A 71,761-nucleotide genomic window follows, 5' to 3' on the forward strand; every position below is an offset into this window, starting at 1 on the left:
AACTGCTATTGATGAAACCCAAACACTAGCTGCTTGGGAAATATACCACAGCAAGAAGCAGAATGCCTATATTTGTCTACTCAGTAAGTCCCACCTGATTGCTTCAATGGGACTTACTCCCAGTGAAGTGTGTATAGGATTGCAGCCTTAATCAGTAACAACAATGCAACATCGATGTTACTCTCCCCTGGGAAAAATAAATGCTTCTCAGTTCAAGTTGCCCTTCAATCCCAAGCTTTAAAACAGTAAAAATTAAGCCTGATTAACAAAGGCTGTGCATGTGGAAGAAATATCTCTATGTAGCGATCATATAGTTCAGTGGTTTTCAACCACTGGGGTGCCTTGAATGATGGCCAGGGGTGCCACGGGCAACATCGGCCTCTGTCCCTCTTCCCTTCTCTCCCTCCTCTGATGCCCTCTTGCATCTCTGCCTCCCAAAGGATTGCATGGCTGTGTGTTGCAGCACCCCTGGCTCCAAGCTCCTCAGGCGAATCGTGCCTCTGGGACTGGCCAGGGGGTGCTGGTTGCCAGGAGCTGAGGCAGCCTCAGAGTAAGCAAGGGAGCAGGCAAGGGAGCCCAGTCTGCCAGTCCTTGCTGTTGGGAATGGACAGACAAGTGCCAGGCCGCTGTGGGGCAGTGTGATGAGGCACCTCTCTTTGGGGGGGGGGTACCTGAGAGACCAGGGGCAGCAGCTGCTGCTGCCCAGAGGACTCCCAAGGAGAGGAGAGGAGGCTGAGGGAACACTCCACAAGGGAAGGTGTGCGAAAAAGGGTGAGAGGCTGGCAGCTCTGCAGGCAAAGGGTGATGTAACTGGACTCCTGAGCCCAACGGGGGGGGGGGGGTGCGCAGAAAGAATGTAGTTGGTCAAGGGAGCCATGGACTAAAAAAGAGTGAAAACTAACAACAACAACAACAACAACAACAACAACAACAACAACAACAACAACAACAACAACAACATCCCACCCATCTGGCTGGGTTTCCCCAGCCACTCTGGGTAGCTTACAGCACATAAAAAAATTGTAAAATATTAGACATAAAAAATTTCCTGATACACGGTTGCCTTCAGATATCTTCTAAAAGTCATATAGTTGTTTATTTCCTTGGCATCTGATGGGAGGGCGTTCCACAGGGAGAGTGCCACTACCAAGAAAGCCCTCTGCCTGATATAGTTGATTGCCTTTTTATTTCACTACCAGAGTTAAGCATGTGCTTAAAATCCTACCACTGAAATCAATGATGCTTACAAATGCTTCCTGGGTCTGGAATGTGCTGATATTTTGGGCTCCCGATCAACAGCCTGTTACTCCTTCTGGAGCAATTATGGCCTGAGATAGGTTTGCGCAACATGTAGCCCTAGGACATAGATGGCATGCCAGTTTTGTATCCCAGGCAATGAGGCAGACTCCAGACTTATGCTAGCTGTTGGTATGCATCTAATGAGTAGGTTTGCTAGGTACTGAATCATGTCATCCAGCTCTTCTTAATTGGATGGTACGGTACCAGCTTACTTGCCTCTCTTTGTTTTTTTGGCATTGGATCTAACAATTCTTCCTAATATCTAATGAAGTTTCAAATTCCTTATTACAATATTTTGAAGCTAGATTTGCTAGATGCTCTGGAAATGTATTTTGAAACAAGATTTGCTAGATGCTCTTGAAGTGTAGGCACATTTCACATGTAAATATATGCCTCATTCCACGCCCAGTAAGTGTGGGGTGCCTTGGCCCAGCGGTGCTGTCACCCACAAAAAAATACTGAGCAACTTGTCCAGTATCCTGTCTGTGTTGTCTCATGGGAAAGAGCTGTCCCATTAGCCCTTGCAAAAAAAACCACACTGATCTTTAAGTACAGTGGTACCTCGGGTTAAGAACTTAATTTGTTCTGGAGGTCCGTTCTTAACCTGAAACTGTTCTTAACCTGAGGTACCACTTTAGCTAATGGGGCCTCCTGCTGCCGCGGTGCCGCAGGAGCACGATTTCTGTTCTCATCCTGAAGCAAAGTTCTTAACCTGAGGTACTATTTCTGGGTTAGCGGAGTCTGTAACCTGAAGCATATGTAACCTGAAGCGTCTGTAACCTGAGGTACCACTGTACTGTGTACCTTTGAGTACCCACTGGGGGGGGGGGGAGCACAAGTTGTTACAATTCTAGAAAATTCAGAAACTCTTGGGGGTAGCTGTAGAGCCAAACTCTGTGCTTTCGCTAATAGGGCCTCTTGTTGCCACTGCACTGCCGTCACACAATTTCCGTTTTCATCCTGGGGCAAAGTTCTCAACTCAAGGTAACGCTTCCAGGTTAACGGAGTTTGTAACCTGAAGCGTCTGTAACCCAAGGTGCCACTGTAATCTCTTTGCAAAAGGTCTATCTGTCTCTGATTTAATCAGCAAATGGCACAAGTGGCCTAGCAGCTGAATCTTCGGCCAGCATCTTCCCCTCACCAGAACGCAGCAGACTAGCTTAGGGGATGCAAGGCAAGCTACATGGCACCCAAAGCTCTGTGCTTCCCCACCTGGGCACCTGCCAGATGTATTGGACTACAACTCCCATCAGCCCCAGCCAAGCATGGCTGTGCTAGTTGCGGACTGATGGGAGTTGTAGTCCAAAACTTCTAGAAGGCATCAGGTTGGAGAAGGTTGCTTCTAGGCTGACACATCGTTGCCTGATTTATTTATTTTTAGAAAGAGAAATCATTGTTACACAGCGCTTTTGCTTTTTTGAAGATAGAAAGGAAGAACTAATGTCTGAAGAGCTCTTTACAAAGGAAAGTACTAACATTACTCCACCTCAAGTATCATTTTTTTGCAGTGTTCAAAATAGTTAACATTTGAAAGGGTTCATTAAGAGTCAAAACGAAGTTCTTGTATAACGAGCTGTCATAAGAAAGGCACACGACTCTCTCTCTGACAGACCGTCCTTCGGAAGGGTTCAAGGCTGTCACAACCGAATTACAATTCAAAGGGGCTCTTCATTATCTTTTTATTTAAGTGTAACTAAATTCTTTTTTTCTTTTTAATTTGTGCTCTCCCCGCTCCCTCAAGAGGCACTGTTTTCTAGGGACAATGCACTGTTAGCACATTTTATAATTGCAAAGTTAATTATTTAGCAGTTTTCATGTTTGCTAAGTGTGTGAGAGAATTATTAGCTCAGCGGTAGAAAAAAAATCAGATACACAATTTCCCTGATATATTTTGCTGCTGGGGAGTGGGGATGGCAGAGGCAGACAAAGAACTGGGTTTGTAATTGTATATAAAGGGACAGAACTTCGTAAAGCAAAACTGGATTAAGAACCCCCAATTCCCAATTACCTACACACTCCACTTCCAAGTAAGGTCCACAGAGAAGGGCATCAATAGATGACCCAAGCCTGCCTGTCTATATCTATTGGAGGCATTAACCAGTGTGCACTTAATTCAGTCCAAAATAGGTAAAGGTAAAGGGACCCCTGACCATTAGGTCCAGTCGTGACCGACTCTGGGGTTGCGGCGCTCATCTCGCTTTATTGGCCGAGGGAGTCGGCGTACAGCTTCCAGGTCATGTGGCCAGCATGACTAAGCCGCTTCTGGCGAACCAGAGCAGTGCACGGAAATGCCATTTACCTTCTCGCCGGAATGGTACCTATATATCTACTTGTACTTTGATGTGCTTTCGAACTGCTAGGTTGGCAGGAGCAGGGACCAAGCAACGGGAGCTCACCCCATCGCGGGGATTCGAACCGCCGACCTTCTGATTGGCAAGTCCTAGGCTCTGTGGTTTAACCCACAGCGCTACCCGTGTCCCTTCAGTCCAAAATACATGTTATTTATTTTCCGCATTCTATCCCACAATGACAATTTTCACACATGGGCACAAATAGTGCAAGAAAAGATTAAGTTGTCCTGATGTGACAAAATCTTTTGCATCTAGCACTTGCCTCCATCTCCTTAAGTAGACTGAAATGTAGAACTTGGCTCCATGTTTATGGGTAGCAGAAATGAAGCTAGGTAAATTATTATAGCAGTCTTGAAGAAAGGTGTCTCCTGCTTCAGAATAAATCTTCAAGTTGCTCTAAAAGTCTTTAATCGGCTAAAGAGACATTTGGAATTAGGGAACAACTCCCCCCCCCCCTTCTGATTCCCGGATATGCTAATAAAACTCTTTTCCATGGTAATAGCACATTCAATCTTAAGAGGTTAAGGGATAGGTTTTTAGATTTAAGGAACGCTACTTAAAAAAAACACAAACCCAGTGTTGTGCCGATATTTCTAAGCTTTCTTTGCCTTCTCGTTATCTTCAGATGAGGATGGCACATTAAGCTAGGTAACACTGTAAAAAGAGGAGAACAAATCCCTGGTGTTTAAGTTTCTACTCTCTTGATAAAAAGAACAATAAGATTGGAAAGATGCTGAACATGATGGATCTTTGGCCAGATCTAGAGAATCTTCTTTTTCACTATCAGAAAAGGATGAAAAGCAAACCTTTAGTGAAACCTTTAGTGAAACCTGAATTCTGATAGATACTAGTATTTATTTATTTATTTATTTACATATACAGTCATACCTCTTGTTAAGTTTGCTTCAGGTTGCGTGATTTCAGGTTGTGTCCTGCGGCGACCTGGAAGTGACAGAAAGGGTTACTTCCGGGTTTCGCCGCTCATGCATGCGCAGATGCGCAAAATGATGTCACGCACATGCGCAGAAGCAGCAAATCGCAACCCGCACACGCACAGACGCAGGTTGTGTTCTGCTCATGTTGCGAACGGGGCTCCAGAATGGATCCCATTCGCAACCAGAGGTACCACTGTACACACCTACAATGTATAGACCGCCCTACAACAAAGGTCTCTAGCCCACCTGCAGGAATCAATGACATCTTCCTCTCCAATTTGAATAAAATATGGGGGGGGCAAGGAAGCCCACCCTGCCTAATCAATCACATGACACGGTGCGCACACACAGTTTGAATGGCAATGCTCAACAACCGGGGGGGGGGGCCCTCAAATATTTTATGGAGGGGGTTCCACAGGGAGGGCGCCACTGCCGAGAAGGCCCTCTGCCTGGTTCCCTCTTGCAGTGAGGAAACCGCCAAAAGGCCCTCGGAGCTGGATCTCAGTGTCCGGGCTGGACGATGTGGGTGGAGACAGGTATACAGGGCATCAGGGACTCCCTACCTGTAAAATGGGGGTGATGGCAGTGGCTTTCATGGGCTTAACACATGAAGTGTAAAAATCCTATTTGCATGCCAGCATCATTTGGTACAGAGGGGAGGGGGGCAGGGAAAGTATCACATGAAGAGACCCTCAAGCATATAATTAAATGTTCTTCCTACATTGGGATGGTCTTACTCATGCATTCCTGTTTATTCCAGACATGGTAGCTCAGTCAAACAGACTTATCTGTTTCCAGCAGGAAAATGGAAACCCTCGGGTGTTTTCTTCTTCTTCTCACTATTATTATTTGACTGTTATGCATTCTTTTGGAAGCTCAAACCTTTCTGATACAAATGATTTGCCAGCAAACACTTCATCATTTAAGTACTGGAATTGCTGCCAGCTATGCTACGGCGGCTTGTTTCGAAACATTTGTGCTTAGGTGAGTGAAATGAAGACTAGTCATGCAATTTCGAATGCTGCTTTGAAGTATCAAGCACAATGGTGGACGTGTACTGACGAAGGACCAAGTTATATAACTCCTGCTGATAGTTAAGCCTTGCATTTGAAACAAGATCCAGGGAGTATATGACTATATGGTATAATGGACTGGATAAGAGCCAACAAACAAAAGCTCAGTTCAGATAAGACTGATGCACTCTTAATGGGCGGTTCCCTAGACCGGATGGCTGGAAGGGTGCCTGCTTTTGATGGAGTTACACTCTTTCTGATGGAGCAGGTATACTTGGGGGTACTTATTGATCCTTTGCAGCACTTATGGTTCAGCTGGCCTCGGTGGCGTGGAGTGCCTTCCATTGGTTTTGGCTGGTGGCCCAGCTGTGCCCCTATCTGGAGAGGGATAGCTTTACTTTTCTTGTCTATGCTCTGGTAATCTCTAGGTGAGATTACTGCAACACGTTATACGTGGGGCTGCCTCTGAAGATTGTTTGGAAACTTCCACTGGTGGAGAATTTGGTGGCCAGGAAGCTCACCGGAGCAAGATGGTTTGACCATATTACACCGATCCTGGCCTGGCTGTACTGGCTGCCAATCAGTTTCCAATTCAAAGTGCTGGTTTTGACCAATAAAGCCTTAAAAGGGTTCAGGACTGTAATAGCTCCCGCACATGAATAGAACCTAACTGACGTGTTGCGACACACAGTTTTGTAAAGCTCTGGTCCATGCTTCCGGAAACAGCACTGCCTAGAGCACATGGCAGCAACTTCTATGTAAAGGAGTTATAATAAAGCGAGAATAGGGAGAGGCATCTGCGCACACCTTGGAGATAGCGAGAGGCTGTGACTTGCTCAGGGCCACTATTCTAGGGAAAAGAAAGGCAGCTCTGTAGGGACATTCCTATTGCAGTGCAGGAAAAATAAGCCTTTAATAAGGAGACTGCTTCAACTGATCATATGAAACAGTTTCATATTCTAAACATATGTCTCTTTGAACTGCTTGCTATAGATCAAGTGCTGTGCGCTGTCTGAAAGATTGGATGACAACGGATCACAAACTGGAGGCGATTTCTAGCAACTTCATTCCACTGTGCCTGCAGCCAGGCAGTTCATGAGGACACCAATCTGAGATCTGTGTTCTGTATGACTCTTTGAATTAGTCACCCTACTTTATTTCCCCCCATTCTTACTCCTTCCATGGCTACCTTTTCATTCCATGGCTTCCTTTTGAAATACCCCTTTTGTTCTTTTGGTTATTCTTAAAAGTTATCGTTCATTGTTTGCATTTCATTAGATGAACTATTTTGGGAAAGCACAACAGGACCCTGGTTATTAGAAGTGTCTGTGTGTTCAGAGGTGGCTTTATTCTTCCATTAGTGTGCAAGTAGTGTCAATATCTGGAAGGCTGTAGCCTTAAGCACTCCTACAAGCAGCAAGAAATTTGGACAGGATACACATAATCTCTCAGCGGTGTGATGTCCTGCCAAAATAAACATCTAAGCTTCTCTTTTCCTTTTAATGTTATCATCAGGTAGGAAATTCTTCTTCACAGAGAAGAGGTTTTTGTTCTGGAAGGATTTGAATCACATTAGCATTGTGTGTCCTTATATTATCAACTATTTAATAGGATTAGTTCTTCCTTACCTGTTGCCTGTTGGTCCTGCTTATCATTGGTCGAACTGCTGTGATGTCATAGAATGTTAACGTTACCTGATGAAGAGAGAAGGGATTCCACATGCAATGCTGACAAACACTGCAGCTTATCTGTGAGAGGGAAGTGCAAAGTAACAATAGCAGTTGTTGTTGTTGTTGTTGTTGTTGTTGTTGTTGTATGCCACCCATCTGACTGGGTTGCCCCAGCCCCTATGGGCAGCTCCCAACAGAAAACACAATACAGCATCATGTCCTGTCCTTGAGGACACTGTCATTTAGAGCGCTGTGTTTAAATGCACCAGTTCAGAAATAAAAATGCAGGTTAAGAAGGAAGTGAACTCATGCCCAGAACCGACAATCATAGCTTCTTTCATTCAAGTTCATTAAGCATAAGTGGTCCTCATCTTCCTAGCTAATATTCACCCTTCATTTAAATTCCCTGACAAGAAACCAACAATAACTATGTCCCGCAAATGTTAACATTTATTTATCGCACTGGCAGCAAGGAGAGGTTATGACTATATAATGGAACCTTTTGGTGCAGGTCTTCACCTCCTGGATGTGTCAATAGTTGCAGGAAACAATTCACACCCCAACATTTGCCTGAAGGGATAGAGAATATACATGCCTTTGTGTTAGCTAAACTGAAATTACCCTTCAAATCAATTAACTGAACGGGACAACATGCCGGGCTGTTTTTAAAAGCAGCTGAACAATTTATGTGCTGTCAAGATTTTGACGTACTGTTTCGAAATGCTCAGCCTATGATACTAACTCTCATAGTATCTCTCAAGCATATCATCAGTATAAATTTCCACTTAAAGATACAGGACCCTGCGGGGGGGGGGGGGGAGCGGCAACATCAATATCAGGGGTGAGGAATCTGTGACCCTCCAGATGTTGCAGGATTGCAGTTCCTATCATCTCTAACCATTGGCACTGCTGGCTGGCGCTGATGGATGCTGGAACCCAACAACACCTAGAGAACCACGGGTTACACCCACCCACAATATCCTACTGCAATAGGTAGGATTCTTGCTTCCCCGCCCCCACCATCTCTCTTAATTTATTTTTGTTAATGTTTGCACAAATCATCTTTCATTTTTTTCAAGCACAAAGGTTAATTAATTAATGGTTAACGTGCACAGGTCAGAACTTCTCAGAGAAACTACACCTCAAGCTGATACCGAAATGAGCATCAAATATACAACCGTACTGCAATGGTTGCTATTTTTGCCCCATTCATTTAAAAATAGAACTGGGGCCCTATTGATATCTATATGACCTTATTATTATTATTATTATTATTATTATTATTATTATTATTATTATTAATTCAACTTATACACTGCCTTATATCTGGAGGGCTCAGGGCAGTTCACAACAAGACCACAACACATAAAATCAAACCAAAAGCAGTAACCCAATAAACACCCTCCCCCAAGCCACATTCTAAAAGGGTCTTGGATGTCAATAAGATCAACCAAAGGCCTGGTTAAAAAGGAATGTTTTTACCTGGCACCTAAAGGTGTATAATGAAGGCGCCAGGCGAATTTCCCTGGGGAGAGCATTCCATAGATGGGGAGCCACTGCAGAGAAGGCCTGTTCTCGTGTTGCCACCCTTTGGGGTTAGGGGTTGGACGAGGGCAGTCCAACACATGGCCCGAGGAGCACATGTGGCCCTTGAGGGCTTTTTTATGGCCCTTGGCAACATTTGACGCCCCCTCTCCCACAAAGCCAGGTAAGCAAGATGCCAGGCTTTGGAAATGAGGTGGGAGGGCTCTAGGACCCTGCAAGAGCTCGGTGCCTCCCTCAGTCCCCTGCATGATCTGCGCCTCCATCCGGAGCGGGGCGCTAAGTCCCGCCCCGCTCCAAACGGCGGGGCAGAGCTGCCTGCCGTCCCGGGACTGCAGGCAGATCTGCGCCGCCATCCAGAGCAGGGCGCTAAGTCCCTCCCCGCTCCAGATGGCGGTGCAGAGCTGCCTGCAATCCCGGGATCAGCGCACTTCTCCCCATCACCAGCCCCACAAGCTCGGGGGACAGCGGGGAAGCAGAGCGTGCCTTCCCACTGTTCCCCGACCTGGTTCTTCCAGCCCCGCACCTGGGGGGGAAATATTTTTTTTTTCTTTATTTTCCCCCCCAAAAACTAGGTGCGTCCTATGGGCCAGAGCGTCCTATGGGGCGCAAAATACGGTATATGATCAGCCGGAGCTTGACAGAACTAAAAGGAGGCTAGCTTTCTGAGGGCATTACCATCAGTTTAAACAGATTTAGACAATGGTTTATTTATTTATTTTTAACATGTCTTTTATCTCTGTGCACTGCCATCGCCATTGGGCAGCAGCGACTAGAGCATTTCAGCTACTGGCACGCAATCAGTTAAGGGAGGATCATCGTGACATGATAAATCATCTTAATCAGCGTGTTCTGTGATATTTATTAGCCTTTCAATTCAGTGTGTAAACACACACACACAACCCCTTGAATTCTGGCTTTGAGCAGTATGAAAGGTTACCACCTTTTTTAATAATAATAATAATAATAATAATAATAATAATAATAATAATAATAATAATAGACTCTATGCCTTTAACAGGCAGAAGTGTTTCCCAGCACAGGGACAAAATTTCAGAAAGACAGTCATCTTAGTTTGCTGTGATTATGGAATGGGTGATTTATTGACCCCCAACTCACTTTTTGAGTGACCAGATGCAAAGAAAGACATGGTCCCTGTATCATAAATAGCTGGACAGAGGAGAGGATTGGCTAGTACTATGACTGCAGTAATTCTGCTAAACTATTCACAACTATTTAAAAGTGCAGAAACCCTGCCATCCTTTTGCACAAGACCAATCTGAAACATTGGTCCCTGGATTGAATTTGGTCCTAAAGTGACAAAATGCAAACTCCTTGCATCGATGGAATCTTGGAAGGTGCTGCTTGTCGTACAGGTTTGGATTCAAGTTTCTGACATTTTCTCTTTTTCCAGTATAATGATTCTGTCATCCTTTTTCCCTTTACATCTGGTCAACCTGGCCTAGCCGGTCCTATCCAAAGCTGAAATCCACACTATGTAAGATGGTTTGTTTGGAGCAAAGTTTCTTCTGAGTAGTCCTGTGCTGAAAATTCCTCCCACATTTTTTCCCTGGCCATTTTCCCATCAGTTAATGAGAAAAAACAATTGCATTTCAAAAGTTATCAAAGCAGAGAGGAAAAATAAGTTAAATTCACATAGGTGGGGTTTAGGGTCTTCGTCACACTTACCTTACTTTTCAGGTGGTGATATACTGTATACATTTTAGGAAATCAATCAATCAGGGGTACTGCAGGTAAACTAAACCCCCTGCAAGTTCATAAACAGATTTAGAGGTTAAACTAAAATGGATAATTCAATTCCAATATATCTGTCCATTCTATCATGCTTCTGCAAGGTTCTAGGCTTCAATGAAACTTTATTAAAAAGGAGAGATCAGTGATACTCATAATTCCTGTGTATCACCTAAATCTGAAGTTTCTTGCGCACAGGTGAGAGAGATACCAAAGCGACTTGCAAGAGATGGTGTGGAATCTGTCAACACCAGGAGCTAGATAAGGTGACTGATGTTACATGGTAAAGCCTGGATGGAAAGTCCAAATCAGCCTGGATAGCTCAGTTGGTTAGAGAATGGTGCTGAGAACGCCAAGGTTGCAGGTTCAATCCCCGTATGGGGCAGCTGCATATTCCTGCAATGTAGGTAGATGGACTACATAATCCCTTCCAACTCTACAATTCTATGATTTCTAGGATTCTAACATGAGAGCAAAAGTCATTGCTTCTGAGAGGGAGCCATGGCTTGGTGGAAGAGCCAATCTCTGGCACCTGCTCTTTGAAGGCTCAGAGTAGGAGGCATGAAAGCCATAAGACCCTGCAGAGCTGCTGGGCTAAACAGAAAATAGTTTGACCTGCTGTAAAGTCACTCGGACCACTTGCCTTTTTGAGGTACAGTGGTATCTCGGGTTACATACGCTTCAGGTTACATACGCTTCAGGTTGCAGACTCCGCTAACCCAGAAATATTACCTCAGGTTAAGAACTTTGCTTCAGGATGAGAACAGAAATCGGGCTATGGCAGCGCAGTAGCAGCGAGAGGTCCCATTAGCTAAAGTGGTGCTTCAGGTTAAGAACAGTTTCAGGTTAAGAACAGACCTCAGGAACGAATTAAGTACTTAACCCGAGGTACCACTGTATTACTCTCAGGACAGACTCTGGCATATGTGGATAAAGCCAAACAAGACTTCTAGGATCGAACCAACTTTACAAGCACTTGTAGGTCTGCATTGCAAGATCCAAAGAGATGGCAGTAGTTCTGAAAGAGGTTTTTTTAAAAAAAATATAAAGAAGAGAGTGAATTTCTTTGTTGTGCTGTAAAACAATGGAGTTTTCTTGTGGGTGCTTGCATGTTTGTGTAAAAGAGGCGGCAATAAGGCACCCGCCTTCTCCCCCATCTATGGTAACCGCCAGAGATAGCCCAATTATTTATGTGACACAGAAATAAACAAATGTTTTAACTCTGATTTACTGAAGCTGGGCTGGCGATAATAAAACCATCAATAGTCCATAAAGGGCTTTAAAGGGTCTCAGCGAACTTTCATTGCTGCAATAAGTGTGAGGCTGTTTCCTTTGCTGTTAACAGAGCTTTTTTTTACGGTGAACCTTTGAAGAACGTTCCAGAGCTTATCAGCGCAGCTCTATCTGCTGCATGTAAAACAAGAACAAACAGAGGGAATAACTTTCAAGTTCTGGCCCATGGTTACAAATGGAACCAGGCCAAGTCAAGAGCTTCAGTCAGACTAAAAAGGGTGGGGAGAAAGCTAGGTGAGTTTCAAGGGATCAACATCTGTTTACACTACTCTTCCGTAGTATCTATTTATTTCTCGGTCTCTCCCAGTCTATCTTTTGACAGAACTCTCAGCTTGTGCCTGAAGTCTGAACACATTTGCAAGACTCTTGCTGATTTCTGTGAAACTTGCTCCCAGGAGCTTTTGCTTAGGATGCAGTCTTAAAAACTCCCAAGACTCTCACACAGATGCTTCAATGACAAATTTCTTTAAAAAAGAGACATGTCCAGAAATTGGATGCCTAATGCATGGAGCTTGGCTGTGGTTGCTTTATAGTAAAGGAACGGCATTCTGCACATGCTCAGAGGCATCTGTACAGTCATCTATATTCTGCCCTTGAGGTCTGCACTGGACCCAAACTGAAGCTAAGGGTTTCCGCCGGTAACGAGGCCTGTGGATGAGGAAGTAGAGTCCAGAGGGATAAAGTATAGTGGTACCTCTAGTTATGAACTTTGTTCATTCCGGAGGTCCGTTCTTAACCTGAAACTGTTCTTAAACAGAGGCGTGCTTTTGCTAATGGGGCCTCTTGTTGCCGCTGCACCGCCAGCACACGATTTCCGTTCTCATCCTGGGGCAAAGTTCTCAACTCGAGGTAACTCTTCCAGGTTGTAACCTGAAGCATTTGTAACCTGAGGCGTTTGTAACCATTCGAGGTACCATTCGAGTTTGGTATAGGGCTCCAAAAATGGTGTCTTGGATAATTTTTTGGAAATTAGACAAATGCCCTGGAAAACCAGCAACAGAAAATGTTTAAGAAATGCTCCCAAACTAAAAACTTCTTGTAGCAATTACTAAAAGAAGCTCAAGAACTTTTGTGTTTTCCCTAGAAAAACTTGACAACTTAGGTGATCTCCTCAAACAATAACAACAACAAAAACAAACCTCAACACTATTGGGGTCTTCATTTAAAAAGCTCAACAACTTCCAGGGTGCCCTGGCTTTTACTTTTTAAAATATGGCAACCCTAGTTGAGTAGAAGGTGCCACTTCAAGCTGCAAGTGGGGCACACCATTTTGAAATGTCTCCTCACGTTAAAAACACACCACCCCAAGATATATAGATATAGATGTGGCGTAAATTCCCTTTACTACTTGGTGGTGCTATTTGTGGGAAGTTTTGAACAGGTGACACCTTGTTGTCCTGTTTCACTGCGTGAGGCGAAACAGGAAGGTGCCGCCCACCACCAAACCTCGCTTATCAGGGGCGCGCGAGATTACAACGAGATCTTGCCAGAAGTTGCGTAACCCTGGCAGCGATGGCAGGCGTGGGTGGGATTCTTGCGGGATTCTGCTACCTGAGGCAGCTGCTTCAGTCCCTGGTTTCGAATGGACAACAGCATTTAAAAATGGCGCCTGCCACCTGCAGCCTAAAGTGCCATGGTCTATTCTACCTCCTCAGCAGCCTGTGGATCTCGTGACTACCAAGTCCGAGGTTTCAATAGCTGAAAGCGGTATCTGAACCCAGGGCTCTCAAGTCTACAGCGCATGCTCTGTAGCGTCCATTGGGGGCTACCATCCTAAATGTCCAGAGCTGCGAATGCTTTCAGGGTTAATCCTCCTTTCAGCTTATGTTCGAAAATGAGTATCAGATGCAGGAAATGAAAGCCTTCCACCTCAAACATAAAGCAGATTCCGAAAGCAAAAGCTAAAGGATTCACGCTTGAAGCCCACTCTCAGTGGGGATATTCCCCCCACCCCCTCTATTGATGCCATTTGGAGATATTTGAGATTGGGGGCTGGCGGCTAATGAAGACAGGCTTATATATATATATGTCTGTCATAGCACAAAACTGCATTCCCCACTCTGGGAAACCCAGCTCTGTGCTGTGAGAGATATCAGGCTGTCTCCCCGCACCTCCTTACTATGGTTGGAAAAAATAGAGAAGGAGGCAAGTGGTGTAGTGGTTAGAGTGTTGGACTAGGACCTGGGAGACCAGGGTTCAAATCCCTGCTCAGTCATGAAACTCACCTTGGGCAAGTCACCAACCGCCTCTGAGCCTTACTTAGCTCACCGAGTTGCTGGAGGATAAAATGAGGAGGAAGAAAACCACACAGACCACCATGAGACGCTTGGAAGAAAAGGGATGTGTAAATGTAGCAAATGAAATAATAAATAAAACCACTTCATTGTCATTTATTATTTCTACTGCTGTTGCTTTTTATGTATATACCCTTTTAAATGCCCTTTTAAAATGTGTTGGGGAGCGAGGGAAGGGGTCAAATATTGGGTTGTTCTTGTTCTTATTATGCATTTTTGCGTTTTTATATTGCACAGCATTGTGGGAGAAGTTTGAAAAGAAGCACAATGGCCAGAAAGAGAGAAGTAGGAATGGGTGGCGAGAGGGAAACGAGAGAAAGGGGAGGGAAGAAAAAGACATGGATGGTGAAATATACTCAGAGTTGAGTGTTGATTTCATGTTCTTTATTTCAGCTCATGGTACACAGTGAGTGAGTGCTTTCCCCCCAAAATGTCTGGCTATATATATACATTATTTACAGAATGGGTCCCGCATGATTGGCTGATTCAACTCCCCTCCTGGAGCCTGATTGGACTGCTCCTGTAGGCCAATCAGGTTGCTGATTCACTTCCTCCTGGAGCCTGATTGGGCTGCTCCTGCGGGCCAATCAGGTTGCTGATTCACTTCCTCCTGGAGCCTGATTGGGCTGCTCCTGCGGGCCAATCAGGTTGTTGATTCACTTCCTCCTGGAGCCTGATTGGGCAGCTCCTGCAGACCAATCAGGTTGCTGCCTTATAGGATCCTACCTGCCTATTGTTCTAGGATCCAAGCTCAGTACATAACAGATAGGGAAGTAGGAGTGGGGATGAGCATAGCCAAACTATGAAACGAAGGTCACCAGCTTGGAAAACTGAAAGGAGATGGAACAAATTTGTGAACATTATCAAGGGTGGCTACTGGTCAGGATGACTAGGTCCAGTTTTAGAGGCACTATGCCTCTTAATACCGGTTGTTGGGGAATGTGAGAATTCAACCCTCCTAGACTCGATGACGGTCACCAATTTGGATGGATTTAGAAGAGGATTAGACACATTCATGGAGGGCACGACCATCAGTGCCTACTAGCCATTAGCTGTGCTCTATCTTTAATGCCACTTGCAACTCAGGTCTGGATTTGGGCTTCCCATAGCCATCTGGTTGGCCACTGTACTAGATGCACTTTTGGCTGGATCCAGCAGGGCTCTTTTCACGCTCTTACGTTCAAACGTATAGGGAGTGGGGAGTAAAATTGCAGGTCTAAGCTGCCTAGAGTGGTTGGGGCAACCCAGCCAGATTGGTGGGGTAAGGTAGGTAAAGGCAAAGGACCCCTGGACGGTTAAGTCCAGCCAAAGGTGACTATGGAGTTGCGGCGCTCATCTTGCTTTCAGGCCGAGGGAGCCAGTGTTTTTCCATAGACAGCTTTCCAGGTCATGTGGCCAGCATGACTAAACCACTTCTGGAGCAATGGGACACTGTGACAGAAACCAGAGTGCACAGAAACACTGTTTACCTTCCTGCCTCAGTGGTACCTATTTATCTACTTGCGCTGGTGTGCTTTTGAACTGCTAGGTTGGCAGGAGCTGGGACAGAGCAATGGGAGCTCACCCCGTCGCAGGGATTCGAACTGCTGACTTCTGAATGGCAAGCCCAAGAATCTCAGTGGTTTAGAACACCTGCTTCTCATGCTCTTATGTTCAGAAGCACAGGGAGTAGGAAGTAAAATTGCAGGTCTAAGCTGCCTAGAGTGGCTGGGGCAACCCAGCCAGATCGGCTCAGTACAAATACAACAACAACAACAACAACAACAACATACTCTATTCATTAGTCCCAAGTCAGACTAAAGCCGAAGAGCATAAAAATAATTCTGATTTCCGCCCAGTTTTGCACATTCTGACATTATTTATTTGCTGGCATTCACAAGGGATTAAAGACTGCTGCAAACGTCTCCCCATCCCATCAGGAATGCAAACCCAGAATCTTGAGCGCTACTATGAAAAATATTTCCTAAAACATATTATTGGCTTAAAGCTGATTTTTGCTTTTAATCCTTCCTTTTAAGCCTTTTTCCATCTATGCTTTAGGATTATGCTTTCAAGTAGTCCTTGGCTACTTTGAGGAGGAGAAATATTAGACACAGCTTTTTTAATAGGTTTTACAAATAAATAATAAAGACTCGTAGGGAGGGATCAGGGAGGAACGTATTTCTGAATACAATTTAATTTGTAGTTTTAAAAAAGGTGTTGATACCTTTCAACTTGCAATTAAGAAGACTTAAAAATGAAATCTGAATTGGGTATTTTAAGAATATTATGGCATTAGGCAGTATACGTAGTGTGTTTTCTTGGGGCAGTACCATTTCTCTTGTGGAGAAATGTGCTTTTATTTTCAGAAAAATGCTTGGAAAATATTCTTTTTTTCTTTCTTGGCAATCTTATGTGAAATAAGGCAAATTCTAGGGACAGCTGCTGGAGAAATTTACTTCCCTTTTTTTAAAATGATATTTATTAAAAGTTGTGCTTGGTCCTCAGTGGCTACAGCATGCCGACGTTTGAAGGTAGGGGGATTGAAAACTGGGGTGAGGGGAGAAGAGACTGGAACGGAGACTGGAATGGCCACACTGCAACATTTTGTTGCAGACTCTACTTGTCTCTATAAAGCCTATTATTATTATTATTATTATTATTATTATTATTATTAAGTGGTACCTCGGGCTAAGAACTTAATTCGTTCCGGAGGTCCGTTCTTAACCTGAAACTGTTCTTAACCTGAGGTACCACTTTAGCTAATGGGGCCTCCCGCTGCCGCCGTGCAATTACTGTTCTCATTGTTGAACAGCTCTCACTGACACAAAGTTCTTCCTAGAGTTTAGTCAGAATCCAGAATCTCCTTTCTTGAAATTTGAATCCATTGGTTCAGGTCCTACCCTCTGGAGCAGCAGAAAATATGTGTATTCTGCACATGCTTAGGGCACATACTCCTCTCCTGTTGATTGGCATGAAGTTTGGGATGGTGACGGTAGTAGGTCCCTCGTTGCTGGGTTTAATCTGGCAAGTGGGGTGCAGTCTAAACGGATCGAGGGACCTATATACAGTGGTACCTCAGGTTAAGAACTTAATTCGTGCTGGAGGTCCGTTCTTAACCTGAAACTGTTCTAAACCTGTGGTACCAATTTAGCTAATGGGGCCTCCTGCTGCCGCCGCACGATTTCTGTTCTCATCCTGAAGCAAAGTTCTTAACCCGAGGTACTATTTCTGGGTTAGCAGAGTCTATAACCTGAAGCGCCTGTAACCCGAGGTACCACTGTATACCTATGCACGTGACCCAGAGCTTCCTCTTTTGGTGTGTGCATCAGAACATCCGCCCACCTCTCCCTACTTTTAGGGCTTTGCGCTTGACCTTGCTATGCTGTCGTGTGTCGTCTGTCGTCGGGACAGGGGCACGGCAGGAATTTCCCCCACTTGGCTGATTGGCTGTTGCCATTTGGGTTTCGCCTGCCATGTAGCAATTCGTCACAACTTGTAAGGTTGTGGATAAGCAGTGGTTCAGGTGATAGGAATAGGAGAACAGTTTCACCATCCCTATGTGAAGGGTATTCCGTTAAAGGAATCCAGGGACTCAACTTGGTTTGGTCAACCCTGAGAGGGGGTTGTGCCCATGCCTGAGTCCAGGGGAGCATCTGGGGAGTGAACAGAGTCTGTTCCCTGGCTTTTCGCCTGCCTCAGGTGTTCACCCTTGGCTGACCTATGCTGGTGCCCTGGGTCAGCGCTACCTGCAAGGGTGCAGGGAACGAGTCAAACCAGAGCCTATGCAACCACGCACTTTCTGTAATCAATAAAGTTGTGGTCTAAATTCTGCCAAAAACCAAAACTAAAATTTGAGTCAAATGTGTGTTTATTTAGAGGGGAGGTCTCTGGGTCTGAACACGCAAAAAGGTCCTCCTTTCGTTCCAGCAGTGGAAGTTTTAATCTGAAACCTTAGGCTCAGAAACTGCTCACGTTAATGAAATTTCCCATCGCAAAACGTGCCTAGAACAATGGGGCGAGTTTTGAACGCTGATCCCATGTGAACGGATGTTATTCACTCCTATGGGAGAGAATACTATGTTGAGTTGAGACTCCTCAGTGTTCAAAGTGGCCCTGGAGGTCATTTGATGCAATAATGTTGGATCTCCAATGCAGGGAGCATCCCTGATGCATCCTCTGCTTAAATACCTCCAGGAGATGTATTAGGACTTGTCTTCTGTTCCTGATGTTGGGTGGCTTGGTTTTCCCTGGGAGGAATCCACCGAACACTCAAGACAGATACGACAACTTCTCCAAGTCATCACAATGTACAACTTCTCCTTGCCTGCAGACGTACCACCCATTACGATAACAGGAAATAACTTTTTTGCAGATGAAAGAGAATTATTATTATTATTATTATTACTTTTGCACTCTCAATATGCATCGGATGACAGGCACTTCGAGAGCAAACTGTAATACCTGAATCCCAAACTCCGCAGAAGCCCTGCTCCCAGATTGCTTTGCTGAAGCCTGCGAGCGTTCAGACTCAAGCCCTTTGTAATCAGGACGCAGATGGCTTCTATGGGCCATTTCTGTGCAGTGCTGGGAAGCCAGGACGCATGGAGTGAGTTACTTCAATTACATAATGGTTTTGACAATTGTACCTAGAGAACCCATCATTAAGGGAAGCTTGTGTGCTCAACAAAGGGGAGGGGGCAGGAACAGAAATCAATTCAGCATGCGACCGGGAGACTGAAAATTTCCCTTCTGATCCACAAAGAAAACTTGGGTGTGTAAGTAAAAGAAACGCGTTCAAAGCTGCAGGTGGCTGTCAGTGAAACAAACTCCCATGTAGATTTGAGGTTGTAGCATCAATGTGATTTTTGTTTTGTTTTGTTACGGTACCGAGCGAGGCAGAAACCGAGGATAAAGAAGTATGGGAGCCAAATTTGATTACCGCAAGCATTCGGTCTGACTCACGAGCTTGAAAAACCGGGGAACAGGCAAATGTACAGAAGTTAATGAAGCCTTCAGCCTACCCACATCGTGTTCTTACCATTTGTGCAACACAAGACAAAGCCATACAACAGACGGGAGCACCTGTCAAGTCTCACACCACCAATGCCAGATTTTCTGCATGGCTTCAACAAAACAAAAAAAGAGGGATGTTTTCAACTAGAGCTGAAAGTTCAAAGATCCAGCAAACAGAAGTTTCTGGACCTAAGCCTCATCCTGGATGGCCAGCTTCTGTTCATTAGGCAGCTATGCCTTTTCTGAGGTATTAAGACCAGTGTGTGCCCTATAAATCTTCCAGCTGGACTACTGTAAAGCACTAGACGAGGGGCTGCCCTTGGAGGCTGTTTGGAACCTGCAACCTGCTCAGCATGCAACAGTTTCAGCGTTACATCTAGGCAGCATGTAGAACTTATTTTCCTTGAGCTCCCCTTGTTACCGATTTGTTTTGGGGCTGAATTCGAGTTGCCTGGATTTTACAATTGAAGCATTGTACTGTCTGGGCCCAGAATACCTAAGGGAGACAATTTGCCACATACTCCTTCCCACACCTAAAATCTGCAACTGAGGATATTTGGGCATTGTAGGCGCCAACTGGAAGAAAATATTGCCCCCCTCCCTGCACTTCTGCGGAGTGTACTACCCTTCCCTTCTCCCCCACCCACTAGCCTCTTTCTCCTCACCCAAATGCAATAAGTTTTGGGTTGCTCAGCCACCCCACTCCAAACCCGGCCGCTGGCCTCTCCTACTGGCCGGCTGGCCTGCTTCTCCCAGCTGCCCCAGCTCAGATGTGTTCAGAAATGGTGCCAAAAGCTGGGAAGCAAGCTGGGGAAAGAGGGTGGCGATCAGCTGGGGGACGGTGGCAAGAGGTGGGCGCCCAAGGGAGGAGCCAACTTGCATAAAATATATAGGTAAAGGTAAAGGGACCCCTGACCATTAGGTCCTGACCCCTGACCGACTCTGGGGTTGCGGTGCTCATCTCTCCTTATTGGCCAATGGAGCCGGTGTACAGCTTCCGGGTCATGTGGCCAACATGACTAAGCCGCTTCTGGCCAACCAGAGCAGCGCACGGAAACGCCGTTTACCTTCCCGCCGGAGTGGTACCTATTTATCTACTTGCACTGGCGTGCTTTCGGCTTCTAGGTGGGCAGGAGCTGGGACTGAATGACGAGAGCTCACCCCGTTGCGGGGATCTGAACCGCCGACCTTCTGATCGGCATTTCCTAGGCTCTGTGGTTTAACCCACAGCACCACCCGCTATGGGGGATGGCTAAAAATGTCATTGGGGATGCCAAAAGAACCAGGCCCCATAGAGTTGGTGCCTGTGTGTGGCATACCTTTGTGTGTGTGTGTTGCCCCCAACCCTAGCTAGTGAATTCACTTTTCGCTACAGGATTTTTTTTTCTTTTGGTACCGCAGAATTCTGTTAGGGTTGCCACATTTTGAAGAGCAAAAAAGAGGGCGCGTTGGCCGACTTCTGCTTTTAAGTATGGATAGCTATGACGACTCTACCCATGAAAAAGAGGACATATCCTGGTGAAAAAAGGTTATACGGCAACCCTATACAGTGGTACCTCGGGTTACATATGCTTCAGGTTACATACGCTTCAGGTTACAGACTCCGCTAACCCAGAAATAGTACCTCGGGTTAAGAACTTTGCTTCAGGATGAGAACAGAAATTGTTCAGTGGTGGCCCAGCAGCAGCAGGGGCCCCATTAGCTAAAGTGGTGCTTCAGGATAACATTTTCAGGTTAAGAACAGACCTCCAGAACGAATTAAGTTCTTAACCCGAGGTACCACTGTATATGGCGAATAAGGAGACTCCTTATTTCAGTGGGGCTTAACTCCTGAATAAGCCTCTGCAGGATTATAACCTTAGGTGAGTGTTCTCTTTTGAAGCAGCAGTTTCTAATGTCATGTGCTTCCAATTTGCCTCTTCTCTTATCTTGCCATTTGATTTTATTGCACTTTTAACTGTTTGTCTCCGTGTGCAGACGCATGTGCCCTTTCAGCGAATTCCATTCGGAAAGCGGGTTGTAAATAATCTAAATAAATAAACGAAAATTAAACAAAACAAAAAAAGGAGAACGGGACCTCTTGCTCGCGCAATGTTTACCTAGCTTGGGTGAGGTCATACATGTAATACGTTTGCCTACGCTCGGATATTGTTCAGAACGCTTGCTTCTCTTTCTGCATCCGCGAGGGGTCGCCTTTTGCAGAGCGAAGCTGCTCTGTCCTGCAACCGTTGTGCAGGATTCATATACAATGTCGGAAGCCAAGGAGGGGGGCGAAAGACGGATGTACACAACTGGAGAGGCTCGGGGAATTTGGGGAGGCGGGGTGCATTATTTATTTTACCCTCAGCAGCCCCAGGGTAAACCTCTTCCGCAGGCACTTGTCCGTTTAAGGACGAAGAAGCTGCAGCTTCCCTCTTTCTCCCGTACTACGCAATCCCAGGTCAACGCATACTTGCAACAAAGCCTGAGACAAAGCCCAGGCAATTATCGTGTTCCACCCCACCCACCACCTCTCTCTCTCCCTGCTTCCTTCTGCAAAATTCCTCGCCTGAACGGAAGCTTTGCAAAATAAAATAAAAATCTTGTGCAAAAAATTAAAATAAAATACATTGGGGGGGTGGAAGAGGGCAGGATGACACCGGGAAGGAGGCGGGCGCTTGTCACGCACGGCGTTTATCTTCAATGAGGAGCTGCTCCCTGCGAGGTTTGCTCCCGAGTAAACTTGCACCTAGATCCACCAGGTCGGTTGGCATTGCCAACTGGTGGTGCGGGGGGGGGGGAGAGAGAAAGAAAGAAAGAGAGACGCCTCCTCTCCTTTGCAAAGTGCGCGACCCACCCACGATCAGGCGGCGGAGCAAAACCCAGCGGGAGTGCGCGTCGGCGGCTTTGCATTTCTTTTGCAAGCGCCTCTCCTGCCGCCGCTTTGCAAAGAGAAGAAAAGAAGAAGCAGAGGGGATTTTGGCGCCAAATGCCTGGCACCTCCCCTGCTTTTATGGAAATCAGGGGGGTGGGGTTAAGGCTGGATCTCTCCCTCTCTCTTCCACTCCCCCCCTTTTCCCTCCCCGGGTGTGTCAGGATTTTTTTGATTTTTTTTTCTTGGGTAGTTAATAACATACAAGAGCTTCAAAGCCCACTCAGTGACAGTCATCTGTCTGCAAGCAAGGGTGGATGCGGAGGCTTAAGCCCGGCTGGAGGGTGGGGGGGTCGACCGGGCTTGCTGGTGCTCTGGAAAGTGCAAGGACATCCTCGGGCTTAACTCGCGCGCCCCCCACCCCCAGTCCTCTCTCCCTCGCCCCCCACGCACCCACCCATTTTCCGTGCAGCAGCCACCGCCATCCAGCAGGTAAGATGTGCCCGGGTGCGCGCGCGCAAAAAGAGCCACTTGGGAGAGGGGGGAAAAAAGAAGAGAATAAAATCTTGTCTTAACCGATGCAGCCCAAGCCTCAATTTGGAGAGGTGGGGTGCCGTTGGGTGTGTTGTGTTGTGTTTTTTTTTGTTTTTTGTTTTTGTTTGTTTGGAAGGATACCTAGTGTCTCCTGATGGCTGGCGCGTTGTCTATGCGTGTGTTGTTGTTGTTTGTTGTTTCCCTCATTCATCGCAAGCCAACCATGCTGCGGTTTATTTTTATTTATTTCCGCCGCCTCCCCCCCCCCGCCCTCCCACCGCGCGCTTAAAACTGTTGATGTGGCTGCGCGAGGAGCTTGCGCGCGTCTGCGCTTTTGTGCCCTTTGCTGCGTTCCGCGCGAAGAAATTTAGCAAGCCTTGGGTGGAGGTGAAATAATAATAATAATAAATAGTGGCGATCTCTCGTGTACAATAGTGGGAGCGATCAGGGGGGCGGGGCAGGCGAGAGCAGCAGCTGGGATGGCTTCGTATCCGCGGTGTGGGTTGCTTCGGCGAGCTCCGGTCGGGAAAGCTTTTCCGTTCCGAGCAGTTATTATTGCTATTGATCCCGGGCTTCATTACAGAAAGGGGGGGGGGAGAAAATCTCCCCCGCTTTCCTCTCCTCCCTCCCCTGCTTTCCTTTAATATCCCGGTGCCCGCGACGTCCATTCAGCATGGACGGGGTTTTTGTTTTGTTTTTGCTTTGGTGGAAACCTATTGCAGACTTTTACATGTCTGGACTGGCGCGATCCTGCTTTTTGCGCGCAGAATGGAGAGGTGCGCTTCGGTGCGTGTGTTGTCCGTTTTAAAATATGCCTGCAAAATCGTGGATGCCTGGGTTGGAACTTGTAGTGTTTTTCTGTTTAATTTTTTTCGCAATTTACAGCGCAATATATATATTTCCCCCCCTTCCTCCCCAACCAGCCTGCCTGCCCACAATCAGTGTGGCGCAAAAACTTCCTGTCGCCTATACTGAGAGGCTGTGTTGGTGTGTGTGAATGAATTTCATTCTGTTGCATAATGCTGCTGCTGCTTTGGGAGACTTCCTAGTTCGCCTTCCTACTCCCCTCTCTGCGTGTGGGTTTCTGGAAGCGCGCTTGGGAGTGAACGGAATGGCAATTTGCAAAGTAGCGCCGAGCGCGCCTCTCCCCTCCATTCCCCCCCCCCAACATCCGTCGTCCTCCTTTTCCCTCTCTCTGCGTAGCCTGCAGATGACAAAAGAGGGCAGAAACTTCCTCTTACTTTGCTCGAATATCCAGAGGGTGGGTGGGTTCTTCCCCCCCCCCCCACGGTGTCTGCCGCTGGATGAATTTCTCCCTGCATCTGTGAACATTTCCTCCCCTCCCCGGATTGAAGGGGGTGCGCCCCAAGGAACAGACTTGAGAGACAGCAGCATGCAGGAGTTGAAGACAAGTCCTTGTACATTCATATAGCCCTGTTCAGATTTTCCTGCTGTTTCTCTACAGAAGGTAGAAGAAACCCGGGAACTGTTGCTGTATGTGGGTGGAGAGCTTTTGTTTCTGTGGGACTGTATCACAGGATAGGTGTGTGTTTCTGATTTTTTTTTTAAAGTCTAATTTGTTTTTGTTTTTTCCCCCCTCCCACTTCTCTCCTGCTTAGTTTGTGATCCTGCCTGGAAAGGCGATTGGGGGGGGTGCATCTCCTTTCACACCAAGTGGGGAAAAAACAAAACACAAGATTTCTTCTCGGAAGGAAAGTACGCAGAGATGCCAGGGATGGTCAGTAAAAACCCAGATCTTGAATTCGACTCCTTGCAGCCTTGCTTCTACCCGGACGAAGATGATTTTTATTTGTGCGGTCCTGACTCTGCTCCCCCGGGGGAGGACATCTGGAAAAAGTTCGAGCTACTGCCTACACCTCCCTTGTCTCCCAGCCCGGCAGGTCTGCAAGAAAACCCCCCCGGGGGAGCCCCCGTTTCGAGTTGGGGCGGGGCGGGGACTCTAGGGGGGTTCCGAACCGCCGACCCTCTGGACTGGGCTTCGGAATTGCTGCTCTTGCCCCCGGAAGCGGACCTGTGGGGCGGCGGCGATGGAGGGGACTCCTTCGAGACCGGCTTGGGGGAGAACAGCAACCTGAACGCCATCATCATCCAGGACTGCATGTGGAGCGGCTTTTCCGCCAGCGAGAAGCTGGAGAGGGCAGCGGCTAACGAGAAGCCGCAGAGCAAAGGAGGAACAGCTGTCGCGCCGGCCACAGCTGGGTCTACAGCCGCCGCTGCTGCCGCCGCCGCCACCACCACCGCCAGCAGCTCTGCGAACAATGGCAGCAGCAGCAGCAGCCAGGCGCAGCTGAACAACTCTGTATCGGAGTGCGTGGATCCAGCCGTGGTTTTCCCCTTCCCTATGAACAAGAGGGAGCCGGCTGCTCCTGCTGCAGCGGCTGGGATCCGGGGGAACCTTGGCGGCGGCAGCGAGGCGGTTCCAGGGGTGGCGGCTCCTGCTCAGCACAGCGGCTGCCACCCAAGCGCAGCCAGTGACAGCCGGACCGGCAGCAGCTCTGGCGATGACACGCTCAGCGATTCCGGTAAATAGCCACATGCTTTCCCGCTCCATTGGGAGGGGGTGTGTGTTTCGACTTGCAACGCTCTTCCCCCTGCCCCTCACAGCAAGCCAGCACAGTAGCACAGCTGCCTTGCTTCAGTTGTGCCACCAGCCAGAGTGGCGACAGCTATGCCTGGATAGCTCAGTTGGTTAGAGCAGGGTGCTGATAACTCCCGGGGTTGCAGGTTCGATCCCCGTATAGGACAGCTGCATTGCAGGGGGTTGGACTTAAAGGTCCTCAGGATTATGATTCTGTGAATCGATAGGAAGCTGGGTGGGTGATCACCAGTGGTTGGGTGGCTGATCACCAACGCTGTTGAATGATCCCAGCTCCATTAGGCTGGTGCATTTGGACAGAGCTGCCTCTTTACCTAGAGAACAAGGAAATGATATCTTCCGGTTGTTTTGTTTTGTCTCCCAGGCTGTAACCTTTTCCTTCCTGCATCCAAATCATAGCTAAGGCTTACTCCTCCCCCCCCCCTTTACACACCAAACCAAAGTATGCAGATCTGTATATCTCAGGTCATGTCTCAGTAATAGTAAGACTGAGTGGAAGTTACTCACAGAATTCTAGAGCTGGAAGGAACCTTGTGGTTCTTCCCTGCAATGCAGGAATATGCAGCAGGATTGAACCTGCAACCTTGGCGATTTATCAGTACAGCACTCTTAACCAATTGAGCTATGCCCAAGGTGGCTTGATCTCGAGGTGAACCTTCTGCTACAAAGCAATAAGGTGGAAAGAGAGGTTTAAAGCAGAGGTGGGAGGGGGAGACACCGGGAACGAGAGAGGCCATTTGACTCCTGTGGAATTGAGGGAGGGGTAATGAATGCTGCTGATATTTATGCCCAGGAGCTCTGCAAAGACAGGATACATAGGGCTACTGTGTTTGTTTCATAGGGAGAAAATGCTTGTAGAATGTAGTCTGCTTGCATTATTATTATTATTTTTTAAAAAGATTAATAAATAATAATCTAGACTGGCTTTCCAAACTGGTAGGTGAGTTTAATTGCTTCCCTGCTAGAAAATTACAAAGCTTGACCAGTAGGTGGCAGGGTACATGCCTCTCTCAGATCATTATTCTTATCAAAAAAGTTTCCCTTGGGGACTCCCGTTCCAGACAGTTGTATGGGTTCCTCCTACCTTACACACAAACTTTGCAGTGCTGATGATGGATGGATGGAAGAAATTCATTTTAAAAAATAAATCTGCAAACCTACAACATATTTATGCTAAACATCACTGCAGTTCTGCAGCTGGTTCCATTTCTGCTGCCATATATACTATATACAAGTTTTGCATGCAACAGCGTATTGTGAAAACACAAGAGCGATTTGCTCTTTTGTGCTGGGCATGGATTGTTTATTTTGCACGAGGCATCAAAAATTCATGCTTTCCCTCATCGTCCAGCAATTTAGCAGGTGTTTTAGAAGGGCGGTAATAAAAAATGCTGAGCTACAAGTTAAGTGAAACATTTACACTCCTGGTGGGAGAGAGGGATGGTAATAAACACAGCTTCCCATATGTAAATGAGAGTATCCCTATGACCAGAATCATAAAGTTGACGAACAGCCTCCTGTTTCAAAACACTCGCTGCTCCCTTCATGTCTGCATCTTGACAGCTTTGAGTGAAGGAGCATTTCCTCCCAACAGCTGTCTTCCTGGCAGTAAACCAAAACTTTGGCTACCAACTGGAAGAGCTCTGCATTCCCTGTTAGAACAAATCCAGCTATTGTTTGGTTTCCCAGTCCCTTTTCAGTCAAGCAAGATGTGCGTGTGTGTACATTTAATGTGCATTGTGTGCCTGCTTGTATTGTCCGTGCAATTTAGAGCACAGACTGGTAGCTTAAAATGCAAATTAGGGTATTTCGTTTCCAGATTTATTTTCATCCTCCTATGATTATTTGGGTTGCAAATTTATTTGCTTTCCTGCACAGCTTGAAATCCAGTGCTTTGTGCTATTTCTTGTGGATCTAGAGCTACATCTTGGTTACAAGACCTGCAGAACTATATAGCATAGCATGTAGCCTCTAAGGCACATGTATACAAAGTCCTTTCTCTTTTACCTTTAAATGCTGTTTCCCTGCTTCCACTGCCTCTTTTGCGTTGCTTAAATATTTATACATGGGCATTTGCCTTGGGAATTGCTTTCATTTCGTACACATATATGCTAATTAATGCTAAATGCTTGAGAGCCTTCTGGTGTGCTTTCCTGAGATGATAACATCTCCCTGTTTCTTCTCTCTCTCCCCGATGTGTTAAAAGATGAAGATGACGAAGAGGAGGAGGACGACGAGGAAATTGACGTGGTCACCGTGGAAAAGAGGCGGTCCTCATCCTACAAGGCCGTGACCACCCTCACGGTTGCAACGCGCCCCAGAAGCGCCACCTCCTTTGCCTCCGTGAGAACTCAGCCAAACGAAGTCCTTCTAAAGCGCTGTGCCCCTATTCACCAGCAGCATAACTACGCCGCGCCTTCGCCTTACATCGAAAGCGAGGAGGTGCCGCCCCAGAAAAAGCTAAAAACTGAAGCGCCCCGTCCCGTCAAAGCCATGACCCAACCCAAGGCCAAGAGCTCCAGTCCCCGAAGCTCCGATTCGGAAGACAGCGAGCGCCGGCGTAACCACAACATCTTGGAGCGCCAGCGGCGCAACGACCTGAGGTCGAGTTTCCTCACGCTTAGGGACCATGTGCCGGAACTGGTGAAAAACGAGAAGGCGGCAAAAGTCGTCATCTTGAAAAAAGCCACCGAGTACGTTCATTCGCTACACGCCGAGGAGCACAAGTTGTTGCTAGAAAAGGAAAAACTGCAAGTCAGACAACAGCAGCTGATAAAAAAATTGGAGCACATGCAGACTTGCTAAAAAAAAGAGATATTAAAAAAATAAATAACAGCGTTGTTTTTTTGTTTCGTTTTTTAAAATTGTCTGATCTGGACAGCCACTGCCACTTTGCACATTTTTGATTCCTTAAAGAGAGTTATGTTTTTTGACGTTAAGAATGTTGGTTTTACTTTTCAATCCAGTCTCCGAATTGGAAGAGACTGCCAAACCGTGACGGGGATGCCTTTTGTATTTCCTCTTAGAACTGTATATGTTCTTTATCATTGTTGTGAGCCTTTGGATCTGCTTATGACATCCAGTTCAGTTTGGAAATATTCATTCCTTTTTAAATGGTGCTTATGTTCTACCAGGTGTTATGGGGCAAAACCATTTTGTACCCGGGGGGGGGGGAGGGCGGGGAGAGAGTGGGGAACAAGCCACACCTCTGTAAATAAAATACACACCCACACTTGCCTTTTGTACATGTCTTGGGTTATGAGAGGTGACTTTTTGCTACCAATATTAGACTGGAAGTTCATACCTAAGTACTGTAATACCTCAATGTTTGAGGAGCATGTTTTTGTATGCAAATATATTGTTAATCTCTGTTATGTACTGTACTAATTCTTACACTGCCTGTATACTTTAGTATGACGCTGATACATAACTAAATTTGATACTTATATTTTCGTATGAAAATGGTTGTGGAAAGTTTTGAGTAGATATTACTTTATCACTTTTTTGAACTAAGAAAACTTTTGTAAAGAAAATTTACTATATATGCCTTTTTTTCCTAGCCTGTTTCTTCCAGTTAATGTATTTGTTAATGTTTGTTGCATAGAACTGGGTAATTGCAAAGTTCTGTGTTTAATTTCTTCCAACGATGTACATTTAGTGCTGCATCTTTATAGCACTTTGAAATACCTCATGTTTATGAAAATAAATAGCAGTTAAATGATGTGTTATACTTGCTGCTTTTTATAGACATTTCTCTACGTTATTTCCGTCCCTTTCATTGATAGAAAATAATGCCTGCAAAAAATGTAATACAACTTAGTATTGCCTGTAATAAATTGCTTGCTGAGCAAACTTGAGATAGAATTCAATGCTTCCCAACCTTGAGTCTCGGTCTGTTTTTGGACTACAATTCCCATCATCCCTGATCTTGTTAGCTAGGGATGATGGGAGCTGTAGTCCAAAAACAGATGGCGACTCAAGTTTGAGAAACAGAGTTAGATTTTGGACCAGGCCCGGTATATGAGGTTGGATCAGGCATGGGGTAATGAGTTCAATGTAGATTTTCATCAGGTGATCTTTAGAATTAAAAATCAACAGGAACTGTGTTTATCTGAATCATATTTTGCCTATGACCATTCTCAGATTAGCCAATAGGGATTTTGGACCTTGACTTCCTGCATTTAGGATTGCTATTCTGGTCAGCCTGTTTAGTACCAATTCTGATTCTGGAATGTGCATTTGAATATAACAAAAGAAATTACAATAGCTATCCCATTGACTTTGGTAGGGATTACTCCTAAGGAAGCCCGCACATGGTGGCAGGCTGTTTACTTGGGAGCATGGCCTGGGCGTAGCCAAGGTGGGGCAGCTGCCCCCCATCAAGTAAAACAATAGCAATACAGTCTTACCTTGGATCCTGAACTCCGCAAACCTGGAAGTGAGTGTTCCGGTTTGCCAATGTTCTTTGGAACCCGGACATCCAACAGGGCTTCTGATTGGTTGCAGGAGCTTTCTGAAGCCAATTGGAAGCTGCACTTTGGTTTCCCAGTGTTTTGGAAGTCGAAAGGACTTCTGGAACGGATTCTGTTCAACTTCCGACTGACCAATCATGCTGATTCTGCCCCTCCCTTAACAAAAGTCCTGCCCCACCCTTAACAAAAATCCTGGCCATGCCCATGGAACATGGCCTGTAAAGCTCATAGTATTTACTGCACATGATTAGAACTCTAGGTCAGGATCAAGACTGCCCTGCTGAAAGGAGAGCAGTGGGAACGAGAGATTTTGAAACACAACCCCTTTCTCCTTTGGGCTTCCCACAGTAGTGTGGCTCTTGAGCCTAGCATTTCAGGCATATAACAAAAAAACACTTCTCACAAAGCCCAGTCGGGTTGAGAAAAGAAACTGCTTTCCTCTTAACAGTGGTGCTGTCCTCAAGATTTCTCAGTGCTTCAGTAAGAACATCTGAACTCTTCCCTATGTGCAGAGATGATCCCCACAGCAAGTTAGCCATTTGCAACTTTGCGTTGCCCACAATATAAAGCACCCAGAACCTGTTTATTAGTAGGTCTCAACGAGACTCTACAGATTCTCAAACGTAGCTTGGCTAACTTAGCTTGGGTAAACTGGGTGCCTTAAAACTGCAATTCTGACAACGAGGAAGTTTGTGCTGCCAAATACAGCTTTTTGTGGGCTTTTGTATTTTGCAGTGTTTTTGTATCGCCTGAATCCAGGACATAGGCACTTCAAATTTCACCCCCCCCCAATAATAATTATACTAATTGTATATTCATTTCTAAGTTCATCTATGCTCGTTGAGTTTAAACAGGGACATTTTTTTTGTTTGTTTACCTTTTGTTCAGGAGAATGACAGTTCATTGTACTTGTGTGCAGTTGGAACAGCAGTGATTTTTCAGCATAATTGTGCTCTAAAGATCCTGGAATCTGTAGGCAGGTGTTGCTATTTCAGGATAACAGCCACTGCAGCAGTGGAAGTATAAATGAACCCTGTATAATCAGCTAGGCTCTTATTCATGCTGATGTTTTTTAAATGGAATACCAAAAGACACTAAAAAGTGTTACCCATTTTATAACTTAATATTTTTATGCTAATTATGAATGACCGGTTGAAGACATGTAGCGATGTATTCCTACTAGCAGGGCCACAATTTTGGAAGTTCCTTACCTTAAAGCAGGGTGGGGACCCTGAGGCCCTTCAGACATTAGACTACGGTTCCCATCATCCCTGGCCATTGGCCATGCTGGCTGGGGGTGATGGGAGATGGAGTCAACAACATCTGGAAGGCCACATGTTCCCAATGCTTGTCCTGGAGCATGTTTCCCAAACTTGGGTCTCCAACTGTTTTTGGACTACAATTCCCATCATCCTTAGCTAGCAAGACCAGTGGTCAGGAATCATGGGAACTGCAGCTGGAGACCCAAGATTTCTATCTGCAGGCTCTCTGACGGTCAGTTAGCAGACTGCAAAAGTGGGGAAACCTCCATTGACCTTCAATTCTCAATTTATTTAAGTGGGGCTTGCACTTTTGCTAAAATTCTGTCTAGGGGACTGTTCTATTAGGCCAGAGATGGAAACCCCAGACAGCATGGCCAAAGGTCCAGTGGATGGGAGCTGGGAATCCATATGTTATGTGGAGTTGTATTAGGCCATGCACATGTCATTTTCTTGAAGGATAACTTCTTGTACTTCACTTAGAGACTCTGTTTTGCAGCATACCTGAGCAGCACTTTGCTGATGAATTCAAACAGGGATCCAAGAGCCTGGTTGTTGTTTTTTTAAAAAGATGCTAAAGGAGATCTCTTTTTTAAAAAGATACTACAGATACTTCATGATATCTGCAATAAATACTCAGTGTGTCACATTTTTTCACTCCAGAGGCACAATTAATAAAAGCCTTACTCTGTATAGGGCAGAAAGTTGCCCTATAGTGAGTAAGGCAATTGCGTACCCTCCAACATTTCTCCGATGAAAATAGGGATGCCCTATTCCACTATTATTATTATTATTACTCCCCTGCCCATCAGACTGGGTTGCTCCCAGCCACGCTGGGTGGCTTCCAACATATATGAAAACATAATAAAACATTAAAAAATTAAAAGCTTCCCTATACAGGGCTGACTTCAGATGTCTTCTGTAGGTTGTATAGTTACTTATCTCTTTGGCTTGTGGGGGTCGCATAACTCCATACCCTCCAACATTTCTCCAATGCAAGTAGGGGCAGGAAAAGCAGGACATTCTGTGATCAAATCAGAAACCAGGGCGGTTTCTGTAAATCCAGGACTATCCCTGGAAAATAGGCTGCAATTGCTCCATCTAGCTCAGTATTGTTTACAATGCCTTGCAGTGGTTTTCTGGGGTTTCAAATAAGGAACATTCCCAGCGCTACCCAGAGATGCTGGGGACTGAACCTGGGACCATTTGCATGCAAAAGAGACACTCTGCCACCAAGCTAATCAAACACTGGCCTGGGACTCTTCAGTCTCTATGAGAATAGCCTGCAACCCACTTCTAGGACTCCCAAGGGTCTTGCTCTTCTGAGCTTGATATGCTCCCGAGTACACCAAGGTGGTGTGGAAAACCCAATAATCTTGGCTTGCTGAAGGATTCAGAACATCTAAGGCTGCCGTGACAGGCCACAACACGTCCATCTCGCACGTGTTCCTTGCAGAATAGAACCAGAACCCTGGCATCTCTTCGTAGGCTTGTTCCAGAAGCACCTCTGCCTGCACCAGAACCTGTAGTTTTGGACCACATTCCACTTGGGGGGTCCCTCTCCTCACCCCTATTTCACTTGCAATCAGGCAGAACAAACTCAGGAGGCGATTTGCGACATTTTACGGAGGACGTTCAAAGATGTGTTTGGATCAACTTAGATCATCGCACCGTAGCATAACTATTTTCTGGACCAAGCTGTGTTTAAGCTGCACGCTATTCCATTCTTCACTTCACCCCGTTACTAGGTAGTTTGTTGTCATCCCCTTCCTCTCCCATGGGACTGTATAATCATTTGTGTTTTCTACTGTTTAAGCAAACCGCATGCTGGGCTGTTATGCAAAGGGTGGATTGCTTTATTGTCACTTCAGCTTGTCTCCTCCTCCTCCTCCTCCTATTCTTCTTGTGGATATCCTGGTTTACACCTAGTCTGTAAACCTTCTGGGAAATGTCTGGTTTCTTAGTGGGCTTTATAGCGCCTATGTCTGATCCTGAATAAAGATAGCCTCCACCCCTTTTGACTGATTCCTTAATTGTCTCAGCATGATGAACTGGGCAGAAACACACTTGCCATCTGCGCTGCTCCTTAGCTAGGTGCGTTTAGGGGTGATACCTAAGAAACCACCCCCCTTTCCTCAAGGAAGAACTGAGAAAACTACTTGTGAAAGATCACACTCTGTTTCAGACAATACAAAGTGTGTGTGTGTGTACATCATACCCTCCAACATCTCTCCAATGAAAATATAGACATCCAAGTCATTATTATTATTATTATTATTCCCCGCCCATCTAACCAGGTTGCCCCAGACATCCTGGGTGGCTTCCAATATGTATAAAAACATAATAAAACATTAAACATTTAAAAACTTCCCTAGACAGGGCTGCCTTCAGCTATCTTCTAAAGCAGTGTTTCCCAACCTTTTTTGGGCAAAGGCACACTTGTTTCATGAAAAAAATCTCGAGGCACACCACCATGCCAGATGGGGAAAGGTCACTTTTTACTTATGTAAAAAAAAAAAAAAAAAAATAGTAACAGCATAGAAGGTAATGGTTAGGCTAGCATCCCTCTTCCAAATATGCTAGGTTTTTATTTGCAGGGACTGTTCTACATGGGAAAGCATTCAGCACTGTCATTCTCCCATCTGCCGTCTGAATTGGTACTATTCTGGGTCAACTTACTCTGCTGCATGTGTAGATGAAAATGGCACCAAGTGTGGGGGAGGGGGCAGAACAGGTTTCAGATACAGGATATTAAGCATACACGTACTTCAGATTGAACTGGTTGCTTTGCAAGTTTTCATTTCCCAAATGACTGCCTTGGCAAGAGCAATACCTACCAGGCTCAACGCCGGTCTCGCGCTGCCGCTTCCCGCGCTCTCAAGGACCCGGGAGGAGGAAGGCGTGAAGGGAATCCCGAAGGCGCGAAAACCTCGCGCATGCGCAGGCCTTCCGCCTGCGACAGCCCAGTAGGCCGGCCGAAGCGAGCGGCGATGGGATGTGGGAGGGAGCTCGCTCGCCGCCCCGCGTGTGCCTATGTGGGGCACGTTACAGCCCCGTGACGTCAGCGCCACGCAGGCAGCCAGGCAGGCAGACGGCGAGAGCCCCGCGCTGGGCGGCCTCTCCTCGCCGCCGCCGCCCCGCCTCTCGCCGCCCGACTCGCCCGCCTCCCTCCCACGGCACACCAGGAAACGTCTCGCGGCACACTAGTGTGCCGCGGAACACCGGTTGGGAAACACTGTTCTAAAGGTTATCTACTTATCTCCTTGGCCCGGTGTGTGTGTGTCGCATAACTCCATAACCTCCAACATTTCTCATTTGAAAATAGGGACGTCCTACCATGCCCTCCAATATTTCTCTGGTGAAAATAGGGACGTTCTAAGGAAAAGTGGGACATTCTGGGATCAAATCAGAAATGGGAACGGCCTCTGTAAATCTGGGACTGTCCCTGGAAAGTAGAGACACTTGGAAGGTCTGGCACACGTACGTGTGCATAAACCTTTGTATTACTAGTATTGTTTCTTTTAAAAAAAATTGTCCCACCTTGCAGTTGATTAAGCATAGCCAGAGTGACTCACAGAAATATGTAACTATATATTCACAAAAGCGAACAAACAAAGCAGTGAAAGAACTGGGAAGGCCCTTCTTTGATCCATAATATGTCTAGGTAGGGGTTGGTAAGATTCCTTGCTTGAAATCCTGCAAAGAAATCCTGCAAAGCCACTGTAGACACTACTGATGGTCTGACTCTGTATAAGGAAGCTTCCAATGTTCTCAATGCAGCATTCTAGAATGCAACAGGAGCAACAAAGGTACGACTTATTATGTGACAGGGGGGCAGAGACCCCGAGAAAGTATTTTTTATTAGAAATGTTTATGATGTTCCCCTGGTAAAGGCATAAATCAATCTTCTCGTAGACCATCACTGCGATTCCAAACAGGGTAAACGTGTTATTTGGAATGCAATTAAAAACGTGGCTTGTCCCAGATGATGTTCTGAATATCTCACTGCCGGAAACACCCCCACTCTAACATTCATAGAAACTGCCCATCGAGTATGAAAAGTTCATGTGTGTTGTTTTGTAGTGCGTTCCATTCAAAAATGCACGTGAAGGACCAGTGGGTTTTGTGCGCTTGTTCAGGCAGCTTCAAGCAGTACCAGGAGATGGACTGCCCCTTTTGAGACAAGACCTTTTCTCAAGCAGAGCTTTCCTTGTAATTTACTTACCTATCTATTTATTTTAATGAGGAATATAGATCGGGTGGCCAGTTCTACAAAAAAGGGGATCTGCATTGTCAAGAACATGGATGGAAGAGGATGCAAATTTGCATAAAATACTGCATACGGTGCAGCAGAGATGTAAACTGAGAAACAATTTCTGTCATTTAAATAGAAGCGCAATAAATCTATACCATAAGGGGGAAGACATCAGGTGACTTGCGGGCTTGCTCAAACTGACCCAGCACTGCTCACGGTTGATGGTCAAATTCAAGGCTTCTGATCTCCCTTTGTATGGTTCCTTATTTCAAACCAGACATGGACAGGCCAGCCCTCAAATAGATGATATTTTCAAAACAGAAGACTGTACAGTCATACCTTGGAAGACGAACAGCTTGGCATTCGTACGTTTTGGCTCCAGAACGCCGCAAACCCGGAAGTGAGTGTTCCTGTTTCCAAACGTTTTTTGGAAGCCAAACATCCAGCACAGCTTCCTAGTGGCTGCAGGAGCTTCCTGTAGCCAATCGGAAGCAATGCCTTCGTTTCCAAATGTTTTGGAAGTCAAACGGACTTCTGGAATGGATTCCGTTTGGCTTCCAAGGTACGACTGTATAGTAAAACACACGACCACCTTAAATATAGAATGGTGTGGAAGCAGGGGCATTGTGTACCCAAAGTTGCCAAAAAACTTTTAAATAACTTTAACAAAATATTCCTTTCCCCCACACCCCGCCAAAAATGTATATAAGTTTGGTTTCCTCTAGTGCATCCAAATCTCTGGATTCATCCCAGCCCATGTTTTACAGGTTGCGGTTGGACCTCACCAGGCAAATCATGAAGCATTTAGCTAGGCCTAATTCTGTCCTTTCCTTTTGTAGCAGCTGTTTAAAATGGGAGGGGGCTCATTTGTAGTTTGCATTTACTGCCTTTTCCTGCAGCTTCCTGCCTCTGCATCGCATCATATACCAGGGGAGTAAGATGTGTCTGTAAACATCCTGTAATATTTTCCAGTATTAAAATAATGTTGATATGCTATGTTACATTTTTCTTTCTGGAATAAGCAACATATTCAAAGCGAGAAGGTACAAAGCTGGGAGCTGGGAAGTGAATGCAAAGGTGCTCAGGGGTAGTTTCCAGCTCACTTCTTGTGCCTAACCCTGTAAGGCTACAATCCTAGGCGGACTGGACTTGGGACAAACCCAAAGAGGCTTACTCCCAAACTAAGGCACTAACAGCCTACTGAAATTTCACTTCATTCATCTGACCCATGTGGTCTTGAGTCCGCTAAAACCTATGCTGCAATAAATGTGTTGGCCTTTAAGCATCCACAAAATTCTCTGTTGTTTTCAGTAACAGTCTGTATGTGTTGATCCTCAAAAGAATGTTATTTTCTGTTCATGTGATATCAGGGCATGGGCTGAGGGGGATTCAGAGGCCGTATCAAGCGTAGAAAGGAATATTTTTGTGGCTGCTAAAGATAGGTCACTCTGTGGAGATAAAGTAAGAATGTGGAGAACTATTACTTCAAAGGCTATCTTAATACTACTACATTTCCTATTAGTACTCTTAAAGTTTACATATGGAAATATTTGAATGGGCAATATTGAAAGAAAACAATATTGATATTCAACATGGTTGGAAAACCAGAAATATCTTAGGCTATGTATATCACGCATTTCAAACACATTTCAAGCACATGACTTCCCCCAGATAATCCTAGGAAGTGTAGTTTGTCAGGGTGCTGGGAATTGTAGCTCTGTGATGGTTAAATGACAGTTTCCAGTATTCTTTGGGAAAAGCCAGATATTTTAAATGTGCTTCAAATGCATGGCGTGCACACAGCTGCAATGTCTAATTATATCAAAGGGTGTCCTAAATGTGATGCAATAAATGATTCCTTTATTTCATTCTGGCTATTTGTAGCTGAAAGTTTTGTAGGATAGAAAAAACAGCACGTGCGCACACACGTAATAACAGAAAATCGATAGGGTTTGTAATTTAATGTTTGGTCGGAAGTATAGATGAGAATATCAAGTAACCAAGAGCAGTGAGCTATGACGAGATTTCCTTTACAAAGTAAGACCTCCAATTGTCTGCATCTCAGACCTCCTATTTCCTCAGAGTAACCCAAAGATATGGTATACGGCATTATGCTTTCTTTCAGGGTTTCTACAATTTGAGGGGGGCGGGCAGGGAGGATGCTCTCCTTACAATAATAGGGAAATTGAGACCTCTAACAAGTTTGCAGAAAAATGCTTGCAGGAGAAGTTGTATACAGTGGTGCCCCGCAAGACGAATGCCTCGCAAGACGAAAAACTCGCTAGACGAAAGGGTTTTTCGCTTTTGCGTTGCTTCGCTAGACGAATTTCCCTATGGGCTTGCTTCACAAGACGTAAATGTCTTGCGCTTTTTTCTTAAAGCCGCTTGAAGAGGCGCAGTTGCGACGGACCGTGCTTCGCAAGACGAAAAACATCGCAAGACGAAAAGACTCGCGGGACGAATTATTTTCGTCTTGCGAGGCACCACTGTACTTTTAATGATGATTTCACTTAATCATTTGTGACCAATGTTTTCACAAACGCTTTATAGAACATTCTGGGATCTAATCAGAAACTGGGACGGCTTCTGTAAATCTGGGACTGTCTCTGGAAAACAGGGGCACTTGGAGGGTCTGGCATTTTAAAAATCACTGGAGAGGAAGATGTTATTCATTCCTGTAGGCTAGCTAGAGGCCTTCACTGTAGAGCAGTCTATACATTGTATGTGTGTATATGGGAATAAATAAATACTGGTATCTACTAGAATGGTTGCAGGTTTCTGACTTTTTTGTAGTGAGAAGAAAGAGTCCTCTAGATCTGGCTCAGGGACTGCATCACTCCATTGCCTCCATCATTTCTCCGATGAAAATAGGGACAGGGTGGTGCTGTGGGTTAAACCACAGAGCCTAGGACTTGCCGATCAGAAGGTCGCGGTTCAAATCCCCGCAACGGGGTGAGCTCCCATTGCTCAGTCCCAGCTCCTGACCACCTAGCAGCTCGAAAGCACGTCAAAGTGCAAGTAGATAGGAAGGAAGGTAAACAGCGTTTCCGTGCGCTGCTCTGGTTCGCCAGAAGCGGCTTAGTCATGCTGGCCACATTACCTTGGCCAATGAAGCGAGATGAGTGCCGCAACCCCAGAGTCAGTCACGACTGGACCTAATGGTCAGGGCTCCCTTTACCTTTAAGGAAAAGCAGGACATTCCAGGATCAACTCAGAAACCTTCTGTAAATCCAGAACTGTCCCTGGAAAATAGGGACCCTGGGGGGTTGTAGTAGCCAATTAGAAAAGTTTCCGAAGTTGGCAATGGGTGCCTGAGGGCACTGAAAGCAGGACAAGTAGACAGCTTCCATTCCCTGTTCTCCGAATCAGTAATTCCCATTTGCTGGATGAATCCACCACTCTATATTTGTGATCTCAGAGAGACACAGTGCAAGGTTTATTTCCCACCTCCTCTCTTTGCCATTTTATCCACAGTAAAGTTAAAGGGCCCCTGGCGGTTAAATCCAGTCAAATTTGACTATGGGGTGCGGTGCTCATCTCCGCTTCCCAGCTGAGGGAGCCGACGTTTGTCCGCAGACAGGTTTCCAGGTCATGTGGCCAGCATGACTAAGCTGCTTCTGGCGCAATGGAACACTGTGACCAAAGCCAGAGCACACAGAAACAGTTTACCTTCCTGCCATAGTGGTGGCTATTTATCTACTTGCGCTGGTGTGCTTTCAAACTGCTAGGTTGGCAAAAGCTGGGACAGAGCAATGGGAGCTCAGCCTGTCGCGCAGATTCGAACCGCTCACCTTACGATCGGCAAGCCCAAGAGGCTCAGTGGCACTAATAGAGTCATCATTTTAATTTAGGGAGTAGGGATGAAGTGCAACAACAGATAGGTGTACAATTAACTGGTATTCAGGAAAGAGTTCTGTCCTTGCACCCAGGCTGGCTGAGAACGAGAGAGGGGTTGCTGACCCCTGGTGTACAATTAACTGGTATTCAGGAAAGAGTTCTGTCCTTGCACCCAGGCTGGCTGAGAACGAGAGAGGGTTGAGATGTTCTGGGAGTCAGTATTAATTGTGTTATTTTGTACAATGTCAGCTGGAGAGACTTCTAGTAGCTGACTCAGAAAATCAGATAGATAGGTAAGTTTCAATGAAATCCAAAAACCTAATGTGGCCCAGGTATAAAAAGTTGAGGGAACTTTGCTCTGAGATTGGCTTGCTAGCATCTTCTTATCCCCCCCCCCCCCCGATGGCTGTCTAGCGGGTGATTCGTCGATAAACAAAACTAGTTAGAACAAGTACTGTGGGTGGAGGATGAATGGTTGGGGAAGTGATCTGCATCCCTAGTTATGCAGCCCAGCTATGTGCGGGCATTTGTAGGCATTTAGTCCGCAGGGCTTCTGAAAGGATATAAATAAACAAGTTGTTAACAGTATCAGCAGTCTCTGATGTCTACCCGCCCAATGGCCTGTAATACTTCGAATAGCTAACTCCTGCTATGTAGCACACATTGATATTTTTTCGGAGGGTGTTGGATGCAGGAGAAATGTCAGCTCTGCCTCTATTTAAAGCTCTGAATCATATCTGAAGCAGTGAATCATTTAGAGAAAGTTCAACAAAATAATTTAATATCGCTCAATATCCATTTTGATTCAGAGTGGTGTGGATCTCCTATTTTTATCAAGGAAAAAATAATAATTATAGCAATTTATGATGAAGTGGGGGAAATGGTTTCTTTTATTGGTTTTGGTTACAAATTTCTTTTAATTAAAAAGGGTATTATATTTTTTTCCTTCTTTTTCCTCCTCTTCCTCCTCCTCCTTCCTCTTCTTGTGATTACAGGGTCTTTTTTTCAATTCTGCTATCAAGTTTTAGCCAAGAAAATTACCGCAATTAATTTTATGGCACCCCAATCACTCTTGTTTTGTTTTTGTTTTTTTAACGTCAACTTTATTTCCATAAAATAAAATTCATTATTTAAAGAATTTTATAAGCATTTTTAAATTTGACTTAAGTTCATATAGGTGCATTCAAAATTTCTGATTTGTAGTCCAAAGTGTTTGTATGGAAGCAGTTTGATTGCACTCAACTTCTGAGGTCTAGTCTGTATGTATATATGCTTCGGCAATTGAAGCCCATTTTCGTTCCCATTGTGGTAATGGTAACCTATGACTGCTGCATTCAAGTTCAACACAATGTCTACTAGACACATTGATACCCTGGGACCTTCTGCATGCACCACAAATGCTTAGCCACTGAGCTACATCCCTTCCCCAAGAGAGAGACCCCTTCCACTATCTGGGATCCGACTTTGGTCAAGATGGCGACCAGGCAGCTAGCTCTGAAGCAATGTAGAAACGCAATTTTCACTGAGTTTAATTGAGTTTTAATGGGTTTTAATTTCTTTTAAAACAATTATTTTATCAACAACTTATGTTTTGGAGCTGTAATGCCAACCGCAATTAAGTTTTAATGAACTCTACCGTGCTATCGGATGTTGTAGCGTTTTCGGAGCGAAGGCAAGCCACTGGGCGCATAAATCTCAAAGGTGCCGGCTGGTGCTGCGAGAGATAAGGAAGCTGTTTCTGACCCTTTTTCTCTCTCCCCTGCTGACTTTGAACTGTAGATAGTACACAGCTGACTGTTATCGTCCACCTACAAACAAAGTACAAGCCTGTTCAATCGACTGCCTGCTTGTTTGTTTGGAAGTAGGGAGAGGTATATAAGATACTGTATTTACTCGAATGTAATGCACACACCCTTTTTGGCCAAATTACATCTCAAAAATTAGGGTGCGCATTAGATTGGACGTCGCACTAGATTTGATTGCAAACTTGAAAAACACCGCTGACATAGCAGATACTTTTCTGGTTTCCAGCTTCTGAAAACTGAGGAGCGCATTAGATTCGATGGTTCATTAGATTCATGTAAATATGGTACTTTGTAATGGCGGTCACCCATCTTCACTCGCAGCGTTTGCAAGTGAATGGAGCCTGCTTGAGTGGTCAGCAGAGACTACCTAGAATCACCATGAGTGGCTATTACTTGTATGCTGTGAGTCATGTGCCATGCTTTGCTACTCTTGTTGATCTCACGATTGGCTCTATTGAAAATAAGGCTGTGTAGAGTTTGATTAATGACTCCATGGCGAATTTGAATCCACTGTCTTGGGCCAAGAGAAGCAAGTTCAGGAACAAATGGTTTCTCCCGTTTCCAGAAGACTCCAGTTAAGGAGATTGAGCATTAGATGAAAGTCGCAAAAATCGCTTTCCCACCTCTTCCCCAATTTGGATGTGCAGATTGTTTAGGGTTATCAAAAACTACAGAGGCTTTAAATATCACATTGCCGGGGTAAGATGGGGCTTATCTGCAAATTTCCTCATCAGATACACATTGAGCCGAAATAACTGATTTCCCGGCACCTGTCCTCCAGTTAAGATATATCATGTGATTTGTAAAAAATATGCTCCTTACTTGTCTGTTGCAAAAGTAGCACTGTTCACCCAATTGACATTAAAATTAGTCAAAACAAACAAATGAAAACTAGAAAGGACCCCGGAGATCAAAGATAAGCAGCATGCTGCCTTGGGAGACAGGTGTAGACGGCTTCTCACCTGCATTTTGATTTCTGCTTTGAAAGAGGTCGAAATTCATAGGTTGTCAAGGAGAAAGAGTGCCTGCTCATCTTCTAGTCTCCAGCCCTCAAAATTGCAAATCAGTTAGGATAATGCAAAGAGCACTTCTTCTTCTCATCTTGCTAGATCTCGGGCTGACTCAACTTTCTAAAATGGCACACATTCCCCCAAAGAACCTACAGTATGTAATCCTTCGGGCAAATGTCCAATAATACCTTTAGAAGCAATAGTATTAAAGAGATGCTTCTTGCAGAATTGGCAAAAGAAACTGCAGCACCTCGAATGAAGACAAGTGCTTGCAATATGCAGGAGGGCCAAGAAAAGTCTGCTCTAAAGAGATCAGAACCAAAGCTGGAAACATCCTAGGAGGCTTCTAGGCGTGAGAGCCGTCCGATTGCTGCTTCTGAAGAAACCAGTGAACCTGGATCTCGGGGTACCTCAACTTCTAGAATTGCAGACACTCCCCAAAAGAAACTACGCATTCATTTAGCCAAAGGTCCAATACCAATAGCTGCCATCAGTGCTAAAGAGAGGTTTCGTGCAGAATTGCAAGAAGAAACAGCAGCACCCCAAATCAAGACAATTGCTGCAATATATAGGAGAATCAGGAAGAATCTGCTCCAAAGAGATCAGAACCAAAGTGTACTGAACTGGCAGGGCAATGGAGAAGAGGAAGAGGGTGCCAGCGAGGGCTGTAGCCGGGAGTGGGATGCACCTGGGCAAGCCGGGGATGGGAAAGCGAGGCTGGTGCAGGAAGTACTCTTGGGTTGATGGAGGATGATGAGGGGATGGGGGTTAGTGCACAGGAACCAGAGCAGCAGGACCCATTGCCCGAGCCAGAGGGGGCCCTCCCGCCACAAACACAGCGGGCTCTGAGCCATAGGGAGCAATGGGTGGGGCACTCCAGGAGGCTGGGGCAAGCCACTCATGGTGAGTCCACCTCACTAGTTGGCCAGGTGGGGCTCATTAGCTGTTGGGAGGAGGGGTGTGAATACTCAGCTGGATTAGGCTTGGAACAGGTGAGGGTCACATGCCTCATCAAGCCCAGGGGCTGCCATCAGCAGACAAACTATAAAAGGGAAGCAGAGCTGTGTCTGCTCAACTGCCCATGTTGATGGACCTCAGTTTGGATGCTCTAGGATCTCCGTGGGACTGTGCTTCCTTTGGAGTTTGGGCACATGGATTAACCCAAGGACAAGGGACTTGACATAGTGACTTAGGTATGCCAGGGGTTCAGGACACAAAACATCTCTTGGAGGTTTCTAGGCATGGGAGCTGTCGGATTGCTGCTTCTGAAGAAACAACTGAACCTGGGTTGTCAATGAGAAAGAGTACTCAGTCATCTTCTAGTCTCCAGCCTCCAAAATCGCAAATGGATCAGGATAATGCAAAGGACGCCTCTTCTTCTTGTCTTACTAGATCTCGGGCTGCCTCAACTTCTAAAATTGTTCTCCCAAACAACCTATGTAGTCCTTTAGCCAAAGCTCCAATAGTACCTTTAGAATCAACAGTAGCAGTCTGTACTCATGAGGAGCTTCACGCAGAACTGCAAAAGGAAGCAGCGGCACCCCAAATGAAGACAAGTGCTTACAATATGCAGGAGGGTCAGGAAGAGTCCATTATAAAGAGATCAGAACCAAAGGTGGAAGCGATCTAGGAGGTTTCTAGGCATGAGAGATGTCAGATTGTTGTTTCTGAAGAAACTGCTGAACTTGGGCCAAATATAACTCCAGATAGATGCTCTTGGGGAAGAAAAAATGGTTAGAAAACCGAAAACAGGAGGCAGAACAAAAACAGATCTCGAGGAGGAAGGAAAGCAGAACTTGGGAGACGAAGTTGGAGAGAGAGGATCTCCTTTCCAAACTGGTACAGGCTTGAGAGATGGAACAAAGAAGAGGTTGTGAGAGGACCACAAGGCGAAGGAGGAGATGTATCCCAAGTCAGAAAGAGCCCATCTGAGTTTTGAAGTTGGCCCAGCTGAATTTTGAAGCTGGAAGTTCTTGAAGGGCTATTCCACAACACTGTGTTACTTTTTCTCTGTAATTTGTTTTTTGGGATGTCTACATCTTCTTGTATAATAATAATGATGATGATGATGATGATGATGATGAAATGATTTGACTTGCAGAAGCTTCTGAGGCTTGGTAGAGCTTCTAAAGTTTCTTCCATGTGCTCAGGTTGTATTCACCTCTGTACTGTTTTATTTTTCTCTTCCATTCCCTTATAGACAGGAAGGGGGGGCGGGACCTCACATGAACTGAATATGCCTCATTCTGCTGTATTTTCAGCCTGTGATGAAACTTTATTTTCCACCTTAAAATGGTGAGATTAACAGTAGCATATCCAATTCCATGGATGGAATGTGAAGCCCAGACATATTTCTACACATCCAGCCCTGCAGCCTTAACCACATATAACACTCTCATTGATGTTTTGAGGCTTGCAGGAGACCAGGGTGCAATTAGGGAGGAGAGCTTTATGCATGTGGGGGTAAGGCAAGTCCATTTTAGACTTTCCCCCCTCCATAAACACACCTTTCTTACTTCAGGCTGTTTTTCCTTACCACCTGAGAAACTGAAGATGGGAAAGACTCATTCAAATTTCTGTGCACTGACTGCACATTATTTTACCTTCCATGAATTTTCTGTGCACTTTTCTGAGGTAGGTTTAAATTTTCAATGTCTACAGGCAGTTCATATAATCGTAAAGGACAGCACCAAAAGTACTGCTGGATTTCCTACTTTCCTAACCCCCCCAAAATCCTTTGATGGTGGTTGGTTTTTTTGTTTTGTTTTTCTCTAAAGTAGATATATTGAGCACTTTAACTGCACAAATCCAAATTTCCACTTAAATCCCTCCCACAACATTAAGTCTGGAGGCAACCTATGGTTTACCACAGGCATAGGCAAACTCGGCCCTCCAGATGTTTTGGGACTACAACTCCCTAGCTAGCAGGACCAGTGGTCAGGGATGATGGGAGTTGTAGTCCCAAAACATCTGGAGGGCCGAGTTTGCCTGTGCCTGGTTTACCAGCTTCAGAACAAAGCCAATGAAATCAACATTAAACCATGATTTTAATATTGGGGCTTGTTCTGAAGCTAGCAACCATAGCTTCCCAGTTTGGGCAAACTGAGAAACTGTGGTTAGTTGAAGAATTTCTAGCTTGTTTGCTCACACCACAAAGGGAGAGCCGATGGGGCTGGGTTATGTAGGCAAAATACCTAATTGAACAGGCTCAATTTCCCTCATTCATTGGAATCCGAAATTCAGGATAAGAGCAGAACCAATCGCACAAGTTTCAGGCTGAGACATGGACATTTTTCTAAAGCTATGTCATTGAACCCATAACAGGGATGCTTCGTGTCTCAGCCTGTTATCTCTGGTACGTCTTCTGAATCGGAATGGGTGTGAGAAGGCGACATCTCCTGGAAGTCCTCTCGCTGTATTAAGTTCTCTAGCACATGGCCACAAAAGCGTAATATAGTAGATGCTTGGGTTGCGAACGTGATTCATGAGGGAGGCACGTTCGCAAGCCGCTGCGTTCACAACCCGCAGTGCCGCGTCTGTGCACGCGCAGGTTGCGATTTGGCACTTCTGCGCATGTGTGAGCGACGAAACCCGGAAGTAACCCGTTCCGGTACTTCCGGGTTCGGTGCGGTGCACAACCCAAAAATGCGCAACCTGAAGCGTCTGTAATCTGAAGTATGTATTTTAAAAACTGCAACATTGATTATTTCAGATGATGTATGGATTGACTGATTTTTATTTCAACGGAGCTGCTGGAGAAATAGCCCGCTAGATATTTGCTAGAGAAGCAGCCTTCCTGCAAGTTGTCCCCCTCCAACCATCTCGTAGCCACGGACACCCGCCTTTTCTTTCGCCCTCGCCGGCGTCCCCAATAGAATGAGAATGCGACATTCGCGGGAGCCTTTGTACTAGAAAAGGAAATGGCAGCAGACCCCCTTGACAATGAGCTCCAGTTCCAACCGAGCACAGCCTGCCCCGTAAAACCCCCACACAGAAGCTCCTCCAGTTCCCCGCGTTACTCATTATGCATCCCCGGTGATCGTGCCGCCGATGCGGAAGGGGCAACTGTGAAGGCTCACATTGATTCCCCTTTTCATAGGAGAGGAGATTGTTGGCGGAAGATCACTGCTAGCAGTCCCCCGCGACAGATTTTTTTCCAGCGCGTTGCAGGCAGGTTGGCCGGCTGCCTGACAATCGGCTGTTGAGTGACATATTTTGGGCAGAGCCGTGGCAAAATGGGAGCCATGTGGCTGATGTTAGTAAACATTATCCCGCACAGACTGGCAGGACACCGTCAGCAGCGGGAGGGTGAATGGCTGGCAGGCTGCGTGAACTGGACACACAGGCAGCTAAGCACTACCTAGGAGACGCAAGCCAAGGCCTACAATCCAGCAGCTGCTGCGGTTGCCAGGGCAACTAGAGACGAGGGAACAATGAGCTGGAAATCCAGCATGCAAGCTTTTATTGAAAGGTTTCCCCCGCTACCCAGCCCAAGCAAGGTCACACTCCCCAACCCCCCCCCCCATGTTAAAAAAATGTTTTCGGGTGGCGGCAGCTCGCTGTTGTTGTTTTGGTTATTGTTGCTGCATGGATCAATAGAGATATAGATATAAAGCACAAGAAGCAATAGTGTACAGAGCCATTTCCTTTCCAAAGAACGGTGTGCGCAATTGGCGACGTGCTTTTGCTCCGTGTGTGGACTATACAAATGATAGGCGCACATACAGATCTCCTGCCTTTATATCCATTCCATCATAGTAGGGTGAAGAAAACATGCACGGCGAAAAATAAGAATGAAATTCATCTGAGAGGATACGTTTTCAAGCAGGAAAACAAAACGATTCTCTCCCCTCAACCCCCCCCCCCCGGGGGGGAAATTACCCCTCGCTTCTCCTTCACACCACAAGTACTAGGCATACAAATCAACCTAACCATGCAAAATATAGTCTTATTACTTAAAAAATGTAGTCTGTAACAGAAAACGCACAGGGTTTTTCAAAATTCATGTTTCGCTCTAGTTATTTTCCCTGCATTTTTCAGTGTATTAGCGCCTTGTTTCCAAATTAAGATCAGTTTGGCTGCTCTTTTAATTACTGTAGTAAAATCATTTCACAGGGGACCAGGTATTCTGCCATTTCACTTACAAACCCAGCTAATAACCTCCCTCCAGATTTTTTGGGTTACAGTGGGCCCTAGCCAGGGTTGGAAGAAAGCTAACGTTTGTTTGCCTGAACCATTAACCAACCGTGCCAAAAATGAACAGGTAGTTTTTGTTACTACCTGCCTCCCTACATATCGCTGTTATTTGTGGGATAAAAAGAATAGGGGAGGGGGAACCCTTTTCTAAATCTTTCCTACTTTGTCACAGACAGACAACCAGGCTAGTGGCTATTTACAACCCTGAATTGAAGGCTTTATGTGCTGGGCCCAGTTCGTACGGTTGGTGACGAAGAAACATGGAGCATGTGGCCGTGCGTGGACATTTGCACCCTATATTCTTGCAATTAATCTGCCTCAAGGAAGCGGGGCAAAGATAATAACTAGTAGGTTATTATACTCAACACACACAGTACTGCGAGAATAAATATTTTGGAGTTTTTGACTATGAAAAGCCTAGCATTATGAATTTAAAGTGCCATTGTTGAAAAAAATGTAGTGGAGCTGACATTTAACATGTTAAACTAAACAGCAATGGGTTAATTGTATTCATAGAAAGAAGTCATCACGGAACAAGGGCTTTTATGGGGCAGGAGGGAGATAACCTTGAAGCAGAAGCATTTTTACAAAATGCGTATTCTCCCAAGAATGGCTTAGAATGCTCATTGAAAAACAAAACGCATTAGAAAGGTATATATAATGCATTGCGTTTTGAGTAAGGTAGAGGTAATACATATTTTCACTCAAGACTGCAATTCAAGGTAGCCACACCAGAGTCTTTTTGAATCGGTGGTCTGGTCACTCAGAGAATTGCAATTGCAATGCAATGCAGGAATATGCAACTCTCCCATATGGGGACTGAACTTGCAATCTTCGCATTCTCAGCACTATGCTCTAACCCAGTGTTTCCCAACCTTTTTTGGGCAAAGGCACACTTGTTTGATGAAAAAAATCTCGCGGCACACCACCATTACAGCCCCATGACGTCAGCGCGCAGCGTCACGCCGGGAGGGACGCACGAAAGTGAAAGTTTTCAATTTTTTCCCCTCCCCCTTGCCGGGGAACCTCCAAGCTTTGGGGGTGGGGGGGGGAGGAGGCAGCAAAGCGAGGGACTGAGGGACCCTAACCCTAACCCTAACCCTCACCGATCACCCGGGAAAGCATGCGAACGAGGAGCCCCCGTGTCCTGCTCCCGGCAGCGGACGGCACAAAGCGAGGAGGCCTGGACAAGGCAGCACGCTCCCCGCTCTCGCTTTATCGGGGATTTTCTCCTCCAGGCCGCTTTCGAAGTCCCCTTCTCCGCTCCCAAGAGCCGGAGCCGCTGCTTCCAGGCCCTGTCCGAGCCCCGACTTGTGGCCTCACTTCGAGGAGCGCCTGTTGCTGGGGACGGGGCTGCATCCCCCTCAGCCGCCGCCTCGCTTCCTTCCAGGAGACCCGACGGCTCCCCCTCTCCCGCTCGCCCTCCTGCGCCCGCAGCAGACCGAGACCTCCCCACCCCCGCCCGGCTCGGCCCTACCTGGGCGCCTCCAAGCCCGGCCGGCTCCGCGTCGCGCTCCACGCCGGGCAGCTACAGCGGGGGCACGCGGCAGCCCGGCTGAGCGCGCCCCGGAGCCGCCGCGCCGTCGCTCGCGAGTCCCTCCGAGAGCCCTCGGGACTGACTCCGGAGTCGCGAGGCGGCGCGTCGCCCAGGGAAGGGGCGGCTTCCCACAAGTCCTCCGGGAAGCAAACGCCCTCGCCCGCCTCCCTCCAGGCAACATCTCGCGGCACACCAGGCAACATCTCACGGCACACTAGTGTGCCGCGGAACACCGGTTGGGAAACACTGCTCTAACCAACTGAGCTACCCAGGCTGACGCACAATTGCAATATACAAAGTTAAGCCCGGCTAAGGCCTTCGTTTCTGTGGGTTTAAGCATGGACTGTGACCTCTGGAAGGTTTCTATGCATTGTGACTTATCTGCAGCTTATGGGGCAGCTTTCCTTCAGCTCTAGGGTCACACCCCTTTGGGACAGAAAAAAATGGCCTAAAATATGGACCCCATTGAAATGCAATGATTCCGCAATAGCACAGTATGGATTCTCTGTAAAGGCTGGGTAGGCAAGCTAGGCAGATTCTGGAGAGGAGGACTAGCATGGAAGTAAACGTTGCATTCAGAGGCCTGCGTCTCTTGAAGATGAGAATCTGGGATTCAGACTAGGGTTTGCAGAGGAAGAGTCTTATTTTATACTTCCTACCTTCTATACTGGCAGACTGCTGTTCTTTCCAGAATGTTTATTGTCCTGTCAGCTTAGCATAAGTCCTGGTGTGGATTTCCTGGTGTGAGGAAACCCTGGCCTGGATAAAGGAATGGTTCTGGCACAAGCATGACAGTAAACCTAGCTTTTCCTAAGAGTTAAAAAGTAATTCCAGGGCTGTGTTTGAGTATAGGAAGATTGTCGGCTCAAAAACGTTAGCTCAGCAATGTCAAAGAGTGTAGGTAAACTGCTGCCTTTTCCACAGGGATTTTACACGAGGAAAAAGCCAGTCTGTACTCCGATGGCAGAAAGGAAACCCATCAGAGTTGTTCAATTCTTCCCCCATTAGGTCCCAAGGTGAGTGTGTAATGTTTTGCATGAGATACAGGTAATAGAGATGTCAGTGGTGAGAGATGTCTCTTATCACATCAGGCCCTTAGCTAATGGTGAAGTACCACTGTGATATCATACCCTCCAACATTTCTCCAATGAAAATAGGGACATCCTATTTTTACTTTTTGAAATATTGTAACTAGACTCTATATGGAATTTAAGTCCCACCCCCTGATTACAACGTCGGGTTACCTTTGGGGGGATGCAAAGTTGTTGAGCTTTTTGGGCAAAATCACTTTTTTAAAAGGCCATTTTAAAGCTCTTTTTAATGGAAAAGCGGCAAAAATGGCACTGCTGACATGGGTTGCAATAAGTCCGGATTTTCCCAGACATTTCCCCCCGATTTCCATCCAGACACTGCTGCCGGCTGTGGAATATTGGATATGTCAGGAAGATATGTATGCAACCCTACTCAAACCTTACTCCCCACACACTGCAAACTTTGCCAAATCATTCCCTTCGTAGCCTTCTAAAGGAAAATAGCTCAGTAGGCTACAAAAATTACAAAAAGCTAAGCCCCCACCTCTGTAATGTGAGCATTGGTAATTGGAAGTAATCTGGCAGGATCTGAAATTCAGTATAGTCTGTTCTGGTACAGACGGGGAGAATCAGAATAGTTATTGGGGTTAGAGCATGAGTTTATGGAGGAAAATGACATCTCTGAAGTCAACAGCATGTAGAACTCCTTTTTGCTTTTCATGTGAGTATCCGTATGCAGACATTAGAAAGAATATTTCTGCTTTGATTCAGAGCGTTTGCAGTTATAACGATATGAGCCTAAACAGGTGAACTGTGGTTTGTGACAGCTAGATTGTTATGAGAGAAACTTCTGAGCCAGAATTATGGTCTCTGGTGAATAGCTCGCCGCAGCTCTGTTTGTGTAGACGTCCAAGGGTGAAGAACACTAATACAGTTGTCCGTGCACAACTGTAACAAACAATCTGCTTATTGTGTATTTTAGAAAAGCAATTCTTCATGCTGGCTAACAGGTGGCACAAAGTTACTGTAGGCACACTGTTGGAGAAGAACAAACCCCATTTAACGGAGATATTTGCATGGAGAGGCCAAAATTCATTTTTTTTTAAATGATATTGTCAATGCAAACTGTCAATCCCTCATGTTACACAGATTCCTCCTGTTGCATTCAGTCTGCCTCTGGACAAAAAACACTTCTGCATGAATGTAGGGAATAACAACAACAACTACTACTACAACAATAACAATAATAATACAAAGAAGAATGATGACCTCACTCTGGTCTTTTGAATTATGGTTTTCAAGTTGTATTATCAATGCAACACGCGATGCCAAGTTTGTTTTTTGGATGGGGTTTAAAGTGCGCTATAATTTTTCATACATTTCAGCTTCTCAAGAGGTTATCTAGTTATCTCTCACTTGGACTACTGCAATGCGCTCTATGTAGAGCGCCTTTGAAGGTGACCCGGAAACTACAACTAATCCAGAATACGGCAGCTAGACTGGTAACTGGGAAACGGCCGCCGAGACCATATAACACCGGTCTTGAAAGACCTACACTGGCTCCCAGTACGTTTCCAAGCACAATTCAAAGTGTTGGTGTTGACATTTAAAGCCGTAAACAGCCTCGGTCCAGTATACCCGAAGGAGCGTCTCCACCTCCATCGTTCTACCCGGACACTGAGGTCCAGCGCCAAGGGCCTTCTGGCGGTTCCCTCACTGCGAGAAGTCAAGTTACAGGGAACCAGGTAGAGGGCCTTCTTGGTAGTGGCACCCGCCCTGTGGAACACCCTCCCACCAGATGTCAAAGATAAAAACAACTACCAGATTTTTAGAAGACATCTGAAGGCAGCCGTGTTTAGGGAAACTTTTAATGTTTAATAGGTTATTGTATTTTAATATTCCGTTGGAAGCCGTCCAGAGTAGCTGGAGAAACCCAGCCAGATGAGCGGGGTATAAATAATAAATTGTTGTTGTTGTTGTTGTTGTTGTTGCTGCTGCTGCTAACTGAATTGAAATAAATGCCCATGCTTTCAAGCTATATGCATTAATGAAAAACACAAAGGGTGATTTCATTACAATGTTCTTAAGTCTTAACTTTGCAAGATATTTTCAGGGAGAGTAGGTGGGAAGACATCAATAGGAGTTGCATCAATAGGAGTATAGCATCTAGATCAAGGGAAGTAATAGTGCCACTGTATTCTGCTCTGGTCAGACCTCACCTGGAGTACTGTGTCCAGTTCTGGGCACCACAATTCAAGAAGGACACTGACAAACTGGAACATGTCCAGAGGAGGGCAACCAAAATGGTCAAAGGCCTGGAAACGATGCCTTATGAGGAACGGCTAAGGGAGCTGGGCATGTTTAGCCTGGAGAAGAGGAGGTTAAGGGGTGATATGATAGCCATGTTCAAATATATAAAAGGATGTCACATAGAGGAGGGAGAAAGGTTGTTTTCTGCTGCTCCAGAGAAGCGGACACGGAGCAATGGATCCAAACTACAAGAAAGAAGATTCCACCTAAACATTAGGAAGAACTTCCTGACAGTAAGAGCTGTTCGACAGTGGAATTTGCTGCCAAGGAGTGTGGTGGAGTCTCCTACTTTGGAGGTCTTTAAGCAGAGGCTTGACAACCATATGTCAGGAGTGCTCTGATGGTGTTTCCTGCTTGGCAGGGGGTTGGACTCGATGGCCCTTGTGGTCTCTTCCAACTCTATGATTCTATGATTCTATGACAGCAAGCTAGCCATACAGATTGCTCGAAGTCAGACCCCAGTTACTGAGAAGGGTTAATTAACAGTGACCACAAGCTTTGCCATCTCTTATGAGGTTGCTGCAAACAAACTGTTGCAACACTTGCTTTTTTTTTACTGCCCCTTCCCTGCAAACAGGCACCTTCTGTTTGACTGGAAAACCCTTTTATAAAAAGTAGTCTTTCAGTAGTCAAGGTTCTTCATTAAACGACGCTTGCTCTGTTCCAGTTGCGTGTATTCCAAAAAGCTGACGTTCATGTCCCCATTTGGAAACCTGTAGATAAGTATGTCAGAATGACTGCAGTTTAGGAGATTTGATGGCTGCTTCATTGCATCTAGTCCTTCTGGTACAAGCATGTAGTGTTGTTCAGCCTGCACAGGTATTTCCATTGATTCATCTGGCTGAGAGACACTTAAGACAAGCACCAGCATGGACTTTTCACTTGGTCAAGGAGACATTGGAAATGAAAGCTCCTTGCCACTTCTAATTGCTCGTCTTGCAGTTTTGTTTGTGAATTATATTGCAAAACTGGGAGCCTTGTATCAACAACCCTTGATAGAGTTTTGGGTTCAGCCCTTCTTGCTGACATCAGATTGCTGCAGTTGCAAGTGAAGCATTGTGACTTTCTACTACCTTGATGGCAGAAAGTGAGGAGGAATTAAAGAACCTTTTAATGAGGGTGAAAGAGGAGAGCGCAAAATATGGTCTGAAGCTCAACATCAAAAAAACGAAGATCATGGCCACTGGGCCCATCACCTCCTGGCAAATAGAAGGGGAAGAAATGTAGGCAGTGAGAGATTTTACTTTCTTGGGCTCCATGATCACTGCAGATGGTGACAGCAGTCACGAAATTAAAAGGCGCCTGCTTTTTGGGAGAAAAGCAATGACAAACCTAGACAGCGTCTTAAAAAGCAGAGACATCACCTTGCCGACAAAGGTCCGTATAGTTAAAGCTATGGTTTTCCCAGTAGTGATGTATGGAAGTGAGAGCTGGACCATAAAGAAGGCTGATCGCCGAAGAATTGATGCTTTTGAATTATGGTGCTGGAGGAGACTCTTGAGAGTCCCATGGACTGCAAGAAGATCAAACCTCTCCATTCTGAAGGAAATCAGCCCTGAGTGCTCACTGGAAGGACAGATCGTGAAGCTGAGGCTCCAGTACTTAGGCCACCTCATGAGAAGAGAAGACTCCCTGGAAAAGACCCTGATGTTGGGAAAGATGGAGGGCACAAGGAGAAGGGGACAACAGAGGATGAGATGGTTGGACAGTGTTCTTGAAGCTACCAGCATGAGTTTGACCAAACTGCGGGAGGCAGTGGAAGACAGGAGTGCCTGGCGTGCTCTGGTCCATGGGGTCACGAAGAGTCGGACACGACTAAATGACTAAACAACAACAACTACTACCTTAAAAGCCTTGCATCATCATCATCATCATCATCATCATCATCATCATTTATTAAATTTCACCTGATCCCAGGACGGTTCACAACAGAAAACTATAAACTAATATATAATAAAACAAAAACAAACCAATAACCCCCACTTCCACAAGCCCTTAAATGTTACTCAGCAGAGCGTCTGGTGGAAGAGAAACATTTGTAATGATGGTGCCAGGCGAGCCTCACTGGGGAGGGCATTCCACAAATGGGGAGCCACTGCTGAAAAGGCCCGCTCTTGTGTTGCCACCCTCCGGATCTGTCTTGGAAGAGGCACATGAAGAAGGGCCTCAGATTATGAAATCAAGGTCCAGGTCAGTTCATATGGAGAGAGGCAGTCCTCAAGGTATTGTGGTCCTGAGCCATTTAAGGCTTTAGAGATGAAAACCAGTATAGTGGACACTCGGGTTGCGAACGTGATCCGTGCGGGATGCACGTTCACAACCCGCAGCATTCGCAACCCGCAGCGGTGTGTCTGCGCATGCGCGGGTTGTGATTCAGCGCTTCTAAGCATGCGCGACCCCTGAAACCCAAAAGTAACCCGTTCCAGTACTTCCGGGTTTTGGCGGGTCCGTAACCCGAAAAAACGCAACCTGAAGTGTCTGTAACCCGAGGTATGACTGTACTTCGAATTGGGCCCGTTTAGCCGGTGCTCAGACTATAAGAATATTCACAGTTTAGACTTCAGATCAGTTCACATGAACCTACCTGTATCAAGGAGTCTCTAAAACTCCTTGATATTAAATTAAATGCACAAATATACACTTTTATGAGCGGAGAGGTTGGACGTTGGCCAACAGTTACAAGCAGAAATTTCCTTGAGCTCAAAATTCTAAGTGCTGTAATGCAAGGTGCAAAAGTATTGCTGAATCGCCATCAGTACTTGAGCCTCACTTATGAAAATCATGATATGTATTTTCTTGGGTAGCCCAGCATAGTTAAAATACTTTCTTTGATATTCTAGTGCTGTGGGTCCAGTACTGTGACTGCCTTCTTTAAGGTGTTTGATTTCAGCGAGGATGAAAGCTCCGGCCGTACAAAAGAAAGTATGTAGCGTATCAACACGAGCCATCTAATATAGCTCAGTAAGGGTGGGTTGTTGTTTTTAAGTAATACAATCTAATACTTAAGATAATTTGCTATTATATGTACAAAAATACTTGGCGTTAGTTTCAGGTGACATGAAACTTGGTCGATTGACCCTATGATGAATTTTAATTCCTTTTCCATACATGCTTAAAAAGTGCCAGCATGTTTTGGAACATGTATGCCGGGGTGGACAACCTCTGTCTTGTGGGCCAAATGTGGTCCGCCAGGATGTGTTCCCCAAACTACACCCACCTGCCTCACACCTGATGTCATATGTCGTCTACAACCGTAGGCTTGGATCTAGAAAGGTATTTTTCCTGTTGCGTAAAATAAAATGGGCATCAACAGAAATGTATATAAAATAGATACATTATATATAGATATATAAATATATAGATACAGGGCCGGATTTAGGTTTGATGAGGCCCTAAGCTACTGAAGGTTATGGGGCCCTTTATATGTCCAGCTGTCCTTTGTCAACAACAAATTGTCACTGTTTCTTGTGCCGAATATATGCTATATGGTAATTTATGCTCCTAATAGGTATCTAAAGCTATTTGCACATAACAAAATATGTATTTTATCAAAGTAATTGTTGAACTGAAATACAATTAAGAAGAAGCATATTAGTAGTGAAATACAGCCCTATATAGAAATGAGCAAACCAGTGATGTTTTAGGGAGCAGGCTAGCAGGTGGGGCTCATTACTTACATCACAGGAGCCTACACAACACAAAACACTGTTGCTGTATGTAGGTTTTATTTTATTTGTTTTTTTATCTTCTATTTTGGAAATGTACATCCAGGGTTTTTTTCCTTTAATTTTTTTGGGGGCCCCCAAGAGAGTGGGGCCCTAAGCTATAGCTTGTTTAGCTTATACGTAAATCTGGCACTGTAGATATATAGAGATAGAGATATATAGATATATAAGGTAAAGGTACCCCTGCCGTTACGGGCCAGTTGTGTCCGACTCTAGGGTTGCGTGCTCATCTTGCTTAAGAGGCCGGGAGCCGACGCCGTCCGAAGACACTTCCGGGTCACGTGGCCAGCGTGACAAGCTGCATCTGGCGAGCCAGCGCCGCACACGGAAACGCCGTTACCTTCCCGCTATAAAGTGGTACCTATTTATCTACTTCCACTTGGGGGGCTTTCGAACTGCTAGGTGGGCAGGAACTGGGACCGAACGACGGGAGCTCACCCCGCCGCAGGGATTCGAACCGCCAACCTTACGATCAGCAAGTCCTAGGCACTGAGGTTTTACCCACAGCGCCACCCGCGTCCCTTATATAGATATATAGCATTTTTTAAAAAAACACACACAAACATTCTCTCCAGATATATTGTGACAGATGCAATGAACAATTGTCACAGGATCCGTGGGAGAACAAAAATGAATATATAAACCTAGAGATGTCTTATGTTGCAGAAGTGCAATCTTTCAACCATATGTTCATAGATGGATTCTATACCTGAGGCAGTTCTGAGATGGTTAAGCATCTGCTTATACCTTGGTGGATAGATATCAGCATATTCTAATGCAGGTCACAAGTTCTTGATCATCTGCTTTTGCCTAAGGGGCTCAATTTAAAAAGAGGTCTGAGTGTTTTTCAAGTGGTGTGGCTCAGAGGATTCTTCTTGTAAATATACAAAAATACAGTTGACAGTTTTCTAGTTGCGAAGTGTGATGCGGAAAAAAGCATTTAAAAGATAAAGAACGGTAATTACAATCCTCAGAATGCATCCTGTTGCTGAACCTTTCACCTGATGAACACACCACAAACTTGTTTCCCAGAATATGCATTTGGTGGACTGATAGCTAGGCACAACATCCTCATGCAATGTACTATTACATAGGGCTACTGTCTCACTGTGGTTTAGTTGCCCTCACAAAATCCTAGTACTGTACATTAGGTGATCTGTAGGGTCACATACCCACAATCTGTTAATTCTTAATGATTGATCTGCACTCGTTGTGACTTGTCTTGCTTTTGCTGCTGTATTTTAAATTTATGGATTCTCCTTTCCCCTTCCATCCACTCCTTAGTTGCCCATCTGTTTGATAGCACTCCTCAACTTTTTTCTTTCTTTCTCAAGGGCAAGACTTTTGAAATGAAACACTTTCCCCTCTTACACAACTGTATGGACAGAGACACCATTTTCTCTAGATAATTGAGGGGGTCTGACACGATAACCTGACATCATGCAAGCGGTGTAGCGAGCAGCCAGGGGGCACAGCTATATTATTTGCTAAAACATCTTTTCTTAAAATGGAGCATGTTTGCAGAACATATGGAGGAAAAATGTAAATGTACCAAGAAATAAAAATCTCCTTTTAAGATTGCATCGTCTATTGCAGAAGAGCACCTCAAGAAAAGGTAACCTCCAAACAGTGCCTTTCCCTAAGAAATCAAAGTGTTTCTCAGGCAACATTAGGTCTATGGAGATAGCTGAAGTTACTTTTGGTTCCTTCCATGAGCCGATAGCTCAGTTGGTAAAGCATGAGACTTTTAATTCTCAGGGTTGTGGGTTTGAGTCCCATGTTGGACGAAATATTCTTGCATTTCAGGGAGTTGGACTCAATGATCCTTGTGGTCCCAACTGTTTGATTCTATGATTCATATGATCTCATCCAGCCCCTTTCTGGAGTTCTGATAACTCTGCACTTTGGAAATGTTATGATTGTCACCTTCTGTTTTGAGCATCATTCCATGACGCAAAGCCAATGGAAAGCACCCTCTGTAATTTCCAAACCCTGGATCGAGCCAAGCGATAATTCTACAAAGAAGTATTCACCCGAAAGTAGATTTCAGTTCTACAGCATTCCATACCATTCTTTTGTCCCTAGTTAGGGAGTTCATCATCTTGTGTGTACGCACAACATGTAACACATCACTTGCTCTCCATTTGGATGTTTCCCTTGGGGGTTTCTGCATATAGCTTGAGATACATGAAAGGAACAGGGTGTAACAGGAGGCCACAGAGTGCTTGCGCCGTCATCAGACGGCCTCTTCACTTAAAAGGATTTATTTATAGGACAAGTCGGTCGGTCGCTGTGTCACATGACCACGTGGGGAAACAGACCACAACTCAGCTTTAGGAAGAAGGCCATTCCCTGAGGAAATGGATGAATTTTGAATGACCTAGCTGGAGGGCCAAGTTGCTATAGTGATTAAAAGCATGGAGGCAACTGAAGAGAGATCATCATTGTTGTGTGATGACTCGGGGAGGACCCAATATTGGAGCATGAATTGCTAATATTTCATCTTTGGGGGGATGAGGGATGGACTGCAGTCATCGCTCTGAGTAAAACACCGCCAGTCGCAGAACAGTAGCAGAAATGCTGACCACGTTTGCGCTTCTAATAAGCTCTCTCTCGACAAATCTAATGCGGACGCTCGCTGCTGTTTCAGTCTCCCTTTTTGTAGTAGAACATTCTTCAGATTTCAATCTCTCTCCCTCTCTCCAATGCCCTGCTAGGCTACTGGTAATCTACTGCTAATCCTTTCTCCTCAGTAGCCACATAAAGAAATAAAAAGATGCCAGTTTGTGGCTTAGGCAGGCTACATTGAGGAAACCTCCACATTGCTGCCAAGACTTTCCATCTGCCACCTTACAGGCGCAGGTGCCAGGGAGTCTCCTCCGTACACAAAGCATGATAATAAAACACAAAGGACCAATGTGCAGTAATAATTGCTAAACACACAGAAAGAGAGGCAAGAACTTTCTCCTTTTTTATATATGAAAGTTTACTTAAGTCTGCGGAGATTTGCATACAGATGGCTAGGTCAGAGCACTGTGTGTGCTGCCTGGCCTACCCAGGGCAGGCTGCCTTTATAAGCACACACGGCTTTTACTATAGCATAGTGTTGTGGAGAGGCCTCATTCGGCACATACTGAATAGTCATTCAAGTAGCTTGCTTTGAAATGAGAAAAGACCTTGGATGGGAGGGTTGGGGGTGGGGGGGGAGAGGGAGGGAGCCGGAGTAAAAGAAAGCAAATTCTTTTCTTTGTGAGACAGAGGAGGAGTGTTGGGAAAGGGGCCAGAGGACTTAAAGAATGCGGGTTAGCAACCAGGAATTAAGAGGAAAGTTTCTGTGGAGACACACAATTAGATATGTGGCATTCACCCTCTCCTTCTAGTGGGCAACAAGAGCAAGCACATTTCAAAGGGTTCATGGTGTGCATTAAAAGAGAGAGAGAGAGAGAGAGAGCACCCTGTTTCTTAAGCTATAAAGATAAGTATAACTGCCTGGAAATAACACACACACACATACACACACACACACACACACACGGGTTAACTTAAAAGCAGCAAGAAAGTTCTTCCAGGTGATGGCATAAAGCAAATAATGAACCACCCCAGATTCCATCCTGCCAGCCCAGGATTTGGGCCCTTGCTGCCTAGCTTGCTTTTGCAAGCGAAGAAATAAATAAGTAAATGATAAAACAGTGTCTGCGATCTGCTGACTTCGCTGAAAGCATTGTAAATGATGCTTGGTACTGATTTATGAAATGTCTTGTTGGCACATGCTTCCTTGGCAATGACAAGCCAGTATACAAAGGGACTGAGGGTTGCCTTGTATACTGGTGCCATCGAGAAGGACCCTGCCTTGAACAACCATATGTTGAGCACCTTGCGAACTGGACAAACCTAAGATAGTAAAAAAAAAAATAGGCCTTATCCCAGGTTTTATCTTCAGTGTTAAAAGTCCATCCAAAGAATCCAGCCAAGCCTTCTCATCGCCTTCCATGTAACAAATGGGCAGTTGCAACAGGTTTTCCTCCGCCATCTTGTGCAGACTCTGTGAGGGATCTTGTATGAGGTAGCACATAGGGAAAGCACACAAAGGCATTCTGATTTGTTTTTAAGTTTTCAGCATGGCTTGGCCAGGCCAGGGGGAGAGTCACTGTATCTTTCATCATCATGAATGGTGTCACAGGTCCTATCCACTAGGTGGACATGACACTCGGCCACATTCCTCATAGCACTGTCAATGGTTGGGGGGAAAGCATTTTCCTGGGAATGTCAGGACCTAGTGCTGAGAATGTGTGGCGTCTCCAGAACATAAGTGTGCTATAAAATGTGCGTTTTGTTATGTTTTTGGCTTTGCGGTTGTCATTTGGCAGACATTTTCTAAGCCTTAAAATCTAGGCGAAGATGAACATTATCAACACCATCTGAACAGACCCTTCTTGAGCAAAAAGCAAGGAGCTGTCCATTTCACATATTCACAAGATGCCAAGGTACGTTTCAGGATTTGATTTGTGATTTTGAAAAGCTTTGATTCTGTTTTCAAAGACACAGCCAGCTCTTACTTAGGCAAAACTAAGCACTTTGCCAAGTCACTGATTTCACTAAACGAATATCCAACTCTTTGTCTTTCAGGTCCATGAGATCCAATACAGGGTTATCTGGATCATGTCCTTTGGGTTGTATCCAGGTGAAATTAGCTGCGCAAAGGTCCCACTGAAACCAAAGTGAAAATTATAACCAAGTCTCACTGAACTAAAGGAAACTAAGAGCAGGGAGGAGTGTGAGAATTTGTAGCACAGCAAGCCTAACATTCAACAGCTTGGTGGCTTGCTAGGGTGAAAGGTGGTAGGAACTTTACTACTACTATTACAATTATTATTATTTATTAGATTTCTTACCCGGCCTTCATCATAAGGTCCCAGGCACATTACAACCATGAAAAAACAAAATATTAAAATCAGTTTAAACATTTTTGCCAGTCAGAAGAATGCATTGCATCCGTTAATAAATGTATATGTTCCTGTGCATATCACTTTCTTCCCCCACCCTGACTACTGTACCCTCGCTTTAGGTGCTGATGAACTCTTTACACAAGGTCGTTGTGAGGATTAGACCAGGAATTCAGCATTAAAACCCCAAGGCATAATTATGAACCCAGTCTGGAGCAGCAAGCTGCCAAACTATGTTAATTTCCTGGAGAGTACACCCATTTTCTAGGAGTGGAGGGGGAAAGCAAGGCTAGAAAGGACATCTCTAGTGAAAAGTCAAATAAATCTGAAATTGGTGGTCTGAACGTGACAGGATTGCATTTATATCCATACTAAAAAAAATTATTTCAAGTTTTAAAATTTGTATGGAAAAAGTAGTATTCCGGGTTAAAAGCTAAGCTAAACAAGAAGCCAGATTTCTTCAAGGTGACATGGTCATTTTGCATCTAGTTGCTGACTTAGGCATGTCTGCCAGTATCTGATTTATGATTTGCCATTGCGAGTGCCAGGTCTGCGGTTGGTGGAACCATAACATTAAATTCATTTTGTCACCTTGTTGTGCATAACTGTGTATGCGCTTGGTGTGGTCGGTATCCCAGCGATGCCAATGGCAAACACCACCCCTTGATTTTAGTGGATCTGGCTTGCGACTGCAATTTCTCCCTGCAAAAAAACCAGGCATATGCCAAACCCAGCCATCGCTTGCTTCTCTGCGGAGCACCTAATGCCCTGGAAAGGGAACAAATATGGCTTATTTCTGTCCTGAATATATATTTTCATAAACTTTATGGCCGCAATCCTGCATAGCATTATACACACATAAATCCCTTTCATTCCAGCAACGCTTGCCTATCTGTAACTGTGCACAGGATTGTAGCCTATGACTTCAGGGGGTGTGTTTCCCCCCCTCCCCCCCCCATTCCTAAGGTTAAGTCTTACATAATCACATAACATTTTACAAGCCATCTGAGTAAGGCAAGAGAAGGGCGGAAGGTGGGGAGGGGGGAGTTAGCCATGGACAAAATCCAGACTCTTGAATAGTCCTAACTGCTAAATTTCCATATAAATGATCCCTTTAGGAGTTAGGCATTTACTTCCAAGGCCTTCCTGGTCTGTGAGGTCTGAAATTATGCCAGTCTGGGGTTCAAAGCAATCTCAAGATCTCTAAGAATTTCCTAGAACCATGTGCCCCTGGGCACCGCTGAATACATTAGGGGTGGGGAGGAATTCGTGGCTTTTCTGTTGTGCTAAAAACACAAACACAGCTTGCCCAACGGAATGGCCTCCCTGCTTCTCTCCCCTTGAATGTTGTTCTGACACCACCACCCCCGAGCAGATTTGGGGGGCATACAGGGGGGTGCAGAGGGGGAAAGCTCCATTGTGCTAGCAGGAAACCTTGCACTGGTTTCTGCTAGCGGACCTATTTGGTTGATTCCAGTTCTGTTTCCCCCAAATCCCACCATATACAGTTATATCTCAAATGTTGCAAAATACTACAAAATTACCCTTTATTTAAAAAAAGTATTCAGGATGATATGTATTATTTTATAAAACTATTTCTCTGCTTCCTTTCACTTCAGAGTGCACTGAGGCAGCTTAAAGGTCGTGACTGACTCTGGGGTTGTGGCGCTCATCTCACTTTATTGGCCAAGGGAGCCGGCGTACAGCTTCCGGGTCATGTGGCCAGCATGACTAAGCCGCTTCTGGCGAACCAGAGCAGCGCACAGAAACACTGTTTACCTTCCCGCCGGAGCGGTACCTATTTATCTACTTGCACTTTGACATGCTTTCGAACTGCTAGGTTGGCAGGAGCAGGGACCGAGCAACGGGAGCTCACCCCATCGCGGGGATTCGACCTTCTGATCGGCAAGTCCTAGGCTCTGTGGTTTAACCCACAGCGCCACCCGCGTCCCTGAGGCAGCTTTAAACTGGTTAAATAAATAAATAATACTCCGCCCATCTGGCTGGGTTTCCCAGCAAAATATAAACATTAAAAGCTTCCCGATACAGGGCTGCCTTCAGAAAATTGTGTAGTTCTTTATCTCCTTGACATCTGATGGGAGGGTGTTCCACAGGAAGGGTGCCACTGCTGAGAAGGCCCTCTGTCTAGTTCCCTGTAACTTCACTTCTCACTGTGAGGGAACCACCAGAAGACCCTTGGAGAAAGATTTCAGTGTCCGGGCTGAGCAATGGGAGTGGAGATGCTTCTTCAGGTATACTGGGCCAAGGCCGTTTAGGGCTTTAAAGGTCAGTACTGACACTTTGAATTGTGCTTGGAAACGTACTGGGAGCCACTGAATATCCTTTAGGAACGGTGTTATATGGTCCTCGCAGCCACTCCCAGTCAACAGTCTAGCTGCCGTATTCTGGGTTAGCTGTAGTTTCCAAGTTACCTTCAAAGGTAGCTCCATGTAGAGTGCATTGCAGTAGCCCAAGCAGTTCTTTACTGGCGTTCTATGAGCACTGTAAGAAGCCCCACCATATTCTGCACCAGCTGCGAGTCCAAACTTATCATAAGGTATGTGCCAATGAGGCCATAAGGTTACCAATGGTCCAGGCTAGAGGTTACCACTATGCTGAAGGTATCTAATGAACATAGCAACCATTGCTGCCCATAGCCACTGATGTCACTTGTGTCTCTGGTAGCATTGTTGGATCTAGGAGCATCCCGAATTATTCACTTGCTCCTCCAAAACATGTCCACCATTGTATCCAGGCATCAGTTCAGAATATTTTTGTTTGTGTGTCACACTAATTAAACCCACAACAGTCCCAAAGCAAGACTAAATACCTTCTCAGCTCTTTCACCCGATCTCCCCGCTGTCGTTTTTTGAGCATGCTGCGCTTTATTTTCTCATGATAAGATGTCTGAAAAGAATCATTTTCCAGAATGGATTCTCTCCCTTTACACTCTGATGGGGGGAAAGAGTCTGTCATGAAAGCAACCGGCAAGCCATGGAAAAGCCTCTTCGTGATTTTTCGCTTAAAATCACAAAGCAATCAGGAATTTGAAATGACAGCCTCTCATTCTTATGACTGATTTCACATAAGCGCTGAAACAACTCCAAGTGATGAATTCTATTTTTTAAAGGGGGGGAAATGATGCTTGTTATACAGTAAGTAAGCAAAAGCGAAAATCAGATTCCAAACCTTGAGGTACTTAAATAAAAGAAGAATGTACTTGAGTGCAACACCTTGCAAAGGAGATTGCTTTTCCCCACAACTATAACTGAAATGTGTAACATGCCTTTCATCGATACGTTATTTAATAGGTAAAGTATCTAGGATGGTTATCACTGTGTTTAGCAGTTGCTGCATTGATGCCATTTGGAGCATATCATCCAGTTTCCAGATGATCTAGCAGCTATGCCAGCATATGGAAATCTGCAGGAGAGGGGATTGCTGTGTGTTTAATTAGTGTGCCACTGGAAAAACTTAGATTTGCTATATCTAAATGTGAAAATGTGAGGGTGAGATTAAAGATACGGTTACCGGTAAGTCCAGTCAAAGTCTACTATGGGGTTCAGTGTTCATCTCACTTTTCAGGCCGAAGGAGCCAGTGTTTATAATAATAATTTATTATTTATACCCCGCCCATCTGGCTGGGCTTCCCCAGCCACTGGGGTTTATCCACAGACAGCTTTCCGGGTCATGTGACCAGCATGACTAAACTGCTTCTGGCGCAATGGGACGCCCCTCTTTCAGAACTACTGCCATCTCTTTGGATCTCACAGTGCAAACCTAAAAGTGCTTGTAAAGGTGGTTCAATCCTAGAAGTCTTTTTTGGCTTTAGCCGCATATGCCAAAGTCGGTCCTGAGAATAAAAAAGTTCCTTCCAGTAGCACCTTAAAGACCAACTAAGTTGCTACTGGAAGGAACTTTTTTATTTTGACTATGGCAGACCAACACGGCTACCTATCTGTAACTCGGTCCTGAGAGTAATACCTCAAAAGGGCAAATGGTCCGAGCGACTTTATACAAGCTCAGACTATTTGTCTGTGTAGCCCAGCAGCTCTCCAGGATCTTAGGACTTTCATGCCTCCTACTCTGTGAGCCTTCAAACTGCAGGTGCCAAGTCAGTGCCAGATATAGTATAAGCTTTAGTATAAGCTAAACAAGCTGTAGCTTAGGGCTCCACTCTCTTGGGGGCCCCAAAAAAAATTAAAGGAAAAAAACTGGATGTACATTTTCAAAATATAAGATAAAAAAAAACAAATAAAATAAAACCTACATACAGCAACAGTGTTTTATGTTGTGTAGGCTCCTAGGATGTAAGTAATGGGCCCCGCCTGCTAGCCTGCTCCCTAAAATATCACTGGTTTGTGGTTGACAAAGGACAGCTGGACATATAAAGGGCCCCATTACCGTCAGGAGCTTAGGGCCTCATCAAACCTAAATCTGGCCCCGGTGCCAGGGACTGAAGCTGGGACCTGTATGCAGAGCTTGGGCTGTGCAACTGAGCCATGGCTCCCTCTCAGAAGCAACAAGTTTTGCTCTCACATTGGAATCCTAGAAATCATAGAATTGTAGAGTTGGAAGTTCAACTTCCTGCAATGCAGGAACATGCCGCTGTCCCATATGGGGATCAAACCTACAACCTAGGCGTTATCAGCACCCTGCTCTAACCAACTGAGCTATCCAGAGCCTGGAAGGGAGAAGGAGTCCAGGAAGAGGGGAGTATACTGGCCTATAGGATGACTTTGTTCCCTGTTGGGTACCTTAGTGTGGATAGCACTCCTGGAAAGCAGCGTTTTCATCTGGCCAGAGAAAGAAGTGCTTTGTTTTTGTAGCTAGCTGGGAGAAAGGACAGGAGGGCTCACGCCATTCTAGAACTAGTACACAGCCAGCCTGCATGTCTGCTTGGTCAGCTTGCGTATTTATAAATAGTCCAGGGTTCTCAGAAAGAGAAAGCAGCATGCAAACGACTTCCTGCTGCTTTTGGGTGTGGGGAGCATGTCATTTTCCTTTGACAAATGGTGGAGGGAATGAAGTAATTTCTGGCTACATGGTCTGCGGCGGCAGCCATTGGCACTGGCAGTCAGTGGCCGTTTGGCACTGTGCAAGGGGTCCTTTTTTCAGAGGAAGAAAAGTGGAGAGAGTGCCAATGTATTGGGAGGTCCGATGGAATGCTATCGCTATGCAACCTTATGCCAACAAATCAGGGCATGATCCTGCAACCATGCCACAGCTACGTAGGCCTGGGTTTGGTCACTGCCTCGGCCAGGGAGGGCGGGATACAAATAAAATATTATTATTATTATTATTATTATTATTATTATTATTATTATTATTATTATCTGTGTACAAAACCAGTTTCTGTACTCCACTCAAAGTTGCATCATGGTAGAAAAGGTGGGATCTAAATGTAAGAGATGTTAAGGAGAATGAGTGTTGTTTAAAGGCATGTAGGTAAAACATCAAAGCTCTTCCTTAAAGGTAAAGGGTAAAGGGACCCCTGACCATTAGGTCCAGTCGTGACCGACTCTGGGGTTGCGGTGCTCATCTCGCTTTATTGGCGAAGGGAGCCGGCGTACAGCTTCCAGGTCATGTGGCTAGCATGACTAAGCAGCTTCTGGCGAACCAGAGCAGCGCACGGAAATGCCGTTTACCTTCCTGCTGGAGCGGTACCTATTTATCTACTTGCACTTTGACGTGCTTTCAAACTGCTAGGTTGGCAGGAGCAGGGACCGAGCAACGGTAGCTCACCCCGTCGCAGGGATTCGAACCGCCGACCTTCTGATCGGCAAGTCCTAGGCTCTGTGGTTTAACCCACAGTGCCACCCACATCCCAAGGCTCTTCCTTACTGACTATCAAACAGAACACCAGTGTAGTTCTTGAAGTGAGAAAGGATTGGTCTCCAGATACTGGAAAGTAATTAACCAAACACCAGTGTAGCAACCTCCACCAGAAAGATTACCCAAAGTTGTTGAGCTTTCTTGGGGGAGATAACTCTATCCAAGCTGGGCACATGGGAGAGATGGTTGCTTCTGCACCCTAAAGCCCCCGGGCCACCCACCAACACTTTTTTCAAACCTAATTGCTGGGATGATAGGCAAGTGCATGCTTTTGCATAGTTGCAATATGTGTCTGGTTCTGGTGTTTGCATGCGGCGTCCAGAACAGTTTCTCTGGTTTGCAAATGTGCCTATGGGTTAAAAACTAAGTTGGCAACCTCTGAATTAAGAGTGTTGAACAAGGGCCAGGGACACCTTTCTGTCCAAATCCTCACACACCCATGAAGTTCACTGCTGGTTCAAAACACACTGGAAGAATCTTGAAAAACAAAAGCAGCAACAGAAAACAAACTGGAGTGAAAGTCACATTGAACTCAGTGAGGTTTACCTTTCAGGAAAACATGCTGTGAACTAGGCTAAATGTAATTTCTCTCTCTCTCTCTCTCTCTCTCTCTCTCTGTGTGTGTGCGCGCGTATGAGTTGTACAACAACATCTGAATATACAGTTGTCTTTAGAAAAAGGCCCTTGAGATTTGTTCACCACCACTGTCCGGTCTTTACACACCTTATTTAAGTACGTAGATCCAAAGGAAACCCTCAAAACTCTTGCTGCTAATGATGTTGCCTGTTAAAAATTGGGCAATGCTACCTGCAAATGCGCCTCACTAAATAACTGTGGAGATGCCAATTTTAAGGTAATTAAAAAAAAAAAAAGCAACTCCACTAATCAGCATCCCCTTTGATCTGTTTAACCCCAAAGGTCAACACATCCTGACCCCATCAATGCTCTTGCTCTGCAGTTGCCTGGCTTGGGTCATTTCTCCCATTGTTTTATTCATCCCGTATTAACTTCAAAACGAAGCAGCAACGTTCCAGTGTACCTTGCAAATCCTCCTGATCTCACAATAGGTGAAGGCTCATTGTTTCCCTCCAAATCGGTCCCCATTGTGCCCATTCAGCAAAATCGTTCATTTCCTCAGTCTAATGACTGCATCCTATTCCAGACTGAAAGCATTTTGTCATTCTGACGGTAGAGGATATTCAGGCCCTTTGATCTTACCTGTTATTGCTTTCAGTTCTTCAGCTACTGAGCTGGGAAAAGAACTGTGCTTAAAGCTGGAAGCCAGTAAGTAAGTGTGTGTGAGTGAGTGAGAGAGAGGGGGGCTTGGGACTCGCATGAAATACCATTTATATACCTTTTTTATTACAATATCATCGTGAAGGTGTAGCCATTGACATGCAGAAGTGTGCAAACTCTTTTTCCCGTTTGAAAGAGGCTTTTGAAGGTGGAGGTATTCCAAAGTACTTAGTGCGGGCTGACAATCGCCACCGCTGTAATGAGCTCCCATTAAAAGTAAGCCTATTACTTGGGAGAGATGGGCACCATCCAGTCAAAGGGAAGCACATATTAAGTCCGACAGAAGCTTGCAGCCAAAAGGGTTTGCTGGCTTATGCAGATCAGCGTGTGAATTTCTGCACCCAATTCCCCTTTATCATTGTCAAGTCACACTACCGCATCCATGGTAGAAGCTGCAGCCTTTAGAGTTCTCTCTCTTATGAGCTATATGGACAGGAACATCTAAATGTTTAGATCTGCCATGCGTATGTCCTTCATCGGGCACAGTACCCAAGTGATATCTTCATAACCTCTTCTACCTGTCTTTCCCCAAGTTTTTTTCCTTGTTTTGCTCCCAAGTTTGCACTCCCCTGTTTAGCTCTTGGTTGCATAGTACCTGAGGTTTTCACCCCAGCCAAACTGACAATTATCTCTTGCCAAAGAAGTTTGACTGCAATATTTCATAGCTGATTACTTTGCTTCTTGAACACAGAATAGCCCATAGCATGGCACCAGCTCAGCCAACCAGTCTCAGATGCTTCCCTGCCACAAAGCCCACTGTGGATGTATAAAATTTGTTGTTCTGAGGTCGCACAAATTATGGCTGTTCTCAAGAAAGGGTAGGGCTACAAAGCATGAGCAGCATAAATGTTTCTTACGTCTAAACGCTAAGTCAAACTCTGCGTTTTTCTTATTCCTGCCAGAGATTATGAAAGACATTGCTTTACATGAAAGGAACATCCATTTGCCGGTTTTGATTCTTCTGTTAAGAATTAAATTGCTCATAATTGAGGTCTTCAAAACAATACCAGGAACTGGGTTTCTCCATATGTAAAAAAGGCTTACAATAAATGCTACTCCAATTTCTGTTTTGTAAGTGGCCAGTATCCCAGTGAGGGATTTCAATCTGTGAAATGTGGGACAGGTAATTAAAATATAAACCAGAACTGATAACAGAGGGGTGGGAGCCAAGATTGTACTGGCAGGCAATAAATTATTCATTATAAGCTTTTATTTTTTTTTAAAGATGTACTTGTTTTATTCATGAGTTTGCTTTTTTCAGATGGTTCCGTTATAACACTGGAACTTGAAAGTAGTAAGCAAAAATAATTTAATTTTTTGCAGGCCTGATGTAATGTTTGGGAGCATTTAATTCACTTTGCAGGTATCAGTTCGATCTGATATTCTCAAGCTGCATTTTCCCCATTTCTTGGAAAAAAAAGTGAACCAACCCCAACCAATTCTTACTGACTGGTTTTTTCGTTGGTTTTTTAAACCAGAACATTTCTCTATTTTGTTATCTGAACATCACTCACAATCCTGAATGCCTGTTGCATGGTAGAAAGATATTCACAGAACTAAAATGATAGAATACTTAACACTGGTCAAATGTACAGTTTTCTAGATTCGTAGATTACAAATATTATGTAGAATTGTTGCCTTTTTAATTGGTATCTATTGAAGCACTGTTAATGGTGGAATTCATAACCACAGTTTAATAGGTGTTTTTACCTTGTATTTTATTCTGCAAGATCTTGTGATGAAGGGCAGTACATTAACAGCAACAACAACAACAACAGCGATAACAATACAGTAATAGGTTGCTGATCAACTTCATGATCAAAAATACTCAGCCTGATCCTATGGATATTCACTTACAAGAAAGTCACACTGTCTAGCAGGGCTTACTCACAGGTAAGAGTGTCGGTGGAAGAAGATTGGAAGAAATTTAAAGACTATTTACAGAAATACTGCAAAATTAATGAATGTTAGAATGAGGTTGGATTGAAGTTAAGTGGTTTTTAGCAGCAATGTTAAAAGGAATATGTAAAAATGGGTTGTTAACAGGTGATAATTTAAAGTTATTATATTTCAAGATAAGAGATTAAGATAAAATCAAAGAGGGAAAGGATTTGCTGAACTAACTAATTTGAACTGGAATACAAAAAGGGAGGTGTGAGGAGGTCGGGGAAACAAGCAAATGAAAGATAAGGCATGGAAAGACTAATCTGTTTTTTTTTAAATTGTTTTTATCTTGTATTTTCATTTTTTATTTTCCCCCTTTTTTCTTTACTTCTTTTTTTTTGCTTATTTTTGTAATATGTTGAAAATTTAATAAATATCTAAAAAAAAAAAAAAAAAGAGTGTCGGGACTGCAGCCTTTCTATGTGGTCCAGATTCTGCTTGGGCAAGCCTATGCTACACAACAAGTGCATTGTTTGATTCCTTTTCTTCCTTCCTTTCTGTTTTTACCCCACACATGTGCAGAGCAAATTGAAAGTGATCAATTTCATTAATGCCGTGGTATTGCAGAGTTCATTGTTTTGGGAACCCTCTGAATTAGCTCCACAAAGGAAATTGCTCTTCTGATCTGCTGCACTGATATAGAAATGAATGTGTTATATTTCCAAGAAATAATAGGCCAGCTACCCCCTTAACCCACCTCTCTCGTTGCCTCTCTTCCTTTAGGGTATGTGGATGAATTAATTTTTGCCCTTCTTTTGTCCTTTACTGCTTCGTGTCCCCCTGGGTTTCATAATTTTAATACCCAGCTTCCGTATTCCTAGGAATATAAATGGTATTTCCTCTTTTTTGAGCCGGCTCCAAAATGCTGTTCTTCTCTTAGTATACAACATTCGTGCTCAGGAACGCTGCCTTTTGGCATAGCTCTGCTGACCACGGCAAGTATAGTCTGAAACAGAGCAGGCAGTATTTCTCCAATCCAGTCTGACCATTGTGGGACTACAGGCATCTTCCAGATGTGAACCCCAGCCAGCATGGCCAATGCTAAGGGGTGATGGGAGTTGTAGTCCAACAACATCTGGCAGGTCGTGGGTACCCTATCCCTGATCTACTAGGTTAGTCACACCTCACATACAAGCTCAGGAGCAGACCCTTCCTGCTTTCACTGCCCTATCACAGGTTTGGGGGTTCAGGCAGAAATTACACCCACTATTTAGCAGCTCTAGAATCTAGCCCTCTTCAGTCTACTCCTGAATAAGTTGATTTTGGGTGTCTCACACATTGGCTCTGCAGAATCTGAGATGTAGCCAACTGCTGAACACTTATCACCTATCTCAAAATTGCTTCCTAAACTTTGCATTCCCTTCTCTCCATCCAGCTGGCAGAGGAGGCCATCATTTTTTAACAGCTTGGCCCTGGCAGTTGCTAGGCCTGAATATCCTGTGGTGGTGGTGGAAGCTTAGAGAGGTTGTGCTCCTTCCACCATGCACATGCCATAACATATAAAACATCGATGGATCCAGGTCTTTTTCAGCTGGAGCTCGCCAGAACTCAGTTCCGGCACCACTCAGGTGGGCGCCATTGCCATTCTAAGAGAAGGAGGGAGGTATTCATCGTGAGTTCCAGGACCTCTTTTTCTAGAAAAATAGCACTGGGTGGATCCACATAAACACTGAGACCTAGCAGTTTGAAAACACGCCCCAAAGTGCAAGTAGATTAATAGGTACCACTCCGGCGAGAAGGTAAACAGCATTTCCGTGCGCTGCTCTGGTTTCGGTGTTTCGTTGTGGCAGATGTGGCTTAGTCATGCTGGCCACATGACCCGGAAAAACTGTCTGTGGACAAATGCTGGCTCCCTCGGCCAGTAAAGTGAGATGAGCACCGTAACCCCAGAGTTGTCTGCGACTGGACTTACCTGTCAGGGGTCCTTTACCTTTTTACCTTTTAGGGTTTGATAGGATTTTTGTGTGTGGCTAACTGAACGGCTGAACTTTGGTTCAGTTCTCCTTCATCCCTCCTTGCTGGCTGTACTTCAAACAGGCCTGCCTAACTAGTGACTCACCAAATCACAACAAATTGTTTCCCGACAATGCCTCTATGGTTTTTGTTCTTTTGCAGTGCCAGGCAGATGCAAGTCATTTACCGGGCTCCTTGCGCACACTC

General features: G+C 45.2%; 1 protein-coding gene and 1 long non-coding RNA gene across 5 annotated transcripts; one reads left to right on the forward strand and one right to left on the reverse strand.

The window, feature by feature from the left end:
• The first annotated feature begins 21,854 nt into the window (after positions 1 to 21,854).
• Positions 21,855 to 28,867, forward strand: MYCN (MYCN proto-oncogene, bHLH transcription factor). Of its 4 annotated transcripts, none has more exons than XM_083495979.1 (3): positions 21,855 to 22,487; positions 24,149 to 25,072; positions 27,353 to 28,867. In XM_083495979.1, exons 1-3 carry the CDS (start codon positions 22,313 to 22,315, stop codon positions 27,949 to 27,951), a joined length of 1,698 nt encoding a protein of 565 aa, XP_083352105.1. In that variant the 5' UTR covers positions 21,855 to 22,312; the 3' UTR covers positions 27,952 to 28,867. The 4 variants fall into 4 exon arrangements, with proteins under 4 accessions (XP_083352105.1, XP_083352108.1, XP_083352107.1 ...); XM_083495982.1 differs by lacking the exon at positions 21,855 to 22,487 and adding an exon at positions 22,893 to 22,916; XM_083495981.1 differs by lacking the exon at positions 21,855 to 22,487 and adding an exon at positions 22,966 to 23,315.
• A 16,635-nt stretch (positions 28,868 to 45,502) lies between these two features.
• Positions 45,503 to 46,347, reverse strand: LOC310703031. The gene is made up of 2 exons (XR_014523908.1): positions 45,864 to 46,347; positions 45,503 to 45,692 (listed from the first exon to the last, which is right to left on the reverse strand). It is a non-coding gene; the product is annotated as an uncharacterized lncRNA (long non-coding RNA).
• Between the last annotated feature and the right edge of the window lie 25,414 nt (positions 46,348 to 71,761).

The sequence above is a fragment of the Podarcis liolepis genome, assembly GCF_965112155.1.
Source record: "Podarcis liolepis genome assembly, chromosome: 3".
NCBI lineage: Eukaryota > Metazoa > Chordata > Lepidosauria > Squamata > Lacertidae > Podarcis > Podarcis liolepis.

What these genes read in the sequence shown, in the direction of transcription:
- MYCN (XM_083495979.1), top strand. Translation starts at nt 22,313, where the DNA reads ATGCGGAGGCTTAAGCCCGGCTGGAGGGTGGGGGGGTCGACCGGGCTT. An exon ending in CAGCCACCGCCATCCAGCAG is followed by an intron (nt 22,488 to 24,148) that starts GTAAGATGTGCC and finishes TCTCCTGCTTAG; the next exon opens with TTTGTGATCCTGCCTGGAAA. An exon ending in TGACACGCTCAGCGATTCCG is followed by an intron (nt 25,073 to 27,352) that starts GTAAATAGCCAC and finishes ATGTGTTAAAAG; the next exon opens with ATGAAGATGACGAAGAGGAG.